The 72,089-nt window shown below is 32.8% G+C and overlaps 2 protein-coding genes across 3 annotated transcripts in view; both read right to left on the bottom strand.

Moving 5' to 3' along the window:
* Positions 1–21,230: 21,230 nt before the first annotated feature.
* ell (elongation factor RNA polymerase II) lies at positions 21,231–52,980 on the bottom strand. Of its 2 annotated transcripts, none has more exons than XM_087783172.1 (12): positions 52,847–52,980; positions 41,400–41,444; positions 39,925–40,046; positions 36,876–37,033; positions 31,460–31,713; positions 30,421–30,545; positions 30,171–30,243; positions 29,618–30,065; positions 29,282–29,336; positions 25,519–25,690; positions 25,418–25,462; positions 21,231–22,791 (listed from the first exon to the last, which is right to left on the bottom strand). In XM_087783172.1, the coding sequence occupies exons 1-12, from the start codon at positions 52,967–52,969 to the stop codon at positions 22,690–22,692; spliced, it is 1,722 nt and encodes a 573-aa protein (XP_087639298.1). In that variant the 5' UTR covers positions 52,970–52,980; the 3' UTR covers positions 21,231–22,689. The 2 variants fall into 2 exon arrangements, with proteins under 2 accessions (XP_087639298.1, XP_087639299.1); XM_087783173.1 differs by having other exon boundaries at positions 31,460–31,710.
* A 13,070-nt stretch (positions 52,981–66,050) lies between these two features.
* Positions 66,051–72,089, bottom strand: part of fkbp8 (FKBP prolyl isomerase 8) — an 11,278-nt gene continuing 5,239 nt past the window's right edge. The window contains exons 5-9 of the mRNA XM_087782007.1: positions 71,147–71,367; positions 70,909–71,081; positions 68,958–69,035; positions 67,235–67,369; positions 66,051–66,433 (exon numbers count right to left, since the gene is read on the bottom strand). Of these exons, the coding sequence (XP_087638133.1) occupies positions 66,347–66,433; positions 67,235–67,369; positions 68,958–69,035; positions 70,909–71,081; positions 71,147–71,367 (694 nt within the window). The 3' untranslated portion in view covers positions 66,051–66,346. The remainder of the gene's footprint in view (positions 66,434–67,234; positions 67,370–68,957; positions 69,036–70,908; positions 71,082–71,146; positions 71,368–72,089) is intronic.

Genomic DNA, 72,089 nt, shown 5'->3' with positions numbered 1-72,089 from the left:
ATTTCAACTTATTTATTTATTTCAACTTATTTTTATTTATTTCAACTTATTTATCTATTTCAACTTATTTATTTATTTCAACTTATTTAATTTATTTCAACTTATTTAATTTATTTCAACTTATTTTTATTTATTTCAACTTATTTTTATTTATTTCAATTTATTTATTTCAACTTATTTAATTTATTTCAACTTATTTTTATTTATTTCAACTTATTTATTTATTTCAACTTATTTAATTTATTTCAACTTATTTTTATTTATTTCAATTTATTTATTTATTTCAACTTATTTAATTTATTTCAACTTATTTTTATTTATTTCAACTTATTTATTTATTTCAACTTATTTTTATTTATTTCAACTTATTTATTTATTTCAACTTATTTAAATTATTTCAACTTATTTTTATTTATTTCAACTTATTTATTTATTTCAACTTATTTAATTTATTTCAACTTATTTTTATTTATTTCAACTTATTTATTTATTTCAACTTATTTAATTTATTTCAACTTATTTTTATTTATTTCAACTTATTTATTTATTTCAACTTATTTAATTTATTTCAACTTGTTTTTTATTTATTTCAACTTATTTATTTATTTAAATGTATTTATTTATTTAAATGTATTTATTTATATTAACTTATTTTATTTCAACTTATTTATTTATTTCAATGTATTTATTTATTTCAACTTGTTTATTTATTTCAACTTATTTTATTTCAACTTATTTATTTATTTAAATGTATTTATTTATTTCAACTTATTTATTTATTTCAACTTATTTTATTTCAACTTATTTATTTATTTAAATGTATTTATTTATTTCAACTTATTTTATTTCAACTTATTTATTTATTTAAATGTATTTATTTATTTCAACTTATTTATTTATTTCAACTTATTTTATTTCAACTTATTTATTTTAATTTATGTATTTATTTCAACTTATTTTATTTCAACTTATTTATTTATTTTAATGTATTTATTTATTTCAACTTATTTTATTTCAACTTATTTATTTATTTTAATGTATTTATTTATTTCAACTTATTTTATTTATTTCAACTTATTTATTTATTTCAACTTATTTTTATTTATTTCAACTTGTTTTTATTTATTTCAACTTATTTATTTATTTAAATGTATTTATTTATTTAAATGTATTTATTTATTTAAATGTATTTATTTATTTAAATGTATTTATTTATATCAACTTATTTTATTTCAACTTATTTATTTATTTCAACTTATTTATTTATTTCAACTTATTTTATTTCAACTTATTTATTTATTTAAATGTATTTATTTATTTCAACTTATTTATTTATTTCAACTTATTTATTTTAATTTATTTATTTATTTCAACTTATTTTATTTCAACTTATTTATTTTAATTTATTTATTTATTTCAACTTATTTTATTTCAACTTATTTATTTATTTTAATGTATTTATTTATTTCAACTTATTTTATTTCAACTTATTTATTTATTTTAATGTATTTATTTATTTTAATGTATTTATTTATTTCAACTTATTTTATTTCAACTTATTTTATTTCAACTTATTTATTTATTTCAACTTGTTTTATTTATTTAAAGTTATTTATTTATTTCAACTTATTTTATTTATTTCAACTTATTTATTTATTTCAACTTATTTATTTATTTCAACTTATTTTTATTTATTTCAATTTATTTATTTATTTCAACTTATTTATTTATTTCAACTTATTTAATTTATTTCAACTTATTTTTATTTATTTCAACTTATTTATTTATTTCAACTTATTTTATTTATTTCAATTTATTTATTTATTTCAACTTATTTAATTTATTTCAACTTATTTTTATTTATTTCAACTTATTTATTTATTTCAACTTATTTTTATTTATTTCAACTTATTTATCTATTTCAACTTATTTATTTATTTCAACTTATTTAATTTATTTCAACTTATTTAATTTATTTCAACTTATTTTTATTTATTTCAACTTATTTTTATTTATTTCAATTTATTTATTTCAACTTATTTAATTTATTTCAACTTATTTTTATTTATTTCAACTTATTTATTTATTTCAACTTATTTAATTTATTTCAACTTATTTTTATTTATTTCAATTTATTTATTTATTTCAACTTATTTAATTTATTTCAACTTATTTTTATTTATTTCAACTTATTTATTTATTTCAACTTATTTTTATTTATTTCAACTTATTTATTTATTTCAACTTATTTAAATTATTTCAACTTATTTTTATTTATTTCAACTTATTTATTTATTTCAACTTATTTAATTTATTTCAACTTATTTTTATTTATTTCAACTTATTTATTTATTTCAACTTATTTAATTTATTTCAACTTATTTTTATTTATTTCAACTTATTTATTTATTTCAACTTATTTAATTTATTTCAACTTGTTTTTTATTTATTTCAACTTATTTATTTATTTAAATGTATTTATTTATTTAAATGTATTTATTTATATTAACTTATTTTATTTCAACTTATTTATTTATTTCAATGTATTTATTTATTTCAACTTGTTTATTTATTTCAACTTATTTTATTTCAACTTATTTATTTATTTAAATGTATTTATTTATTTCAACTTATTTATTTATTTCAACTTATTTTATTTCAACTTATTTATTTATTTAAATGTATTTATTTATTTCAACTTATTTTATTTCAACTTATTTATTTATTTAAATGTATTTATTTATTTCAACTTATTTATTTATTTCAACTTATTTTATTTCAACTTATTTATTTTAATTTATGTATTTATTTCAACTTATTTTATTTCAACTTATTTATTTATTTTAATGTATTTATTTATTTCAACTTATTTTATTTCAACTTATTTATTTATTTTAATGTATTTATTTATTTCAACTTATTTTATTTATTTCAACTTATTTATTTATTTCAACTTATTTTTATTTATTTCAACTTGTTTTTATTTATTTCAACTTATTTATTTATTTAAATGTATTTATTTATTTAAATGTATTTATTTATTTAAATGTATTTATTTATTTAAATGTATTTATTTATATCAACTTATTTTATTTCAACTTATTTATTTATTTCAACTTATTTATTTATTTCAACTTATTTTATTTCAACTTATTTATTTATTTAAATGTATTTATTTATTTCAACTTATTTATTTATTTCAACTTATTTATTTTAATTTATTTATTTATTTCAACTTATTTTATTTCAACTTATTTATTTTAATTTATTTATTTATTTCAACTTATTTTATTTCAACTTATTTATTTATTTTAATGTATTTATTTATTTCAACTTATTTTATTTCAACTTATTTATTTATTTTAATGTATTTATTTATTTTAATGTATTTATTTATTTCAACTTATTTTATTTCAACTTATTTTATTTCAACTTATTTAATTATTTCAACTTGTTTTATTTATTTAAAGTTATTTATTTATTTCAACTTATTTTATTTATTTCAACTTATTTATTTATTTCAACTTATTTAATTTATTTCAACTTATTTTTATTTATTTCAACTTATTTATTTATTTCAACTTATTTAATTTATTTCAACTTATTTTTTATTTATTTCAACTTATTTATTTCAACTTATTTATTTATTTCAATGTATTTATTTATTTCAATGTATTTATTTATTTAAATGTATTTATTTATATCAACTTATTTTATTTCAACTTATTTATTTATTTCAATGTATTTATTTATTTCAACTTATTTATTTATTTAAATGTATTTATTTATTTCAACTTATTTATTTCAACTTATTTTATTTCAACTTATTTATTTTAATTTATGTATTTATTTCAACTTATTTTATTTCAACTTATTTATTTATTTTAATGTATTTATTTATTTCAACTTATTTTATTTCAACTTATTTATTTATTTTAATGTATTTATTTATTTCAACTTATTTTATTTCAACTTATTTATTTATTTGAATGTATTTATTTATTTTAATGTATTTATTTATTTTAATGTATTTATTTATTTCAACTTATTTTATTTCAACTTATTTATTTATTTCAACTTATTTTATTTATTTCAACTTATTTATTTATTTCAACTTATTTTATTTATTTCAACTTATTTATTTATTTCAACTTATTTTATTTATTTCAACTTATTTTTATTCATTTCAACTTATTTATTTATTTCAACTTATTTTTATTTATTTCAACTTATTTATTTATTTAAATGTATTTATTTATTTAAATGTATTTATTTATTTCAATGTATTTATTTATTTAAATGTATTTATTTATATCAACTTATTTTATTTCAACTTATTTATTTATTTCAACTTATTTTATTTCAACTTATTTATTTATTTAAATGTATTTATTTATTTCAACCTTTTTATGTATTTCAACTTATTTTATTTCAACTTATTTATTTATTTCAACTTATTTTATTTCAGCTTATTTATTTTTATTTATTTATTTATTTCAACTTATTTTATTTCAACTTATTTATTTTAATTTATTTATTTATTTCAACTTATTTTATTTCAACTTATTTATTTTTATTTATTTATTTATTTCAACTTATTTTATTTCAACTTATTTATTTTAATTTATTTATTTATTTCAACTTATTTTATTTCAACTTATTTATTTTAATTTATTTATTTATTTCAACTTATTTTATTTCAACTTATTTATTTTTATTTATTTATTTATTTCAACTTATTTTATTTCAACTTATTTATTTATTTTAATGTATTTATTTATTTCAACTTATTTTATTTCAACTTATTTATTTATTTTAATGTATTTATTTATTTTAATGTATTTATTTATTTCAACTTATTTTATTTCAACTTATTTTATTTCAACTTATTTATTTATTTCAACTTATTTTATTTATTTAAACTTATTTATTTATTTCAACTTATTTTATTTATTTCAACTTATTTATTTATTTCAACTTATTTTATTTATTTCAACTTATTTTATTTCAACTTATTTATTTATTTCAACTTGTTTTATTTATTTCAACTTATTTATTTATTTCAACTTATTTTATTTATTTCAACTTATTTTTATTCATTTCAACTTATTTATTTATTTCAACTTATTTTTATTTATTTCAACTTATTTATTTATTTAAATGTATTTATTTATTTCAACTTATTTTATTTCAACTTATTTATTTATTTCAACTTATTTTATTTATTTCAACTTATTTATTTATTTCAACTTATTTTATTTATTTCAACTTATTTATTTATTTCAACTTATTTTATTTATTTCAACTTATTTTTATTCATTTCAACTTATTTATTTATTTCAACTTATTTTTATTTATTTCAACTTATTTATTTATTTAAATGTATTTATTTATTTAAATGTATTTATTTATTTCAATGTATTTATTTATTTAAATGTATTTATTTATTTAAATGTATTTATTTATATCAACTTATTTTATTTCAACTTATTTATTTATTTCAACTTATTTTATTTCAACTTATTTATTTATTTAAATGTATTTATTTATTTCAACCTTTTTATGTATTTCAACTTATTTTATTTCAACTTATTTATTTATTTCAACTTATTTTATTTCAGCTTATTTATTTTTATTTATTTATTTATTTCAACTTATTTTATTTCAACTTATTTATTTTAATTTATTTATTTATTTCAACTTATTTTATTTCAACTTATTTATTTTTATTTATTTATTTATTTCAACTTATTTTATTTCAACTTATTTATTTTAATTTATTTATTTATTTCAACTTATTTTATTTCAACTTATTTATTTTAATTTATTTATTTATTTCAACTTATTTTATTTCAACTTATTTATTTTTATTTATTTATTTATTTCAACTTATTTTATTTCAACTTATTTATTTATTTTAATGTATTTATTTATTTCAACTTATTTTATTTCAACTTATTTATTTATTTTAATGTATTTATTTATTTTAATGTATTTATTTATTTCAACTTATTTTATTTCAACTTATTTTATTTCAACTTATTTATTTATTTCAACTTATTTTATTTATTTAAACTTATTTATTTATTTCAACTTATTTTATTTATTTCAACTTATTTATTTATTTCAACTTATTTTATTTATTTCAACTTATTTTATTTCAACTTATTTATTTATTTCAACTTGTTTTATTTATTTAAAGTTATTTATTTATTTCAACTTATTTTATTTATTTCAACTTATTTATTTATTTCAACTTATTTAATTTATTTCAACTTATTTTTATTTATTTCAACTTATTTATTTATTTCAACTTATTTAATTTATTTCAACTTATTTTTTATTTATTTCAACTTATTTATTTCAACTTATTTTTTTATTTCAATGTATTTATTTATTTAAATGTATTTATTTATTTAAATGTATTTATTTATATCAACTTATTTTATTTCAACTTATTTATTTATTTCAATGTATTTATTTATTTCAACTTATTTATTTATTTAAATGTATTTATTTATTTCAACTTATTTATTTCAACTTATTTTATTTCAACTTATTTATTTTAATTTATGTATTTATTTCAACTTATTTTATTTCAACTTATTTATTTATTTTAATGTATTTATTTATTTCAACTTATTTTATTTCAACTTATTTATTTATTTTAATGTATTTATTTATTTCAACTTATTTTATTTCAACTTATTTATTTATTTGAATGTATTTATTTATTTTAATGTATTTATTTATTTTAATGTATTTATTTATTTCAACTTATTTTATTTCAACTTATTTATTTATTTCAACTTATTTTATTTATTTCAACTTATTTATTTATTTCAACTTATTTTATTTATTTCAACTTATTTATTTATTTCAACTTATTTTATTTATTTCAACTTATTTTTATTCATTTCAACTTATTTATTTATTTCAACTTATTTTTATTTATTTCAACTTATTTATTTATTTAAATGTATTTATTTATTTAAATGTATTTATTTATTTCAATGTATTTATTTATTTAAATGTATTTATTTATATCAACTTATTTTATTCAACTTATTTATTTATTTCAACTTATTTTATTTCAACTTATTTATTTATTTAAATGTATTTATTTATTTCAACTTATTTATTTATTTCAACTTATTTTATTTCAACTTATTTATTTATTTCAACTTATTTTATTTCAGCTTATTTATTTTTATTTATTTATTTATTTCAACTTATTTTATTTCAACTTATTTATTTTTATTTATTTATTTATTTCAACTTATTTTATTTCAACTTATTTATTTTAATTTATTTATTTATTTCAACTTATTTTATTTCAACTTATTTATTTTAATTTATTTATTTATTTCAACTTATTTTATTTCAACTTATTTATTTTAATTTATTTATTTATTTCAACTTATTTTATTTCAACTTATTTATTTTTATTTATTTATTTATTTCAACTTATTTTATTTCAACTTATTTATTTTTATTTATTTATTTATTTCAACTTATTTTATTTCAACTTATTTATTTATTTTAATGTATTTATTTATTTCAACTTATTTTATTTCAACTTATTTATTTATTTTAATGTATTTATTTATTTTAATGTATTTATTTATTTCAACTTATTTTATTTCAACTTATTTTATTTCAACTTATTTATTTATTTCAACTTATTTTATTTATTTAAACTTATTTATTTATTTCAACTTATTTTATTTATTTCAACTTATTTATTTATTTCAACTTATTTTATTTATTTCAACTTATTTTTATTTATTTCAACTTATTTATTTATTTCAACTTATTTAATTTATTTCAACTTATTTTTTATTTATTTCAACTTATTTATTTCAACTTATTTATTTCAATGTATTTATTTATTTCAATGTATTTATTTATTTCAATGTATTTATTTATTTCAATGTATTTATTTATATCAACTTATTTTATTTCAACTTATTTATTTATTTCAATGTATTTATTTATTTCAACTTATTTATTTATTTCAACTTATTTTATTTCAACTTATTTATTTATTTAAATGTATTTATTTATTTCAACTTATTTATTTATTTCAACTTATTTTATTTCAACTTATTTATTTATTTCAATGTATTTATTTATTTCAACTTATTTATTTATTTCAACTTATTTTATTTCAACTTATTTATTTATTTCAACTTATTTATTTATTTCAACTTATTTTATTTCAACTTATTTATTTTAATTTATTTATTTATTTCAACTTATTTTATTTCAAATTATTTATTTATTTTAATGTATTTATTTATTTAAATGTATTTATTTATTTCAACTTATTTTATTTCAACATATTTATTTATTTTAATGTATTTATTTATTTTAATGTATTTATTTATTTTAATGTATTTATTTATTTTAACTTATTTTATTCCAACTTATTTATTTATTTAAACTTATTTTATTTATTTCAACTTATTTATTTATTTCAACTTATTTTATTTATTTCAACTTATTTATTTATTTCAACTTATTTATTTATTTCAACTTATTTATTTATTTCAACTTATTTAATTTATTTCAACTTATTTATTTATTTCAACTTATTTATTTATTTCAACTTATTTAATTTATTTCAACTTATTTTTATTTATTTCAACTTATTTATTTATTTCAACTTGTTTTTATTTATTTCAATTTATTTATTTATTTCAACTTATTTAATTTATTTCAACTTATTTTTATTTATTTCAACTTATTTATTTATTTCAACTTATTTTTATTTATTTCAACTTATTTATTTATTTCAACTTATTTTATTTATTTCAATTTATTTATTTATTTCAACTTATTTAATTTATTTCAACTTATTTTTATTTATTTCAACTTATTTATTTATTTCAACTTATTTTTATTTATTTCAACTTATTTATCTATTTCAACTTATTTATTTATTTCAACTTATTTAATTTATTTCAACTTATTTTTATTTATTTAAACTTATTTATTTATTTCAACTTATTTTATTTATTTCAATTTATTTATTTATTTCAACTTATTTAATTTATTTCAACTTATTTTTATTTATTTCAACTTATTTATTTATTTCAACTTATTTTTATTTATTTCAACTTATTTATCTATTTCAACTTATTTATTTATTTCAACTTATTTAATTTATTTCAACTTATTTAATTTATTTCAACTTATTTTTATTTATTTCAACTTATTTTTATTTATTTCAATTTATTTATTTCAACTTATTTAATTTATTTCAACTTATTTTTATTTATTTCAACTTATTTATTTATTTCAACTTATTTAATTTATTTCAACTTATTTTTATTTATTTCAATTTATTTATTTATTTCAACTTATTTAATTTATTTCAACTTATTTTTATTTATTTCAACTTATTTATTTATTTCAACTTATTTTTATTTATTTCAACTTATTTATTTATTTCAACTTATTTAAATTATTTCAACTTATTTTTATTTATTTCAACTTATTTATTTATTTCAACTTATTTAATTTATTTCAACTTATTTTTATTTATTTCAACTTATTTATTTATTTCAACTTATTTAATTTATTTCAACTTATTTTTATTTATTTCAACTTATTTATTTATTTCAACTTATTTAATTTATTTCAACTTGTTTTTTATTTATTTCAACTTATTTATTTATTTAAATGTATTTATTTATTTAAATGTATTTATTTATATTAACTTATTTTATTTCAACTTATTTATTTATTTCAATGTATTTATTTATTTCAACTTGTTTATTTATTTCAACTTATTTTATTTCAACTTATTTATTTATTTAAATGTATTTATTTATTTCAACTTATTTATTTATTTCAACTTATTTTATTTCAACTTATTTATTTATTTAAATGTATTTATTTATTTCAACTTATTTTATTTCAACTTATTTATTTATTTAAATGTATTTATTTATTTCAACTTATTTATTTATTTCAACTTATTTTATTTCAACTTATTTATTTTAATTTATGTATTTATTTCAACTTATTTTATTTCAACTTATTTATTTATTTTAATGTATTTATTTATTTCAACTTATTTTATTTCAACTTATTTATTTATTTTAATGTATTTATTTATTTCAACTTATTTTATTTATTTCAACTTATTTATTTATTTCAACTTATTTTTATTTATTTCAACTTGTTTTTATTTATTTCAACTTATTTATTTATTTAAATGTATTTATTTATTTAAATGTATTTATTTATTTAAATGTATTTATTTATTTAAATGTATTTATTTATTTAAATGTATTTATTTATATCAACTTATTTTATTTCAACTTATTTATTTATTTCAACTTATTTATTTATTTCAACTTATTTTATTTCAACTTATTTATTTATTTAAATGTATTTATTTATTTCAACTTATTTATTTATTTCAACTTATTTATTTTAATTTATTTATTTATTTCAACTTATTTTATTTCAACTTATTTATTTTAATTTATTTATTTATTTCAACTTATTTTATTTCAACTTATTTATTTATTTTAATGTATTTATTTATTTCAACTTATTTTATTTCAACTTATTTATTTATTTTAATGTATTTATTTATTTTAATGTATTTATTTATTTCAACTTATTTTATTTCAACTTATTTTATTTCAACTTGTTTATTTATTTCAACTTGTTTTATTTATTTAAAGTTATTTATTTATTTCAACTTATTTTATTTATTTCAACTTATTTATTTATTTCAACTTATTTATTTATTTCAACTTATTTTTATTTATTTCAATTTATTTATTTATTTCAACTTATTTATTTATTTCAACTTATTTAATTTATTTCAACTTATTTTTATTTATTTCAACTTATTTATTTATTTCAACTTATTTTATTTATTTCAATTTATTTATTTATTTCAACTTATTTAATTTATTTCAACTTATTTTTATTTATTTCAACTTATTTATTTATTTCAACTTATTTTTATTTATTTCAACTTATTTATCTATTTCAACTTATTTATTTATTTCAACTTATTTAATTTATTTCAACTTATTTAATTTATTTCAACTTATTTTTATTTATTTCAACTTATTTTTATTTATTTCAATTTATTTATTTCAACTTATTTAATTTATTTCAACTTATTTTTATTTATTTCAACTTATTTATTTATTTCAACTTATTTAATTTATTTCAACTTATTTTTATTTATTTCAATTTATTTATTTATTTCAACTTATTTTATTTATTTCAACTTATTTTTATTTATTTCAATTTATTTATTTCAACTTATTTAATTTATTTCAACTTATTTTTATTTATTTCAACTTATTTATTTATTTCAACTTATTTAATTTATTTCAACTTATTTTTATTTATTTCAATTTATTTATTTATTTCAACTTATTTATTTATTTCAACTTATTTTTATTTATTTCAACTTATTTATTTATTTCAACTTATTTAAATTATTTCAACTTATTTTTATTTATTTCAACTTATTTATTTATTTCAACTTATTTAATTTATTTCAACTTATTTTTATTTATTTCAACTTATTTATTTATTTCAACTTATTTAATTTATTTTAACTTATTTTTATTTATTTCAACTTATTTATTTATTTCAACTTATTTAATTTATTTCAACTTGTTTTTTATTTATTTCAACTTATTTATTTATTTAAATGTATTTATTTATTTAAATGTATTTATTTATATTAACTTATTTTATTTCAACTTATTTATTTATTTCAATGTATTTATTTATTTCAACTTGTTTATTTATTTCAACTTATTTTATTTCAACTTATTTATTTATTTAAATGTATTTATTTATTTCAACTTATTTATTTATTTCAACTTATTTTATTTCAACTTATTTATTTATTTAAATGTATTTATTTATTTCAACTTATTTTATTTCAACTTATTTATTTATTTAAATGTATTTATTTATTTCAACTTATTTATTTATTTCAACTTATTTTATTTCAACTTATTTATTTTAATTTATGTATTTATTTCAACTTATTTTATTTCAACTTATTTATTTATTTTAATGTATTTATTTATTTCAACTTATTTTATTTCAACTTATTTATTTATTTTAATGTATTTATTTATTTCAACTTATTTTATTTATTTCAACTTATTTATTTATTTCAACTTATTTTTATTTATTTCAACTTGTTTTTATTTATTTCAACTTATTTATTTATTTAAATGTATTTATTTATTTAAATGTATTTATTTATTTAAATGTATTTATTTATTTAAATGTATTTATTTATATCAACTTATTTTATTTCAACTTATTTATTTATTTCAACTTATTTATTTATTTCAACTTATTTTATTTCAACTTATTTATTTATTTAAATGTATTTATTTATTTCAACTTATTTATTTATTTCAACTTATTTATTTTAATTTATTTATTTATTTCAACTTATTTTATTTCAACTTATTTATTTTAATTTATTTATTTATTTCAACTTATTTTATTTCAACTTATTTATTTATTTTAATGTATTTATTTATTTCAACTTATTTTATTTCAACTTATTTATTTATTTTAATGTATTTATTTATTTTAATGTATTTATTTATTTCAACTTATTTTATTTCAACTTATTTTATTTCAACTTATTTAATTATTTCAACTTGTTTTATTTATTTAAAGTTATTTATTTATTTCAACTTATTTTATTTATTTCAACTTATTTATTTATTTCAACTTATTTAATTTATTTCAACTTATTTTTATTTATTTCAACTTATTTATTTATTTCAACTTATTTAATTTATTTCAACTTATTTTTTATTTATTTCAACTTATTTATTTCAACTTATTTATTTATTTCAATGTATTTATTTATTTCAATGTATTTATTTATTTAAATGTATTTATTTATATCAACTTATTTTATTTCAACTTATTTATTTATTTCAATGTATTTATTTATTTCAACTTATTTATTTATTTAAATGTATTTATTTATTTCAACTTATTTATTTCAACTTATTTTATTTCAACTTATTTATTTTAATTTATGTATTTATTTCAACTTATTTTATTTCAACTTATTTATTTATTTTAATGTATTTATTTATTTCAACTTATTTTATTTCAACTTATTTATTTATTTTAATGTATTTATTTATTTCAACTTATTTTATTTCAACTTATTTATTTATTTGAATGTATTTATTTATTTTAATGTATTTATTTATTTTAATGTATTTATTTATTTCAACTTATTTTATTTCAACTTATTTATTTATTTCAACTTATTTTATTTATTTCAACTTATTTATTTATTTCAACTTATTTTATTTATTTCAACTTATTTATTTATTTCAACTTATTTTATTTATTTCAACTTATTTTTATTCATTTCAACTTATTTATTTATTTCAACTTATTTTTATTTATTTCAACTTATTTATTTATTTAAATGTATTTATTTATTTAAATGTATTTATTTATTTCAATGTATTTATTTATTTAAATGTATTTATTTATATCAACTTATTTTATTTCAACTTATTTATTTATTTCAACTTATTTTATTTCAACTTATTTATTTATTTAAATGTATTTATTTATTTCAACCTTTTTATGTATTTCAACTTATTTTATTTCAACTTATTTATTTATTTCAACTTATTTTATTTCAGCTTATTTATTTTTATTTATTTATTTATTTCAACTTATTTTATTTCAACTTATTTATTTTAATTTATTTATTTATTTCAACTTATTTTATTTCAACTTATTTATTTTTATTTATTTATTTATTTCAACTTATTTTATTTCAACTTATTTATTTTAATTTATTTATTTATTTCAACTTATTTTATTTCAACTTATTTATTTTAATTTATTTATTTATTTCAACTTATTTTATTTCAACTTATTTATTTTTATTTATTTATTTATTTCAACTTATTTTATTTCAACTTATTTATTTATTTTAATGTATTTATTTATTTCAACTTATTTTATTTCAACTTATTTATTTATTTCAACTTATTTTATTTATTTAAACTTATTTATTTATTTCAACTTATTTTATTTATTTCAACTTATTTATTTATTTCAACTTATTTTATTTATTTCAACTTATTTTATTTCAACTTATTTATTTATTTCAACTTGTTTTATTTATTTCAACTTATTTATTTATTTCAACTTATTTTATTTATTTCAACTTATTTTTATTCATTTCAACTTATTTATTTATTTCAACTTATTTTTATTTATTTCAACTTATTTATTTATTTAAATGTATTTATTTATTTCAACTTATTTTATTTCAACTTATTTATTTATTTCAACTTATTTTATTTATTTCAACTTATTTATTTATTTCAACTTATTTTATTTATTTCAACTTATTTATTTATTTCAACTTATTTTATTTATTTCAACTTATTTTTATTCATTTCAACTTATTTATTTATTTCAACTTATTTTTATTTATTTCAACTTATTTATTTATTTAAATGTATTCATTTATTTAAATGTATTTATTTATTTCAATGTATTTATTTATTTAAATGTATTTATTTATTTAAATGTATTTATTTATATCAACTTATTTTATTTCAACTTATTTATTTATTTCAACTTATTTTATTTCAACTTATTTATTTATTTAAATGTATTTATTTATTTCAACCTTTTTATGTATTTCAACTTATTTTATTTCAACTTATTTATTTATTTCAACTTATTTTATTTCAGCTTATTTATTTTTATTTATTTATTTATTTCAACTTATTTTATTTCAACTTATTTATTTTAATTTATTTATTTATTTCAACTTATTTTATTTCAACTTATTTATTTTTATTTATTTATTTATTTCAACTTATTTTATTTCAACTTATTTATTTTAATTTATTTATTTATTTCAACTTATTTTATTTCAACTTATTTATTTTAATTTATTTATTTATTTCAACTTATTTTATTTCAACTTATTTATTTTTATTTATTTATTTATTTCAACTTATTTTATTTCAACTTATTTATTTATTTTAATGTATTTATTTATTTCAACTTATTTTATTTCAACTTATTTATTTATTTTAATGTATTTATTTATTTTAATGTATTTATTTATTTCAACTTATTTTATTTCAACTTATTTTATTTCAACTTATTTATTTATTTCAACTTATTTTATTTATTTAAACTTATTTATTTATTTCAACTTATTTTATTTATTTCAACTTATTTATTTATTTCAACTTATTTTATTTATTTCAACTTATTTTATTTCAACTTATTTATTTATTTCAACTTGTTTTATTTATTTAAAGTTATTTATTTATTTCAACTTATTTTATTTATTTCAACTTATTTATTTATTTCAACTTATTTAATTTATTTCAACTTATTTTTATTTATTTCAACTTATTTATTTATTTCAACTTATTTAATTTATTTCAACTTATTTTTTATTTATTTCAACTTATTTATTTCAACTTATTTTTTTATTTCAATGTATTTATTTATTTAAATGTATTTATTTATTTAAATGTATTTATTTATATCAACTTATTTTATTTCAACTTATTTATTTATTTCAATGTATTTATTTATTTCAACTTATTTATTTATTTAAATGTATTTATTTATTTCAACTTATTTATTTCAACTTATTTTATTTCAACTTATTTATTTTAATTTATGTATTTATTTCAACTTATTTTATTTCAACTTATTTATTTATTTTAATGTATTTATTTATTTCAACTTATTTTATTTCAACTTATTTATTTATTTTAATGTATTTATTTATTTCAACTTATTTTATTTCAACTTATTTATTTATTTGAATGTATTTATTTATTTTAATGTATTTATTTATTTTAATGTATTTATTTATTTCAACTTATTTTATTTCAACTTATTTATTTATTTCAACTTATTTTATTTATTTCAACTTATTTATTTATTTCAACTTATTTTATTTATTTCAACTTATTTATTTATTTCAACTTATTTTATTTATTTCAACTTATTTTTATTCATTTCAACTTATTTATTTATTTCAACTTATTTTTATTTATTTCAACTTATTTATTTATTTAAATGTATTTATTTATTTAAATGTATTTATTTATTTCAATGTATTTATTTATTTAAATGTATTTATTTATATCAACTTATTTTATTCAACTTATTTATTTATTTCAACTTATTTTATTTCAACTTATTTATTTATTTAAATGTATTTATTTATTTCAACTTATTTATTTATTTCAACTTATTTTATTTCAACTTATTTATTTATTTCAACTTATTTTATTTCAGCTTATTTATTTTTATTTATTTATTTATTTCAACTTATTTTATTTCAACTTATTTATTTTTATTTATTTATTTATTTCAACTTATTTTATTTCAACTTATTTATTTTAATTTATTTATTTATTTCAACTTATTTTATTTCAACTTATTTATTTTAATTTATTTATTTATTTCAACTTATTTTATTTCAACTTATTTATTTTTATTTATTTATTTATTTCAACTTATTTTATTTCAACTTATTTATTTTTATTTATTTATTTATTTCAACTTATTTTATTTCAACTTATTTATTTTTATTTATTTATTTATTTCAACTTATTTTATTTCAACTTATTTATTTATTTTAATGTATTTATTTATTTCAACTTATTTTATTTCAACTTATTTATTTATTTTAATGTATTTATTTATTTTAATGTATTTATTTATTTCAACTTATTTTATTTCAACTTATTTTATTTCAACTTATTTATTTATTTCAACTTATTTTATTTATTTAAACTTATTTATTTATTTCAACTTATTTTATTTATTTCAACTTATTTATTTATTTCAACTTATTTTATTTATTTCAACTTATTTTTATTTATTTCAACTTATTTATTTATTTCAACTTATTTAATTTATTTCAACTTATTTTTTATTTATTTCAACTTATTTATTTCAACTTATTTATTTCAATGTATTTATTTATTTCAATGTATTTATTTATTTCAATGTATTTATTTATTTCAATGTATTTATTTATATCAACTTATTTTATTTCAACTTATTTATTTATTTCAATGTATTTATTTATTTCAACTTATTTATTTATTTCAACTTATTTTATTTCAACTTATTTATTTATTTAAATGTATTTATTTATTTCAACTTATTTATTTATTTCAACTTATTTTATTTCAACTTATTTATTTATTTCAATGTATTTATTTATTTCAACTTATTTATTTATTTCAACTTATTTTATTTCAACTTATTTATTTATTTCAACTTATTTATTTATTTCAACTTATTTTATTTCAACTTATTTATTTTAATTTATTTATTTATTTCAACTTATTTTATTTCAAATTATTTATTTATTTTAATGTATTTATTTATTTAAATGTATTTATTTATTTCAACTTATTTTATTTCAACATATTTATTTATTTTAATGTATTTATTTATTTTAATGTATTTATTTATTTTAATGTATTTATTTATTTTAACTTATTTTATTCCAACTTATTTATTTATTTAAACTTATTTTATTTATTTCAACTTATTTATTTATTTCAACTTATTTTATTTATTTCAACTTATTTATTTATTTCAGCTTATTTATTTAAATGTATTTATTTATTTCAACTTATTTTATTTCAACTTATTTATTTATTTTAATGTATTTATTTATTTAAATGTATTTATTTATTTCAACTTATTTTATTTCAACTTATTTATTTATTTTAATGTATTTATTTATTTTAATGTATTTATTTATTTCAACTTATTTTATTTCAACTTATTTATTTATTTTAATGTATTTATTTATTTTAATGTATTTATTTATTTTAATGTATTTATTTATTTCAACTTATTTTATTTCAACTTATTTATTTATTTCAACTTATTTATTTATTTCAACTTATTTTATTTATTTCAACTTATTTATTTATTTCAACTTATTTATTTATTTCAACTTATTTTATTTATTTCAACTTATTTATTTATTTCAACTTATTTTATTTATTTCAACTTATTTATTTATTTCAACTTATTTATTTATTTGAACTTATTTATTTATTTCAACTTATTTTATTTATTTCAACTTATTTTATTTATTTCAACTTATTTTATTTCAACTAATTTATTTATTTCAACTTATTTTATTTATTTCAACTTATTTATTTATTTCAACTTATTTATTTATTTCAACTTATTTATTTATTTCAACTTATTTATTTATTTCAACTTATTTAATTTATTTCAACTTATTTATTTATTTCAACTTATTTTATTTATTTCAACTTATTTTATTTATTTCAACTTATTTTATTTATTTCAACTTATTTATTTATTTCAACTTATTTTATTTATTTCAACTTATTTATTTATTTCAACTTATTTATTTATTTCAACTTATTTTATTTATTTCAACTTATTTTATTTATTTCAACTTATTTATTTATTTCAACTTATTTAATTTATTTCAACTTATTTATTTATTTCAACTTATTTTATTTATTTCAACTTATTTATTTATTTCAACTTATTTTATTTATTTCAACTTATTTATTTATTTCAACTTATTTTATTTATTTCAACTTATTTATTTATTTCAACTTATTTTATTTATTTCAACTTATTTATTTATTTCAACTTATTTTATTTATTTCAACTTATTTATTTATTTCAACTTATTTATTTCAACTTGTTTATTTATTTCAACTTATTTATTTATTTCAACTTATTTTATTTATTTCAACTTATTTTATTTATTTCAACTTATTTATTTATTTCAACTTATTTTATTTATTTCAACTTATTTATTTATTTCAACTTATTTTATTTATTTCAACTTATTTTATTTCAACTTATTTATTTATTTTAATGTATTTATTTATTTTAATGTATTTATTTATTTCAACTTATTTTATTTCAACTTATTTATTTCAACTTATTTTATTTATTTCAACTTATTTATTTAGTCAACGTTATGTTTAGTGACATTTTCACAGTAAACACAAACTTTATGTGTAAATATTTTTAAAAAGAAGTGATTTGATGTATTATCAACATTTACATGTTATTATTTCACATGAAAATACAATTTTAGATCCAGACGAACAACCTTTGAATTTCCTTCCCTGTGTTTTTAAAATGATTCTATTATTTCATCTTTCCTGACCCTTGAGATCATGTTAAATACGTCGTTCTTAAGGTTGATCTGTGATACTGTGATCGCCGAACAACAACCTTTGACCTTTAACCTTCATCGGGTTCTTCTGTGGATTCAACTGTTGAAAGAAAGAAACAAAGTCATCGACGCTTAACGTGGTGATTTTCATAGTAGAATTATAATGATAGTATATCTTTAGACTGCGTTGATTGACGGATCAAAGTCACTGATCTCGAAACAAGTTCTTCGTCTTTATTTATGGTTTTATTATTGACATAAAAGTATCTTTAATTTGACAAAAACTCACAATTTAATCCTGTACAGTCGCCGACACACCAGCTTGTAACGCCAACACGTTATTACAAAGACACTGTTTTTTTTAATCTCCCAAACCGTGGTTCTCACTATTATTAAGATTTCTATAGTACTTTGGGTAATAATTGGTCCATTTTAGGTTAAAATGGTTCATTTGGTTATTTAAACGTTTGTATTTTGTGCAGATTTACATCTAAATCAAGCAAGTCTTCAGTTCAATTATAAACTATTTCTGATTTAAAACCGTTTAAAACATTGAATATTTTGTGTTTACGGTGAAGTGATCGATCATCATCATTGGGGTCAAAATAAAATATTTATACTTAATATTCTAAGAGGATCACAAATGAAACTTGTATTTAAATGTGATCGTTTCATTTGTACTTTAATGAACGATTATTATCATTTTATTATATTTACACTTTTATTGCATTCTTTCCATTTTCCTTTTCATAAAACCATAAAACTTTCTGGTAAAAAAAAGTTTTTTTCCGTGTTTCTTTATGTTCGAGAAGCTCTTGGTGCTCATGTGTCGACACGGTGAACTCTGACCCCGAGGCTCACTCTGGGGCCACAAGAGTCTCTGAACTCTGACCCGAGGCTCACTCTGGGGCCACAAGAGTCTCTGAACTCTGACCCCGAGGCTCACTCTGGGGTCACAAGAGTCTCTGAACTCTGACCCCGAGGCTCACTCTGGGGTCACAAGAGTCTCTGAACTCTGACCCCGAGGCTCACTCTGGGGCCACAAGAGTCTCTGAACTCTGACCCCGAGGCTCACTCTGGGGTCACAAGAGTCTCTGAACTCTGACCCCGAGGCTCACTCTGGGGTCACAAGAGTCTCTGAACTCTGACCCCGAGGCTCACTCTGGGGCCACAAGAGTCTCTGAACTCTGACCCCGAGGCTCACTCTGGGGCCACAAGAGTCTCTGAACTCTGACCCCGAGGGTCACTCTGGGGTCACATGTCTCTGAACTCTGACCCCGAGGGTCACTCTGGGGTCACATGTCTCTGAACTCTGACCCCGAGGCTCACTCTGGGGCCACAAGAGTCTCTGAACTCTGACCCCGAGGCTCACTCTGGGGTCACATGTCTCTGAACTCTGACCCCGAGGCTCACTCTGGGGTCACATGTCTCTGAACTCTGACCCCGAGGGTCACGTGACTGAAGGAAAACCAATGACATCAAGATCCACTTCAGTTCAAACAAAGTTTCAACATGTTATGTTGATTCTTTTAAACACTATTTGAACAATTTAATTCAATATTTTTGATATTAGATAGAATTTGTTTGTAAACAAGTGCAAATAATTCTCTTTACAGATATTTTGATTTTCTAATTCAGCTCAAGATTCAAGAAGCTTTATTACTTTATTACTCTTGCATTGTATTGAACTAACAGGTTGTAAAGTACTTTAGAAAATGTACTTATTTGTGTAAAAACAAGTTCGTTTTGAAAGTATTGAAATTTAATTAAATTATAAAAGTTTCAACATATAAATTATTGAATTAAAAATAATTAAATGCTTTTAAAAAAAATTCAAATTTAAATGAAAAAGGGAAAGATCCCTGAGATGCGTTCACGTGCTGCCACCTGCTGGATGGATGACGTCACTCGGCCACTGTTGATGACGTCGACAGAGAAACAAACCAAGCGAGTTCAGGGGTCGCGAAAAATAACTTTATTGAAACAAAGATCAGTCGCGACGAAAGCTTTGGGTTCGAAGACGCGTTTATGGCACGTTCGGCTCCGAGGTCAACCACCAGGTGGCGTCGCACGAGCGCGAAGGCAACACGACGTCGTGTCGCGTCAAGAGTGAGACCTGGACCACCGTGACCTGAGGACGGCGCCCCCTGCTGACCGCCTTCAACTCCACAGGGAAGATGTCCGAGTGTCTGAGTGAACACTTTTGGTTTTCATGCTGGTCGACCGTCACGTGTGTGTTCACACACACACACACACACACACACGCACACACGCACACACGCACACAGTCACAGTCACACGCACGCACGCACGCAGTCACACACACACACACACAGTCACACACACACACAGTCACACACACAGTCACAGTCACACACACACACACACACACACAGTCACACACACGCGCACACACACACACACACACACAGTCACACACACACAGTCACAGTCACAGTCACACACACACACACGCAGTCACACACACACAGTCACACACACACACACAGTCACAGTCACGCACACGCACACACAGTCACACACACGCACACACACACACACACACACACAGTCACACACACACACAGTCACACACACACACAGTCACACACACAGTCTCACACACACACACAGTCACACACACAGTCACACACAGTCACACACAGTCACACACACAGTCTCACACACACACAGTCTCACACAGTCACACACACAGTCTCACACACGCACACACAGTCACACACACACCCCCTCACACACACACACACACACAGTCTCACACACACACACACAGTCACACACACACACACACACAGTCTCACACACACACACACACAGTCACACACACACACACACACACAGTCACACACACACACACACACACAGTCACACACACACACACACACACAGTCACACACACACACACACACACAGTCTCACACACACACACACTCACACACACGCACAACATTCATAAAGCATCAGGACTGACGGGGGTTTGGCTGCAGAGAAAGTGCTGAGTTCACAGAGGAGGACTGGGTTCCGGTGGTGTGCGGCGAACACATGGCTTCAGTCTCTGGACCACGACCCACGACCCACGACCCACGACCCACGACCCGGTTCTGACATCGACGCCTCCAGGGTTTGTTTTTACAATTGCAGGATGTTTGTTGTTCCGGCGTCGACCCCGTGACCTCCGGAGGGACACGAAGGTCAAACGACGACCCCTCGAGTTAAGACACGTAGAAGTGTGTGATCGGATCACGACCTCTCAAGGTCAAAGGCAGCGTCCGCGGGAAGAAGACGCGACGACGAGACGCAAATAAATATCTTCTGTCAAAATAAATCCTTCTTTCAAACGTAGAGAAAAAGTTCCGAGGATCGTGGTGGAAACCAACCCTGGACTCCGCCCGCAGGCCGGTGGAGGAGCTGCAGCTGGAGGAGCCGGGTCACTGGTGCTGGTCGTACTGAGCGATGAGTCTCTTGATGTGAGACAGTTTGTTGTGCAGCAGCTCACAGCGGTTCTTGTCCAGACTGTAGTTCGGGTTCGTCTGAAACAAACATGTTTCAAGGTTCAGAGGTTCAAGGTCTAATGTGGCGATATGAGGGTCTCTTAAAGGCTTCTATAATACTCTATTATACTCTATTATACTCTATTATACTCTATTATACTCTATTATACTCTATTATACTCTATTATACTCTATTATACTCCATTATACTCCATTATACTCCATTATACTCCATTATACTCCATTATACTCCATTATACTCCATTATACTCCATTATACTCCATTATACTCCATTATACTCCATTATACTCCATTATACTCCATTATACTCCATTATACTCCATTATACTCCATTATACTCCATTATACTCTATTATACTCTATTATACTCTATTATACTCTATTATACTCTATTATACTCTATTATACTCTATTATACTCTATTATACTCTATTATACTCCATTATACTCCATTATACTCCATTATACTCCATTATACTCCATTATACTCCATTATACTCCATTATACTCCATTATACTCCATTATACTCCATTATACTCCATTATACTCTATTATACTCTATTATACTCACTTTGTTTTTGCACAATTATACTCCATTATACTCTATTATACTCTACTATACTCTACTATACTCACTTTGTTTTTGCACAATTATACTCCATTATACTCCATTATACTCTATTAGACTCTACTATACTCTACTATACTCTACTATACTCACTTTGTTTTTGCACAATTATACTCTATTATACTCCATTATACTCCATTATACTCACTTTGTTTTTGCACAATTATACTCCATTATACTCTATTATACTCTATTATACTCCATTATACTCCATTATACTCACTTTGTTTTTGCACAATTATACTCCATTATACTCTATTATACTCCATTATACTCCATTATACTCCATTATACTCCATTATACTCACTTTGTTTTTGCACAATTATACTCCATTATACTCTATTATACTCTATTATACTCACTTTGTTTTTGCACAATTATACTCCATTATACTCCATTATACTCACTTTGTTTTTGCACAATTATACTCTATTATACTCTATTATACTCACTTTGTTTTTGCACAATTATACTCTATTATACTCCATTATACTCTATTATACCCACTTTGTTTTTGCACATTTTTACTCCATTATACTCCATTATACCCACTTTGTTTTTGCACAATTATACTCTATTATACTCCATTATACTCTATTATACCCACTTTGTTTTTGCACAATTATACTCCATTATACTCTATTATACCCACTTTGTTTTTGCACAATTATACTCCATTATACTCCATTATACTCTATTATACCCACTTTGTTTTTGCACAATTATACTCCATTATACTCTATTATACCCACTTTGTTTTTGCACAATTATACTCCATTATACTCTATTATACCCACTTTGTTTTTGCACAATTATACTCCATTATACCCACTTTGTTTTTGCAAAATTATACTCCATTATACTCCATTATACTCCATTATACTCTATTATACCCACTTTGTTTTTGCACAATTATACTCCATTATACTCCATTATACCTACTTTGTTTTTGCACAATTATACTCTATTATACTCCATTATACTCTATTATACCCACTTTGTTTTTGCACAATTATACTCTATTATACTCCATTATACCCACTTTGTTTTTGCACAATTATACTCTATTATACTCCATTATACTCTATTATACCCACTTTGTTTTTGCACAATTATACTCCATTATACTCCATTATACCTACTTTGTTTTGCACAATTATACTCTATTATACTCCATTATACCTACTTTGTTTTTGCACAATTATACTCCATTATACTCCATTATACCTACTTTGTTTTTGCACAATTATACTCTATTATACTCCATTATACTCCATTATACTCTATTATACCCACTTTGTTTTTGCACAATTATACTCTATTATACTCCATTATACCCACTTTGTTTTTGCACAATTATACTCTATTATACTCCATTATACTCTATTATACCCACTTTGTTTTTGCACAATTATACTCCATTATACTCCATTATACCTACTTTGTTTTGCACAATTATACTCTATTATACTCCATTATACCTACTTTGTTTTTGCACAATTATACTCCATTATACTCCATTATACCTACTTTGTTTTTGCACAATTATACTCTATTATACTCCATTATACTCTATTATACCCACTTTGTTTTTGCACAATTATACTCTATTATACTCCATTATACTCCATTATACCTACTTTGTTTTGCACAATTATACTCTATTATACTCCATTATACTCCATTATACCTACTTTGTTTTTGCACAATTATACTCCATTATACTCTATTATACTCCATTATACTCTATTATATCCCTTTGTAATTTTTTGATCTTTCTATTTGTTCAGGCTTTTCCTTGATTTTCTGGAACTCCTGTGTTGTTCTCAGTATTATCTTGATCTTTAAAGTATAAACTTTATTGAATATTGTTTTGATTGTTTAAGCGCTTTGTGACCCTGGTCTGGAAAAGTACTATATAAATAAAAAATACTTGTGTGTCTCGATCACAGGTGGTACTTTAAGAGCGCAGCTGTCAATCACTCTTAGAAGGACTGATGAAGTCATCTGTACCTTTTTGATCTGATGATACTCTTGAAGGATCTGGTTGTGGATCGTCTGCGGAGACAAAGCTGTCAATCAAACCTGGCCGGGCCTCCTGGAGTGAGGCGTACCTTGTACTTGTCGCTGCCGTGCTGCAGCTGCTTGAGCTGGTCGTCCAGCAGCGTGAACTGTCGTGTGACGCCCTCGATGCGAGAGTGCAGCCCCCGGTACTCACTGTACTCCAGGTTGAAGTCGTTCTTGTAGCTTTGACGCTGTTCAGCCGACGTGATCGCAGAGTACGTCCTGTTGACACGTTACCATCGTGTGTTTAAACACACTCTTCTCGGTACACAAACACACTCTTCTCGGTACACAAACACACTCTTCTCGGTACACAAACACACTCTCTTCTCGGTACACAAACACACACTCTTCTCGGTACACAAACACACACTCTTCTCGGTACACAAACACACACTCTTCTCGGTACACAAACACACTCTCTTCTCGGTACACAAACACACTCTCTTCTCGGTACACAAACACACTCCCTTCTCGGTACACAAACACACTCTCTTCTCGGTAAACAAACACACTCTCTTCTCGGTAAACAAACACACTCTCTTCTCGGTACACAAACACACTCTTCTCGGTACACAAACACGCTCTCTTCTCGGTACACACACACACTCTCTTCTCGGTACACAAACACACACTCTTCTCGGTACACAAACACACTCTCTTCTCGGTACACAAACACACTCTTCTCGGTACACAAACACGCTCTCTTCTCGGTACACACACACGCTCTCTTCTCGGTACACAAACACACTCTCTTCTCGGTACACAAACACACACTCTTCTCGGTACACAAACACACTCTCTTCTCGGTACACAAACACACTCTTCTCGGTACACAAACACGCTCTCTTCTCGGTACACACACACGCTCTCTTCTCGGTACACAAACACGCTCTCTTCTCGGTACACAAACACACTCTCTTCTCGGTAAACAAACACACTCTCTTCTCGGTACACAAACACACTCTCTTCTCGGTACACAAACACACTCTCTTCTCGGTAAACAAACACACTCTCTTCTCGGTAAACAAACACACTCTCTTCTCGGTAAACAAACACACTCTCTTCTCGGTACACAAACACACTCTCTTCTCGGTACACAAACACACTCTCTTCTCGGTACACAAACACACTCTCTTCTCGGTAAACAAACACACTCTCTTCTCGGTAAACAAACACACTCTCTTCTCGGTAAACAAACACACTCTCTTCTCGGTAAACAAACACACTCTCTTCTCGGTAAACAAACACACTCTCTTCTCGGTAAACAAACACACTTTCTTCTCGGTAAACAAACACACTCTCTTCTCGGTAAACAAACACACTTTCTTCTCGGTAAACAAACACACTCTCTTCTCGGTAAACAAACACACTTTCTTCTCGGTAAACAAACACACTCTCTTCTCGGTAAACAAACACACTCTCTTCTCGGTACACAAACACACTCTCTTCTCGGTACACAAACACACTCTCTTCTCGGTACACAAACACACTCTCTTCTCGGTAAACAAACACACTCTCTTCTCGGTACACAAACACACTCTCTTCTCGGTACACAAACACACTCTCTTCTCGGTAAACAAACACACTCTCTTCTCGGTACACAAACACACTCTCTTCTCGGTAAACAAACACACTCTCTTCTCGGTACACAAACACACTCTCTTCTCGGTACACAAACACACTCTCTTCTCGGTACACAAACACACTCTCTTCTCGGTAAACAAACACACTCTCTTCTCGGTAAACAAACACACTCTCTTCTCGGTAAACAAACACACTCTCTTCTCGGTAAACAAACACACTCTCTTCTCGGTACACAAACACACTCTCTTCTCGGTAAACAAACACACTTTCTTCTCGGTAAACAAACACACTCTCTTCTCTGTAAACAAACACACTCTCTTCTCGGTAAACAAACACACTCTCTTCTCGGTAAACAAACACACTCTCTTCTCGGTAAACAAACACACTTTCTTCTCTGTAAACAAACACACTCTCTTCTCGGTAAACAAACACACTCTCTTCTCGGTAAACAAACACACTCTCTTCTCGGTAAACAAACACACTCTCTTCTCGGTAAACAAACACACTCTCTTCTCGGTAAACAAACACACTCTCTTCTCGGTAAACAAACACACTCTCTTCTCGGTAAACAAACACACTCTCTTCTCGGTAAACAAACACACTCTCTTCTCGGTACACAAACACACTCTCTTCTCGGTACACAAACACACTCTCTTCTCGGTACACAAACACACTCTCTTCTCGGTACACAAACACACTCTCTTCTCGGTACACAAACACACTCTCTTCTCGGTACACAAACACACTCTCTTCTCGGTACACAAACACACTCTCTTCTCGGTAAACAAACACACTCTCTTCTCGGTAAACAAACACACTCTCTTCTCGGTAAACAAACACACTCTCTTCTCGGTAAACAAACACACTTTCTTCTCGGTAAACAAACACACTCTCTTCTCGGTAAACAAACACACTCTCTTCTCGGTAAACAAACACACTCTCTTCTCGGTACACAAACACACTTTCTTCTCGGTAAACAAACACACTTTCTTCTCGGTAAACAAACACACTTTCTTCTCGGTAAACAAACACACTTTCTTCTCGGTAAACAAACACACTTTCTTCTCGGTAAACAAACACACTCTCTTCTCGGTACACAAACACACTCTCTTCTCGGTAAACAAACACACTTTCTTCTCGGTAAACAAACACACTTTCTTCTCGGTAAACAAACACACTCTCTTCTCGGTAAACAAACACACTCTCTTCTCGGTAAACAAACACACTCTCTTCTCGGTAAACAAACACACTCTCTTCTCGGTAAACAAACACACTTTCTTCTCGGTAAACAAACACACTCTCTTCTCGGTAAACAAACACACTCTCTTCTCGGTAAACAAACACACTTTCTTCTCGGTAAACAAACACACTCTCTTCTCGGTAAACAAACACACTCTCTTCTCGGTAAACAAACACACTCTCTTCTCGGTAAACAAACACACTCTCTTCTCGGTAAACAAACACACTTTCTTCTCGGTAAACAAACACACTTTCTTCTCGGTAAACAAACACACTCTCTTCTCGGTAAACAAACACACTTTCTTCTAGGTAAACAAACACACTTTCTTCTCGGTAAACAAACACACTCTCTTCTCGGTAAACAAACACACTCTCTTCTCGGTAAACAAACACACTCTCTTCTCGGTAAACAAACACACTCTCTTCTCGGTAAACAAACACACTCTCTTCTCGGTAAACAAACACACTCTCTTCTCGGTAAACAAACACACTCTCTTCTCGGTACACAAACACACTCTCTTCTCGGTAAACAAACACACTCTCTTCTCGGTAAACAAACACACTCTCTTCTCGGTACACAAACACACTCTCTTCTCGGTAAACAAACACACTCTCTTCTCGGTAAACAAACACACTCTCTTCTCGGTACACAAACACACTCTCTTCTCGGTAAACAAACACACTCTCTTCTCGGTAAACAAACACACTCTCTTCTCGGTAAACAAACACACTCTCTTCTCGGTAAACAAACACACTCTCTTCTCGGTAAACAAACACACTCTCTTCTCGGTAAACAAACACACTTTCTTCTCGGTAAACAAACACACTCTCTTCTCGGTAAACAAACACTCTCTTCTCGGTAAACAAACACACTCTCTTCTCGGTAAACAAACACTCTCTTCTCGGTAAACAAACACACTCTCTTCTCGGTAAACAAACATCTCGTTGAAAACGTAAACTTCTGGTGAAATAAACAAAAATACCTACAAAGATAAATCTTCCAGCTCTGAGGAGAAGATCCTGTTGCAGGAGCCGCTGAGGTCTGAGGAGAGAACATGAGCTTTGAATATATACACAAATACATGTCAATAAATATATATACAGACATATATGTTGACGTTTGAATTCTTTATGGAAATATTTTTCAAACTTTTCTACTTTATATAAAAGAATGTTTTCATTGAATGTTTGAATTACAACATTTGAATATTTTCAAAATGAGAATATTTTTCTAATTCAATACTTTGTATTTGTAGTTTAACTTCAACACCAACAGAGAGACTGGATCGATCACATGACGCCATCTGTCAAGTACAGACTCACCTGAGCTCAGGTGAGGAACACTGTTGTCCAGGAGTCTGAGGTCCGGACTCTTCCGTCGCTCCTTCACCTTCTTGTCTTTGCTCTTCTCCTTGTGTTTCTTCTTCTTGGACTTGCAGTGGACGGTGGGGCTCGCGGTGCGTTCAGGGGCCGACGGCGTGAACGACGAGGGTCCGAGGCGCTCCGAGGCGTCCTGGGGGTCCTGGGGGTCCTGGGGGTCACCGTCGCGCCCGTTGTTGCTGGAGTCGTTGCTGACGTCCGACAGCGCCTCGAAGGGACGAGGGATGTCCAGCAGGGGGAGCTGCTGGGGACAGGAAGTCACGGCGTCGGGAAGCGAACCCGCGGCGGCGTCGCAGGCGTCCAGCTTCCCGTTGAGCGGAGGTTTGATGACCATGTGTGAGATCCGAGGCTTCTTATTGGCCAGAGGGTCGATGAAGTCAGAGGCTCGTTTCTACGACAGATCGATGGATTACAGCTGATCAACGATGAAAAGATATCGACTCACGTCTCAAAGTTACGTTTTAAAACCATCAGGTGTTGAAGGAGGAAAACTCACCTGAGAAGGGGAGCTGCTGGAAAGCTCTTCGAGCGGACTCTCCGACGGACCTGAAGTGTTGGGAGTCTGTTTTCTGCGAACAAAATAAAAATCACACACTAGACGAGAAGAATCTTTGTTGTGTAGTTACTTTGTGTATTAAAACATTGAAATAAACTTCAGTAAGAAGGTTAAACTGGTGCGAGTGTGACCTGAGGTCAAAGGTCACGCACACAGAGCAGTGTGACCCGAGGTCAGAGGTCAGGCTCACCTGCCCAGGATCCTGCGCAGCAGCTGCTGGTCTCCCTCAGTGTACCCGGGCCAGTCTCTCTGGACCTCCTGGAACATCAGGTCCTTCAGCGTGAACGTGTTGTCCTTGACGTTCACCTCGCCCACCTGTCGTCACGGTAACCATGACTTTGATTGACGGGTCAGCAGAGACCAACACATCTACTCTACTTGAGTGACTTGAGGAGATGAAACAATAACGTATATAAAGAAACTCTACTGTGAGGAAATACTTTCTTTATTTTGAAATTAAGTCTATTTTCTAGGTTTTATTTTGAAATGAAAGTCTATTTTCTAGGTTTTATTTTGAAAAAGTCTATTTTCTAGGTTTTATTTTGAAATGAAAGTCTATTTTCATGGTTTTATTTTGAAATTAAAGTCTTTTTTTCTAGGTTTTATTTTGAAATTAAGTCTATTTTCTAGGTTTTATTTTGAAATTAGTCTTTTTTTCTAGGTTTTATTTTGAAATTAAGTCTTTTTTCTAGGTTTTATTTTGAAAGACTATTTTCTAGGTTTTATTTTGAAATGAAAGTCTATTTTTTAGGTTTTATTTTGAAATGAAAGTCTATTTTCTATGTTTTATTTTGAAAAAGACTATTTTCTAAGTTTTATTTTGAAATGAAAGTCTATTTTCTATGTTTTATTTTGAAATTAAGTCTATTTTCTATGTTTTATTTTGAAATGAAAGTCTATTTTCTATGTTTTATTTTGAAAAAGTCTATTTTCTATGTTTTATTTTGAAATTAAGTCAATTTTCTAGGTTTTATTTTGAAATGAAAGTCTATTTTCTAGGTTTTATTTTGAAATTAAAGTCTTTTTTTCTAGGTTTTATTTTGAAATTAAGTCTATTTTCTAGGTTTTATTTTGAAATTAGTCTTTTTTTTCTAGGTTTTATTTTGAAATTAAGTCTTTTTTCTAGGTTTTATTTTGAAAAAGACTATTTTCTAGGTTTTATTTTGAAATTAAGTCTTTTTTCTAGGTTTTATTTTGAAGTGTACTTTAACAACAGTCTGCAGACGCACCTGCTGCAGGTTGCTTTCCAGGCACTCCTTGTCCAGGGCCGTCAGCCCGTCCTTCTGCAGCCTCAGGATCAGCTCCGGCCTCTTGTAGGGCTTCAGCGCCAGCAGGTGAACGAGGCGCTCGCGGAGCGACCGGTTCAGACTCGAGCCTTTCTTGGCGGCGCTGCTGGAGATGATGACGGGTCGAGAGGTTCTTCTGGACGGAGCCACGTCTGAGAGACCAGGAGCAGGTCTACGGACCTGGACCCGTTTACCTACTGAGGAGGAGATCCATGTGTCACTGATCAACACACACACCTGTACCTACACACACACACTTAGTAACTACACAAGTGTATCATAGTGCAGTTGTGTACCTGTGCATCTGCCTTCAGGCTTGATGGTTGTGTTGTGAACAAATACACACTAGAGTTGTGTACCTGTGCATCTGCCTTCAGGCTTGATGGTTGTGTTGTGAACAAATACACACTAGAGTTGTGTACCTGTGTATCTGCCTTCAGGCTTGATGGTTGTGTTGTGAACAACTACACACTAGAGTTGTGTACCTGTGCATCTGCCTTCAGGCTTGATGGTTGTGTTGTGAACAAATACACACTAGAGTTGTGTACCTGTGCATCTGCCTTCAGGCTTGATGGTTGTGTTGTGAACAAATACACACTAGAGTTGTGTACCTGTGTATCTGCCTTCAGGCTTGATGGTTGTGTTGTGAACAAATACACACTAGAGTTGTGTACCTGTGTATCTGCCTTCAGGCTTGATGGTTGTGTTGTGAACAACTGCACACTAGAGTTGTGTACCTGTGTATCTGCCTCCAGGCTTGATGGTTGTGTTGTGAACAACTACACACTAGAGTTGTGCATCTTCCTCCAGGCTTGATGGTTGTGTTGTGAACAACTACACACTAGAGTTGTGTACCTGTGTATCTGCCTTCAGGCTTGATGGTTGTGTTGTGAACAAATACACACTAGAGTTGTGTACCTGTGTATCTGCCTTCAGGCTTGATGGTTGTGTTGTGAACAAATACACACTAGAGTTGTGTACCTGTGTATCTGCCTTCAGGCTTGATGGTTGTGTTGTGAACAAATACACACTAGAGTTGTGTACCTGTGTATCTGCCTTCAGGCTTGATGGTTGTGTTGTGAACAACTACACACTAGAGTTGTGTACCTGTGTATCTGCCTTCAGGCTTGATGGTTGTGTTGTGAACAAATACACACTAGAGTTGTGTACCTGTGTATCTGCCTTCAGGCTTGATGGTTGTGTTGTGAACAAATACACACTAGAGTTGTGTACCTGTGTATCTGCCTTCAGGCTTGATGGTTGTGTTGTGAACAAATACACACTAGAGTTGTGTACCTGTGTATCTGCCTTCAGGCTTGATGGTTGTGTTGTGAACAACTACACACTAGAGTTGTGTACCTGTGTATCTGCCTTCAGGCTTGATGGTTGTGTTGTGAACAAATACACACTAGAGTTGTGTACCTGTGTATCTGCCTTCAGGCTTGATGGTTGTGTTGTGAACAAATACACACTAGAGTTGTGTACCTGTGTATCTGCCTTCAGGCTTGATGGTTGTGTTGTGAACAACTACACACTAGAGTTGTGTACCTGTGTATCTGCCTTCAGGCTTGATGGTTGTGTTGTGAACAAATACACACTAGAGTTGTGTACCTGTGTATCTGCCTTCAGGCTTGATGGTTGTGTTGTGAACAAATACACACTAGAGTTGTGTACCTGTGTATCTGCCTTCAGGCTTGATGGTTGTGTTGTGAACAAATACACACTAGAGTTGTGTACCTGTGTATCTGCCTTCAGGCTTGATGGTTGTGTTGTGAACAAATACACACTAGAGTTGTGTACCTGTGTATCTGCCTTCAGGCTTGATGGTTGTGTTGTGAACAAATACACACTAGAGTTGTGTACCTGTGTATCTGCCTTCAGGCTTGATGGTTGTGTTGTGAACAAATACACACTAGAGTTGTGTACCTGTGTATCTGCCTTCAGGCTTGATGGTTGTGTTGTGAACAAATACACACTAGAGTTGTGTACCTGTGTATCTGCCTTCAGGCTTGATGGTTGTGTTGTGAACAAATACACACTAGAGTTGTGTACCTGTGTATCTGCCTTCAGGCTTGATGGTTGTGTTGTGAACAAATACACACTAGAGTTGTGTACCTGTGTATCTGCCTTCAGGCTTGATGGTTGTGTTGTGAACAAATACACACTAGAGTTGTGTACCTGTGTATCTGCCTTCAGGCTTGATGGTTGTGTTGTGAACAAATACACACTAGAGTTGTGTACCTGTGTATCTGCCTTCAGGCTTGATGGTTGTGTTGTGAACAAATACACACTAGAGTTGTGTACCTGTGTATCTGCCTTCAGGCTTGATGGTTGTGTTGTGAACAAATACACACTAGAGTTGTGTACCTGTGTATCTGCCTTCAGGCTTGATGGTTGTGTTGTGAACAACTACACACTAGAGTTGTGTACCTGTGCATCTGCCTTCAGGCTTGATGGTTGTGTTGTGAACAAATACACACTAGAGTTGTGTACCTGTGAATCTGCCTTCAGGCTTGATGGTTGTGTTGTGAACAACTACACACTAGAGTTGTGTACCTGTGTATCTGCCTTCAGGCTTGATGGTTGTGTTGTGAACAACTACACACTAGAGTTGTGTACCTGTGTATCTGCCTTCAGGCTTGATGGTTGTGTTGTGAACAAATACACACTAGAGGTTGTGTACCTGTGTATCTGCCTTCAGGCTTGATGGTTGTGTTGTGAACAAATACACACTAGAGTTGTGTACCTGTGTATCTGCCTTCAGGCTTGATGGTTGTGTTGTGAACAAATACACACTAGAGTTGTGTACCTGTGTATCTGCCTTCAGGCTTGATGGTTGTGTTGTGAACAAATACACACTAGAGTTGTGTACCTGTGTATCTGCCTTCAGGCTTGATGGTTGTGTTGTGAACAACTACACACTAGAGTTGTGTGCATCTGCCTTCAGGCTTGATGGTTGTGTTGTGAACAACTACACACTAGAGTTGTGTACCTGTGTATCTGCCTTCAGGCTTGATGGTTGTGTTGTGAACAAATACACACTAGAGGTTGTGTACCTGTGTATCTGCCTTCAGGCTTGATGGTTGTGTTGTGAACAAATACACACTAGAGTTGTGTACCTGTGCATCTGCCTTCAGGCGTGATGGTTGTGTTGTGAACAACTACACACTAGAGTTGTGTACCTGTGTATCTGCCTTCAGGCTTGATGGTTGTGTTGTGAACAACTACATACTAGAGTTGTGTACCTGTGTATCTGCCTTCAGGCTTGATGGTTGTGTTGTGAACAACTACATACTAGAGTTGTGTACCTGTGTATCTGCCTTCAGGCTTGATGGTTGTGTTGTGAACAACTACATACTAGAGTTGTGTACCTGTGTATCTGCCTTCAGGCTTGATGGTTGTGTTGTGAACAACTACATACTAGAGTTGTGTACCTGTGTATCTGCCTTCAGGCTTGATGGTTGTGTTGTGAACAAATACACACTAGAGTTGTGTACCTGTGTATCTGCCTTCAGGCTTGATGGTTGTGTTGTGAACAACTACACACTAGAGTTGTGTACCTGTGTATCTGCCTTCAGGCTTGATGGTTGTGTTGTGAACAAATACACACTAGAGGTTGTGTACCTGTGTATCTGCCTTCAGGCTTGATGGTTGTGTTGTGAACAAATACACACTAGAGTTGTGTACCTGTGTATCTGCCTTCAGGCTTGATGGTTGTGTTGTGAACAAATACACACTAGAGTTGTGTACCTGTGTATCTGCCTTCAGGCTTGATGGTTGTGTTGTGAACAAATACACACTAGAGTTGTGTACCTGTGTATCTGCCTTCAGGCTTGATGGTTGTGTTGTGAACAAATACACACTAGAGTTGTGTACCTGTGTATCTGCCTTCAGGCTTGATGGTTGTGTTGTGAACAAATACACACTAGAGTTGTGTACCTGAGTATCCAGGTGTGATGGTTGTGTTGTGAACAACTACACACTAGAGTTGTGTACCTGTGTATCTGCCTCCAGGCTTGATGGTTGTGTTGTGAACAACTACACACTAGAGTTGTGTACCTGTGTATCTAGGTGTGATGGTTGTGTTGTGAACAACTACACACTAGAGTTGTGTACCTGTGTATCTTCCTCCAGGCTTGATGGTTGTGTTGTGAACAACTACACACTAGAGTTGTGTATCTGCCTTCAGGCTTGATGGTTGTGTTGTGAACAACTACACACTAGAGTTGTGTACCTGTGTATCTTCCTCCAGGCGTGACGGTTGTGTTGTGAACAACTACACACTAGAGTTGTGTACCTGAGTATCCAGGTGTGATGGTTGTGTTGTGAAGAACTACACACTAGAGTTGTGTACCTGTGTATCTGCCTCATGGCTTGATGGTTGTGTTGTGAACAACTACACACTAGAGTTGTGTACCTGTGTATCCAGGCTTGATGGTTGTGTTGTGAACAACTACACACTAGAGTTGTGTACCTGTGTATCTGCCTCCAGGCTTGATGGTTGTGTTGTGAAGAACTACACACTAGAGGTGTGTACCTGTGTATCCAGGCGTGATGGTTGTGTTGTGAACAACTACACAATAGAGTGGTGTACCCGTGTATCTTCCTCCAGGCGTGATGGTTGTGTTGTGAACAACTACACACTAAAGTTGTGTACCTGTGTATCTGCCTCCAGGCTTGATGGTTGTGTTGTGAACAACTACACACTAGAGTTGTGTACCTGTGTATCTGCCTCCAGGCTTGATGGTTGTGTTGTGAACAACTACACACTAGAGGTGTGTACCTGTGTATCCAGGCTTGATGGTTGTGTTGTGAACAACTACACACTAGAGTTGTGTACCTGTGTATCTGCCTCCAGGCGTGATGGTTGTGTTGTGAACAACTACACACTAGAGTTGTGTACCTGTGTATCCTGGCGTGATGGTTGTGTTGTGAAGAACTACACACTAGGGTTGTGTACCTGTGTATCCTGGCGTGATGGTTGTGTTGTGAACAACTACACACTAGAGTTGTGTACCTGTGTATCCAGGCGTGATGGTTGTGTTGTGAACAACTACACACCAGAGTTGTGTACCCGTGTATCCAGGCGTGATGGTTGTGTTGTGAAGAACTACACACCAGAGTTGTGTACCCGTGTATCCAGGCGTGATGGTTGTGTTGTGAAGAACTACACACCAGAGTTGTGTACCCGTGTATCCAGGCGTGATGGTTGTGTTGTGAAGAACTACACACTAGAGTTGTGTACCTGTGTATCCAGGCGTGATGGTTGTGTTGTGAAGAACTACACACTAGAGTTGTGTACCTGTGTATCCAGGCGTGATGGTTGTGTTGTGAAGAACTACACACTAGAGTTGTGTACCTGTGTATCCAGGCTTGATGACGATGGCGCTCCTGCTGCGAGTCTCCTCCTCCACCTGAGCCATGTTCTCACGAGCCTTCTGGTACGAGTCGTCCGTCGCACACACCGTGATCTTGTCCTGGATCCCACTCAAGCAGTCCAGACGAACGCGGCCGGAGCTGAGAACGACACGTGACAGTGAAGCTCAAGACTTGACCTCGGGGTGTAGATGAGTGACGAGGGCGTAGGCGAGCGACGAGGGCGTAGGCGAGCGACGAGGGCGTAGACCACGGTGTAGACCAAGGTGGTGACGAGGGTGTAGACCAGGGTGGTGACGAGGGTGTAGACGAGAGTGTAGACGAGGGTGTAGACGAGGGTGTAGACGAGGGTGTAGACGAGAGTGTAGACGAGGGTGTAGACGAGAGTGTAGACGAGGGCGTAGGCGAGTGACGAGGGCGTAGGCGAGTGACGAGGGCGTAGGCGAGTGACGAGGGCGTAGGCGAGTGACGAGGGCGTAGGCGAGTGACGAGGGCGTAGGCGAGTGACGAGGGCGTAGGCGAGTGACGAGGGTGTAGACGAGTGATGAGGGTGTAGACCAGGGTGTAGACCAGGGTGTAGACCAGGGTGTAGACCAGGGTGGTGACAAGGGTGGTGACGAGGGTGTAGACGAGGGTGTAGACGAGTGACGAGGGTGTAGATGAGGGCGTAGACAAGGGTGTAGACCAGGGTGGTGACGAGGGCGTAGGCGAGTGACGAGGGCGTAGGCGAGCGACGAGGGCGTAGGCGAGCGACGAGGGCGTAGGCGAGCGACGAGGGCGTAGGCGAGCGACGAGGGCGTAGGCGAGCGACGAGGGCGTAGGCGAGCGACGAGGGCGTAGGCGAGCGACGAGGGCGTAGACCACGGTGTAGACCAAGGTGGTGACGAGGGTGTAGACCAGGGTGGTGACGAGGGTGTAGACGAGAGTGTAGACGAGGGTGTAGACGAGGGTGTAGACGAGGGTGTAGACGAGAGTGTAGACGAGGGCGTAGGCGAGTGACGAGGGCGTAGGCGAGTGACGAGGGCGTAGGCGAGTGACGAGGGCGTAGGCGAGTGACGAGGGCGTAGGCGAGTGACGAGGGCGTAGGCGAGTGACGAGGGCGTAGGCGAGTGACGAGGGCGTAGGCGAGTGACGAGGGTGTAGACGAGTGATGAGGGTGTAGACCAGGGTGTAGACCAGGGTGTAGACCAGGGTGTAGACCAGGGTGGTGACAAGGGTGGTGACGAGGGTGTAGACGAGGGTGTAGACGAGTGACGAGGGTGTAGATGAGGGCGTAGACAAGGGTGTAGACCAGGGTGGTGACGAGGGCGTAGGCGAGTGACGAGGGCGTAGGCGAGCGACGAGGGCGTAAACAAGGGTGTAGACGAGGGTGTAGACGAGTGACGAGGGTGTAGACGAGGGTGTAGACTAGGGTGTAGACGAGGGTGTAGACGAGGGCGTAGGCGAGTGACGAGGGCGTAGGCGAGCGACGAGGGCGTAAACAAGGGTGTAGACGAGGGTGTAGACGAGTGACGAGGGTGTAGACGAGGGTGTAGACTAGGGTGTAGACGAGGGTGTAGACGAGGGTGTAGACGAGGGTGTAGACGAGGGTGTAGACGAGGGTGTAGACGAGTGACGAGGGCGTAGACAAGGGTGTAGACGAGGGTGTAGGCGAGTGACGAGGGCGTAGACAAGGGTGTAGACGAGGGTGTAGACGAGGGTGTAGACGAGGGTGTAGACGAGTGACGAGGGCGTAGACGAGGGTGTAGACGAGGGTGTAGGCGAGTGACGAGGGCGTAGACAAGGGTGTAGACGAGGGTGTAGACGAGTGGCGAGGGTGTAGACGAGGGTGTAGACGAGGGTGTAGGCGAGTGACGAGGGCGTAGACAAGGGTGTAGACGAGGGTGTAGACGAGTGACGAGGGTGTAGACAAGGGTGTAGACGAGGGTGTAGACGAGGGTGTAGACGAGGGTGTAGACAAGGGTGTAGACGAGGGTGTAGACGAGTGACGAGGGTGTAGACGAGGGTGTAGACAAGGGTGTAGACGAGGGTGTAGACGAGTGACGAGGGTGTAGACAAGGGTGTAGACGAGGGACGAGGGTGTAGACGAGGGCGTAGACAAGGGTGTAGACGAGGGTGTAGACGAGTGACGAGGGTGTAGACAAGGGTGTAGACGAGGGTGTAGACGAGTGACGAGGGTGTAGACGAGGGTGTAGACGAGGGTGTAGGCGAGGGTGTAGGCGAGTGACGAGGGCGTAGACGAGGGTGTAGACGAGGACGTAGACAAGGGTGTAGACGAGGTTGTAGACGAGGACGTAGACGAGGGTGTAGACGAGGGTGTAGACGAGGGCGTAGACGAGGGCGTAGACAAGGGTGTAGACGAGGTTGTAGACGAGGACGTAGACGAGGTTGTAGACGAGGGTGTAGACGAGGACGTAGACGAGGGTGTAGACGAGGGTGTAGACGAGGACGTAGACGAGGACGTAGACGAGGACGTAGACGAGGGCGTAGACGAGGGCGTAGACGAGGGTGTAGACGAGGGTGTAGACGAGGTTGTAGACGAGGACGTAGACGAGGGTGTAGACGAGGACGTAGACGAGGGTGTAGACGAGGGTGTAGACGAGGACGTAGACGAGGACGTAGACGAGGGCGTAGACGAGGGTGTAGACGAGGGTGTAGACGAGGACGTAGACGAGGGTGTAGACGAGGGTGTAGACGAGGACGTAGACGAGGGTGTAGACGAGGACGTAGACGAGGGTGTAGACGAGGACGTAGACGAGGACGTAGACGAGGACGTAGACGAGGGTGTAGACGAGGACGTAGACGAGGACGTAGACGAGGGCGTAGACGAGGGTGTAGACGAGGGTGTAGACGAGGACGTAGACGAGGGTGTAGACGAGGGTGTAGACGAGGACGTAGACGAGGGTGTAGACGAGGACGTAGACGAGGGTGTAGACGAGGACGTAGACGAGGGTGTAGACGAGGACGTAGACGAGGGTGTAGACGAGGACGTAGACGAGGGTGTAGACGAGGACGTAGACGAGGGTCCTCACCTGCTGATGTACTGCTGGATGCAGTCGAAGCTTCCCTGTGGGTTGTCTCTGCCCACGTTCGACAAGTAGAAACTAAAAGTTTGTGGATCTCCAGAATTTTCCGACCGTGGTATTGAAATTTTCTGTTGAGAAAAGAATCAAGAAACTCATCAGTTGAAACTAATCTGGTCACATCTTTATACTATAATCTAACCCTGGTCACATCTTTATACTATAATCTAACCCTGGTCACATCTTTATACTATAATCTAACCCTGGTCACATCTTTATACTATAATCTAACCCTGGTCACATCTTTATACTATAATCTAACCCTGGTCACATCTTTATACTATAATCTAACCCTGGTCACATCTTTATACTATAATCTAACCCTGGTCGCATCTTTATACTATAATCTAACCCTGGTCACATCTTTATACTATAATCTAAGCCTGGTCACATCTTTATACTATAATCTAACCCTGGTCACATCTTTATACTATAATCTAACCCTGGTCACATCTTTATACTATAATCTAACCCTGGTCGCATCTTTATACTATAATCTAACCCTGGTCACATCTTTATACTATAATCTAACCCTGGTCACATCTTTATACTATAATCTAACCCTGGTCCCATCTTTATACTATAATCTAACCCTGGTCACATCTTTATACTATAATCTAACCCTGGTCGCATCTTTATACTATAATCTAACCCTGGTCACATCTTTATACTATAATCTAACCCTGGTCACATCTTTATACTATAATCTAACCCTGGTCCCATCTTTATACTATAATCTAACCCTGGTCACATCTTTATACTATAATCTAACCCTGGTCGCATCTTTATACTATAATCTAACCCTGGTCCCATCTTTATACTATAATCTAACCCTGGTCACATCTTTATACTATAATCTAACCCTGGTCACATCTTTATACTATAATCTAACCTTGGTCACATCTTTATACTATAATCTAACCCTGGTCACATCTTTATACTATAATCTAACCCTGGTCACATCTTTATACTATAATCTAACCCTGGTCACATCTTTATACTATAATCTAACCCTGGTCGCATCTTTATACTATAATCTAACCCTGGTCACATCTTTATACTATAATCTAACCCTGGTCACATCTTTATACTATAATCTAACCCTGGTCACATCTTTATACTATAATCTAACCCTGGTCGCATCTTTATACTATAATCTAACCCTGGTCACATCTTTATACTATAATCTAACCCTGGTCACATCTTTATACTATAATCTAACCCTGATCTTTGTTGATCCATCGATGGATAGAAAAATAACAAACGTGTTGAACGACACATGAGCTCGTGGTTTAATAAATAATGATTTAACATGTAAAGTATTTGAAGATCACGTGAAAAGTGTGAAAGATGTGAAACTGCTGAAGGATGAATACTGTTGAGATGTTGTTCCTCTGAAGGATCTACTGACACCATCTTCTCACCCCTTGACTTCCATTGAACCTGATGAGAGGTCGAGACGACGGCGCCTGAAACGACAAGAACATGTTGAAAAAACACAAGAAAACACTCGTTCAAGTACAGATGGATTGAAACATGGGTTCAAAGTTCACGTGATATTAGAAGAAAAATAGTAAATATCAAAATATGTGTGAAGAAAACATTCATTTAAAGTAAACAAGATTCTAACGTCACTCATTTTCTACTCTGTCGACTAATGTTGGATCATTCATTCATTCATTCATTTTCTACTCTGTCGACTAATGTTGGATCATTCATTCATTCATTCATTTTCTACTCTGTCGACTAATGATAAATCATTCATTCATTCATTCTCTACTCATGTCGACTAATGTTGGATCATTCATTCATTAATTCTCTACTCATGTCGACTAATGATAAATCATTCATTCATTCTCTACTCATGTCGACTAATGTTGGATCATTCATTCATTCATTTTCTACTCATGTCGACTAATGTTGGATCATTCATTCATTCATTAATTCTCTACTCTCATGTCGACTAATGATAGATCATTCATTCATTCATTCTCTACTCATGTCGACTAATGTTGGATCATTCATTCATTCATTCATTAATTCTCTACTCTCATGTCGACTAATGTTGGATCATTCATTCATTAATTTTCTACTCATGTCGACTAATGTTGGATCATTCATTCATTCATTCATTCATTCTCTACTCTCATGTCGACTAATGATAGATCATTCATTCATTCATTCTCTACTCATGTCGACTAATGTTGGATCATTCATTCATTCATTCTCTACTCTCATGTCGACTAATGTTGGATCATTCATTCATTCATTCTCTACTCTCATGTCGACTAATGATAGATCATTCATTCATTCATTCATTTTCTACTCTGTCGACTAATGTTGGATCATTCATTCATTCATTAATTCTCTACTCTCATGTCGACTAATGATAGATCATTCATTCATTCATTAATTCTCTACTCTCATGTCGACTAATGATAGATCATTCATTCATTCATTTTCTACTCATGTCGACTAATGATAGATCATCCATTCATTCATCGAGTCGAATAAACGATGTGTGTAAATTGTTCTTGTGTTCATTGTATCATGAATATTTCAGGTGGTTTTATTGATAAATGAATGTCAATGTTTCAGTGAAGTTTGTATCAACTCTCACTAAAGTTCTCTCCAGCGTCACAGGATCAACATGTGCAGCTATAGCTGTTCTTTCTACTGCTGACACCAGTGTTGTGGAGCAGAACACACACACACACACACACGCACACACACGCACGCACGCACGCACGCACGCACACACGCACACACGCACGCACGCACGCGCACGCACGTGTTATGTGTGCGTCTTCACCGTATGCTAACAAGCTAAGTTGTTAGCGTCATATATAAAGTGTAATGTGTGCGTCTTCACCGTATGCTAACGAGCTAAGTTGTTAGCGTCATTTATAAAGTGTTGTGTGCGTCTTCACCGTATGCTAACGAGCCAAGTTGTTAGCGTCATTTATAAAGTGTTGTGTGCGTCTTCACCGTATGCTAACGAGCTAAGTTGTTAGCGTCATTTATAAAGTGTTATGTGTGCGTCTTCACCGCATGCTAACGAGCTAAATTGTTAGCGTCATTTATAAAGTGTTATGTGTCCGTCTTCACCGTATGCTAACGAGCTAAGTTGTGAGCGTCATTTATAAAATGTTATGTGTGCGTCTTCACCGTATGCTAACAAGCTAAGTTGTTAGCATCATCTCTAAAGTGTTATGTGTGCGTCTTCACCGTATGCTAACAAGCTAAGTTGTTAGCGTCATTTATAAAGTGTTGTGTGCGTCTTCACCGTATGCTAACGAGCTAAGTTGTTAGCGTCATTTATAAAGTGTTATGTGTGCGTCTTCACCGTATGCTAACAAGCTAAGTTGTTAGCGTCTTAATGTGTGCGTCTTAATATCGATATCACACTTCAAGACACTAATATCGCACATATTTCTAATATCGTGCAGTTCTACATGACATCCGTACGTAGTAGTTTGTACTTTTGTTTGATTACAGACTGAAGAATATTCATGTTTTTAGCAGGTTTTAAAGAATATTTTTCAGTTATTTTCAAGTTTTCTATCAGGTTTATTTAACTACTTCTATATTTTATTTCAACATAATATTTGCTTTTATCTTAAAAAAAGGTTCAATCATCTCACGATCAGAAGAGGAAGCAGGAGGTCACATGAAGCCACGAGTCTTATTTGGCTGCAGAGGTCGAGAGGTCGCGAGGTCGAGTCCTGTGATCTGTTGAAACTGGAGTCACTTCATTCCTGGAATAACCAGACCTGGCAGTGTCTCGCCCACGAGCAAGGCAGTAGTCACAGACTCGCGGTTTAACTCGCGGTTTAACTCGCAGTTTAACTCGCAGTTTAACCTTCCTGGTGAAACCTACGAGGAGCTCTTCAAAACAAAAGCAATGCGCGACTCGATTCACAAATCGATTTACAATAATGCGCGACTCGATTCACAAATCGATTTACAATAATGCGCGACTCGATTCACAAATCGATTTACAATAATGCGCGACTCGATTTACAATAATGCGCGACTCGATTTACAAATCGATTTACAATAATGCGCGACTCGATTCACAAATCGATTTACAATAATGCGCGACTCGATTTACAATAATGCGCGACTCGATTTACAAATCGATTTACAATAATGCGCGACTTGATTTACAAATCGATTTACAATAATGCGCGACTCGATTTACAAATCGATTTACAATAATGCGCGACTCAATTTACAAATCGATTTACAATAATGCGCGACTCGATTCACAAATCGATTTACAATAATGCGCGACTCGATTCACAAATCCATTTACAATAATGCGTGACTCGATTCACAAATCGATTTACAATAATGCGCGACTCGATTTACAATAATGCGCGACTCGATTTACAAATCGATTTACAATAATGCGCGACTCGATTCACAAATCGATTTACAATAATGCGTGACTCGATTCACAAATCGATTTACAATAATGCGTGACTCGATTTACAATAATGCGTGACTCTATTTACAATAATGCGTGACTCTATTTACAATAATGCGCGACTCGATTTACAATAATGCGCGACTCGATTTACAAATCGATTTACAATAATGCGCGACTCGATTCACAAATCGATTTACAATAATGCACGACTCGATTTACAAATCGATTTACAATAATGCGCGACTCGATTTACAAATCGATTTACAATAATGCGCGACTCGATTCACAAATCGATTTACAATAATGCACGACTCGATTTACAATAATGTGCGACTCGATTTACAATAATGCGCGACTCGATTTACAATAATGCGCGACTCGATTTACAATAATGCGCGACTCGATTTACAAATCAATTTACAATAATGCGCGACTCGATTTACAATAATGCGCGACTCGATTTACAAATCGATTTACAATAATGCGCGACTCGATTCACAAATCGATTTACAATAATGCGCGACTCGATTTACAAATCGATTTACAATAATGCGCGACTCGATTTACAATAATGCGCGACTCGATTTACAAATCGATTTACAATAATGCGCGACTCGATTCACAAATCGATTTACAATAATGCACGACTCGATTCACAAATCGATTTACAATAATGCGTGACTCGATTTACCATAATGCGCGACTCGATTTACAATAATGCGCGACTCGATTTACAATAATGCGCGACTCGATTTACAATAATGCGCGACTCGATTTACAATAATGCACAACTCGATTTACAATAATGCACGATTGATTTACAAATCGATTTACAATAATGCGCGACTCGATTTACAATAATGCGCGACTCGATTTACAAATCGATTTACAATAATGCGCGACTCGATTCACAAATCGATTTACAATAATGCGCGACTCGATTCACAAATCGATTTACAATAATGCGCGACTCGATTCACAAATCGATTTACAATAATGCACGACTCGATTCACAAATCGATTTACAATAATGCGCGACTCGATTTACAATAATGCGCGACTCGATTCACAAATCGATTTACAATAATGCGCGACTCGATTTACAAATCGATTTACAATAATGCGCGACTCGATTTACAAATCGATTTACAATAATGCGCGACTCGATTCACAAATCGATTTACAATAATGCGCGACTCGATTCACAAATCGATTTACAATAATGCGTGACTCGATTTACAATAATGCGCGACTCGATTTACAATAATGCGCGACTCGATTTACAATAATGCGCGACTCGATTCACAAATCGATTTACAATAATGCGCGACTCGATTCACAAATCGATTTACAATAATGCGCGACTCGATTTACAATAATGCGCGACTCGATTCACAAATCGATTTACAATAATGCGCGACTCGATTTACAATAATGCGCGACTCGATTTACAATAATGCGCGACTCGATTTACAATAATGCGCGACTCGATTCACAAATCGATTTACAATAATGCGCGACTCGATTTACAATAATGCGCGACTCGATTTACAATAATGCGCGACTCGATTCACAAATCGATTTACAATAATGCGCGACTCGATTCACAAATCGATTTACAATAATGCGTGACTCGATTCACAAATCGATTTACAATAATGCGCGACTCGATTCACAAATCGATTTACAATAATGCGTGACTCGATTTACAATAATGCGCGACTCGATTCACAAATCGATTTACAATAATGCGCGACTCGATTTACAATAATGCGCGACTCGATTTACAATAATGCGCGACTCGATTTACAATAATGCGCGACTCGATTCACAAATCGATTTACAATAATGCGCGACTCGATTCACAAATCGATTTACAATAATGCGCGACTCGATTCACAAATCGATTTACAATAATGCGCGACTCGATTCACAAATCGATTTACAATAATGCGCGACTCGATTCACAAATCGATTTACAATAATGCGCGACTCGATTCACAAATCGATTTACAATAATGCGCGACTCGATTTACAATAATGCGCGACTCGATTTACGACTCGATTTACAATAATGCGCGACTCGATTTACAATAATGCGTGACTCGATTTACCATAATGCGCGACTCGATTTACAATAATGCGCGACTCGATTTACGACTCGATTTACAATAATGCGCGACTCGATTTACAATAATGCGCGACTCGATTTACGACTCGATTTACAATAATGCGCGACTCGATTTACAAATCGATTTACAATAATGCGCGACTCGATTTACAAATCGATTTACAATAATGCGCGACTCGATTCACAATAATGCGCGACTCGATTTACAAATCGATTTACAATAATGCGTGACTCGATTTACAAATCGATTTACAATAATGCGCGACTCGATTTACAAATCGATTTACAATAATGCGTGACTCGATTTACAAATCGATTTACAATAATGCGTGACTCGATTCACAAATCGATTTACAATAATGCGCGACTCGATTTACAAATCGATTTACAATAATGCGCGACTCGATTCACAATAATGCGCGACTCGATTTACAAATCGATTTACAATAATGCGCGACTCGATTCACAAATCGATTTACAATAATGCGCGACTCGATTCACAAATCGATTTACAATAATGCGCGACTCGATTCACAAATCGATTTACAATAATGCGCGACTCGATTCACAAATCGATTTACAATAATGCGTGACTCGATTTACCATAATGCGCGACTCGATTTACAATAATGCGCGACTCGATTTACGACTCGATTTACAATAATGCGCGACTCGATTTACAATAATGCGCGACTCGATTTACGACTCGATTTACAATAATGCGCGACTCGATTTACAAATCGATTTACAATAATGCGCGACTCGATTTACAAATCGATTTACAATAATGCGCGACTCGATTCACAATAATGCGCGACTCGATTTACAAATCGATTTACAATAATGCGCGACTCGATTTACAAATCGATTTACAATAATGCGCGACTCGATTTACAAATCGATTTACAATAATGCGTGACTCGATTTACAAATCGATTTACAATAATGCGTGACTCGATTCACAAATCGATTTACAATAATGCGCGACTCGATTTACAAATCGATTTACAATAATGCGCGACTCGATTCACAATAATGCGCGACTCGATTTACAAATCGATTTACAATAATGCGTGACTCGATTTACAAATCGATTTACAATAATGCGCGACTCGATTTACAAATCGATTTACAATAATGCGCGACTCGATTCACAATAATGCGCGACTCGATTTACAAATCGATTTACAATAATGCGTGACTCGATTTACAAATCGATTTACAATAATGCGCGACTCGATTTACAAATCGATTTACAATAATGCGTGACTCGATTCACAAATCGATTTAAAATAATGCGTGACTCGATTCACAAATCGATTTAAAATAATGCGTGACTCGATTTACAATAATGCGCGACTCGATTTACAAATCGATTTACAATAATGCGTGACTCGATTCACAAATCGATTTAAAATAATGCGTGACTCGATTCACAAATCGATTTAAAATAATGCGTGACTCGATTTACAATAATGCGCGACTCGATTCACAAATCGATTTACAATAATGCACGACTCGATTCACAAATCGATTTACAATAATGCGCGACTCGATTTACAAATCGATTTACAATAATGCGTGACTCGATTTACAATAATGCGCGACTGGCTTTACAATAATGCGCGACTCGATTTACAATAATGCGCGACTCGATTTACAATAATGCGCGACTCGATTTACAAAAATGCGCGACTCGATTTACAATAATGCGCGACTCGATTTACAAATCGATTTACAATAATGCGTGACTCGATTTACAATAATGCGCGACTGGCTTTACAATAATGCGCGACTCGATTTACAATAATGCGCGACTCGATTTACAATAATGCGCGACTCGATTTACAATAATGCGCGACTCGATTTACAATAATGCGCGACTCGATTTACAAATGCGTAACAAATTGCTGACGCGTTGCTGCCTGGCGAGGGAAGTGAACCCGTGACTCAACAACCAGCAGCACATTGAAGCGTCAGAACAACAAGATTCTCAAAACAAGTTCCTTCTGCTTCAATAAATCCATCATCGAGTAGAAAATACTTTGTTAGTAACTTTGTCTGGAGTTCAGTGAATAACATGAACTGAGGCTAAACATCGACTTCACAAATATCATGAATTAAGACGTTTTTCTTCTTCACAACTTTGTTGTTGATTAAATATCACAACTTTTATTTCCACCATATTGTATCTATTAGTGTCAGAAGAACTGATTCATCAAATAAATACTTTGAAATTATATTCGTCAGAATTATTTCATGAACTCAAGTGCGTATAAAATACTGACTTTTTTTTTAACGTACAATTAACAAACAACGCTCCGGCCTCTAGATGGCAGCAGTCGTTACGTCCTCCAAAGCTAAAGGAAGAATGATGACTGAGGACGAGAGGATACAGTGAGTCCAGGAGCTTTTTAAGCTGATGTTTGGATATATTTTGGTTTGAAAACAAATGAAAGTAGTTACGACTTCATCAAGAGTCATGTGGTCTGTAAATACTACAACACCAGAGTCAAGTACTGGACAATACTACACAAATATACTTGTTACTACACTATCACAACACCAGAGTCAAGTACTGGACAATACTACACATATATACTTGTTACTACACTATCACAACACCAGAGTCAAGTACTGGACAATACTACACATATATACTTGTTACTACACTATCACAACACCAGAGTCAAGTACTGGACAATACTACACAAATATACTTGTTACTACACTATCACAACACCAGAGTCAAGTACTGGACAATACTACACATATATACTTGTTACTACACTATCACAACACCAGAGTCAAGTACTGGACAATACTACACATATATACTTGTTACTACACTATCACAACACCAGAGTCAAGTACTGGACAATACTACACATATATACTTGTAACTACACTATCACAACACCAGAGTCAAGTACTGGACAATACTACACATATACTTGTTACTACACTATCAAAACACCAGAGTCAAGTATTGGACAATAATACACATATATACTTGTTACTACACTATCACAACACCAGAGTCAAGTACTGGACAATACTACACATGTATACTTGTAACTACACTATGACAACACTAGAGTCAAGTACTGGACAATAATACACATATATACTTGTTACTACACTATCACAACACCAGAGTCAAGTACTGGACAATACTACACATGTATACTTGTAACTACACTATCACAACACCAGAGTCAAGTACTGGACAATACTACACATATATACTTGTTACTACACTATCACAACACCAGAGTCAAGTACTAGACAATACTACACATATATACTTGTTACTACACTATCACAACACCAGAATCAAGTACTGGACTATACAACACATATATACTTGTTGCTACACTATCACAACACTAGAGTCAAGTATTGGACAATACTACACATATATACTTGTTACTACACTATCGCAACACCAGAGTCAAGTACTGGACAATAATACACATATATACTTGTAACTACACCAAGACAACACTAGAGTCAAGTACTGGACAATAATACACATATATACTTGTTACGACACTATCACAACACCAGAGTCAAGTACTGGACAATACTACACATGTATACTTGTAACTACACTATGACAACACTAGAGTCAAGTACTGGACAATACTACACATGTATACTTGTAACTACACTATCACAACACCAGAGTCAAGTACTGGATAATACTACACATATATACTTGTTACTACACTATCACAACACCAGAGTCAAGTACTAGACAATACTACACATATATACTTGTTACTACACTATTACAACACCAGAGTCAAGTACTGGACAATACTACACATATATACTTGTTACTACACTATCACAACACCAGAGTCAAGTACTAGACAATACTACACATATATACTTGTTACTACACTATTACAACACCAGAGTCAAGTACTGGACAATACTACACATATATACTTGTTACTACACTATCACAACACCAGAGTCAAGTACTGGACAATACTACACATATATACTTGTTACTACACTATCACAACACCAGAGTCAAGTACTGGACAATACTACACAAATATACTTGTTACTACACTATCACAACACCAGAGTCAAGTACTGGACAATACTACACATATATACTTGTTACTACACTATCACAACACCAGAGTCAAGTACTGGACAATACTACACATATATACTTGTTACTACACTATCACAACACCAGAGTCAAGTACTGGACAATACTACACATATATACTTGTAACTACACTATCACAACACCAGAGTCAAGTACTGGACAATACTACACATATACTTGTTACTACACTATCAAAACACCAGAGTCAAGTATTGGACAATAATACACATATATACTTGTTACTACACTATCACAACACCAGAGTCAAGTACTGGACAATACTACACATGTATACTTGTAACTACACTATGACAACACTAGAGTCAAGTACTGGACAATAATACACATATATACTTGTTACTACACTATCACAACACCAGAGTCAAGTACTGGACAATACTACACATGTATACTTGTAACTACACTATCACAACACCAGAGTCAAGTACTGGACAATACTACACATATATACTTGTTACTACACTATCACAACACCAGAGTCAAGTACTAGACAATACTACACATATATACTTGTTACTACACTATCACAACACCAGAATCAAGTACTGGACTATACAACACATATATACTTGTTGCTACACTATCACAACACTAGAGTCAAGTATTGGACAATACTACACATATATACTTGTTACTACACTATCACAACACCAGAGTCAAGTACTAGACAATACTACACATATATACTTGTTACTACACTATTACAACACCAGAGTCAAGTACTGGACAATACTACACATATATACTTGTTACTACACTATCACAACACCAGAGTCAAGTACTAGACAATACTACACATATATACTTGTTACTACACTATTACAACACCAGAGTCAAGTACTGGACAATACTACACATATATACTTGTTACTACACTATCACAACACCAGAGTCAGGTACTGGACAATACAACACATATATACTTGTTACTACACTATCACAACACTAGAGTCAAGTATTGGACAATACTACACATGTATACTTGTTACTACACTATCACAACACCAGAGTCAAGTACTGGACAATACTACACATATATACTTGTTACTACACTATCACAACACCAGAGTCAAGTACTGGACAATACTACACATATATACTTGTTACTAGACTATATATCGTTGTATCGTGATACACACTCATGATTATTGTGATGAATGTGTAGAGGGTTGTGTACTCTTCTAAACTGTTGACAATCTTCTACACAAGTGTGTGTAGCAGCTGTGTGTAACTCCTCAGAAGCTCAAATATTTATAGACACTGAAACGTTAGACGAGGATCATCCTGCAGTCCCAGCTAGCCAGGAGCACGGCGGCTTCACAGCCTGTTCGAAAACACACAACGATGCGCGACTCACCAGGTTTGTCGAACAAATACAAGTTTGTGAGAAATGCTGAGAAAGTTTCATTGAATTAAACAGAGTCAGAGCAGAAGAACAAAACAAGTTTTTACACACACACTCACTCTCGCACACACACAGACAGAGATACACACTCACAGTCAAACACACACAGATACACAGTCAAAACACACACAGATACACAGTCAAAACACACACAGATACACACACTGACAGAGCTACACACACTCACAGACACAGACACACACACACACACACAGACACACACACAGTTAAACACACGCACAGACTCACACACACAGACACACAGTTAAACACACAAATATACACCAACACTCAAACAGACTCTCTCACACACACAGAGACACACACACACACAGAGATACACACAGATACACACGCACAGAGATACACAGTCAAAACACACACACAGTTAAACACACACATAGACACACAGATACACAACACTCAAACAGACTCACACACACAGACACACACAACACTCAAACAGACTCACACACACAGACAGACACACAGATACACAGAGACACACACACAGATACACAGAGACACACACACAGATACACAGAGACACACACACAGATACACAGAGACACACACAGACACACACACACACAGATACACACACACAGACACACAACACTCAAACAGACTCACAACACTCAAACAGACTCACAACACTCAAACAGACTCACACACAGTCTGTGAGTGTGTATCTGTTCGTGTCTCCCAGAGCTACACACAGCGTGTAGCGGACTCACACACGTGTACCTGTCTGCTCCTGAAGCTCTCGAAGGCTCTCAAGGCGCTGTCAGTGAGTTTGAGCAGAAACACTTTTGTCGTCGCGGATCCGCAGCTCAGGTCGTATCTCTGCTGCTCCTTCAGCGCCGCCATCTTGTGACGTGCGCGCGCACACGCGCCGCCGCGAGGCGACGTTTCTTTTCACGGAAGATTCCACGAGCGCACGCGCGCGAGGTCACGGACAGGGTCACGGCGCGGGTCCGTGAAGAGCACGTGGGTCAGACGCGTCACGCAGGAAGTGGCTCGTGTGATGACGTCACGGCGGCGCACAGACGTGTGGGAATGTTTTATGAATGAAAATCATCATAGTTTAGTTTTATCAACAGTTTATTCTTAACTAGAACTAACTTAACTTCATCTTTGTCATCATAGTTTGGTTTTATTAACAGTTTATTCTTAACTAGAACTAACTTAACTTCATCTTTGTCATCATAGTTTAGTTTTATTAACAGTTTATTCTTAACTAGAACTAACTTAACTTCATCTTTGTCATCATAGTTTAGTTTTATCAACAGTTTATTCTTAACTAGAACTAACTTAACTTCATCTTTGTCATCATAGTTTAGTTTTATCAACAGTTTATTCTTAACTAGAACTAACTTAACTTCATCTTTGTCATCATAGTTTAGTTTTATTAACAGTTTATTCTTAACTAGAACTAACTTAACTTCATCTTTGTCATCATAGTTTAGTTTTATCAACAGTTTATTCTTAACTAGAACTAACTTAACTTCATCTTTGTCATCATAGTTTAGTTTTATTAACAGTTTATTCTTAACTAGAACTAACTTAACTTCATCTTTGTCATCATAGTTTAGTTTTATCAACAGTTTATTCTTAACTAGAACTAACTTAACTTCATCTTTGTCATCATAGTTTAGTTTTATCAACAGTTTATTCTTAACTAGAACTAACTTAACTTCATCTTTGTCATCATAGTTTAGTTTTATTAACAGTTTATTCTTAACTAGAACTAACTTAACTTCATCTTTGTCATCATAGTTTAGTTTTATCAACAGTTTATTCTTAACTAGAACTAACTTAACTTCATCTTTGTCATCATAGTTTAGTTTTATTAACAGTTTATTCTTAACTAGAACTAACTTAACTTCATCTTTGTCATCATAGTTTAGTTTTATTAACAGTTTATTCTTAACTAGAACTAACTTAACTTCATCTTTGTCATCATAGTTTAGTTTTATTAACAGTTTATTCTTAACTAGAACTAACTTAACTTCATCTTTGTCATCATAGTTTAGTTTTAGTAACAGTTTATTCTTAACTAGAACTAACTTAACTTCATCTTTGTCATCATAGTTTAGTTTTATTAACAGTTTATTCTTAACTAGAACTAACTTAACTTCATCTTTGTCATCATAGTTTAGTTTTATCAACAGTTTATTCTTAACTAGAACTAACTTAACTTCATCTTTGTCATCATAGTTTAGTTTTATTAACAGTTTATTCTTAACTAGAACTAACTTAACTTCATCTTTGTCATCATAGTTTAGTTTTATTAACAGTTTATTCTTAACTAGAACTAACTTCATCTTTGTCATCATAGTTTAGTTTTATTAACAGTTTATTCTTAACTAGAACTAACTTAACTTCATCTTTGTCATCATAGTTTAGTTTTATCAACAGTTTATTCTTAACTAGAACTAACTTAACTTCATCTTTGTCATCATAGTTTAGTTTTATTAACAGTTTATTCTTAACTAGAACTAACTTAACTTCATCTTTGTCATCATAGTTTGGTTTTATTAACAGTTTATTCTTAACTAGAACTAACTTAACTTCATCTTTGTCATCATAGTTTAGTTTTATTAACAGTTTATTCTTAACTAGAACTAACTTAACTTCATCTTTGTCATCATAGTTTAGTTTTATCAACAGTTTATTCTTAACTAGAACTAACTTAACTTCATCTTTGTCATCATAGTTTAGTTTTATCAACAGTTTATTCTTAACTAGAACTAACTTAACTTCATCTTTGTCATCATAGTTTAGTTTTATTAACAGTTTATTCTTAACTAGAACTAACTTAACTTCATCTTTGTCATCATAGTTTAGTTTTATCAACAGTTTATTCTTAACTAGAACTAACTTAACTTCATCTTTGTCATCATAGTTTAGTTTTATTAACAGTTTATTCTTAACTAGAACTAACTTAACTTCATCTTTGTCATCATAGTTTAGTTTTATCAACAGTTTATTCTTAACTAGAACTAACTTAACTTCATCTTTGTCATCATAGTTTAGTTTTATCAACAGTTTATTCTTAACTAGAACTAACTTAACTTCATCTTTGTCATCATAGTTTAGTTTTATTAACAGTTTATTCTTAACTAGAACTAACTTAACTTCATCTTTGTCATCATAGTTTAGTTTTATCAACAGTTTATTCTTAACTAGAACTAACTTAACTTCATCTTTGTCATCATAGTTTAGTTTTATTAACAGTTTATTCTTAACTAGAACTAACTTAACTTCATCTTTGTCATCATAGTTTAGTTTTATTAACAGTTTATTCTTAACTAGAACTAACTTAACTTCATCTTTGTCATCATAGTTTAGTTTTATTAACAGTTTATTCTTGACTAGAACTAACTTAACTTCATCTTTGTCATCATAGTTTAGTTTTATCAACAGTTTATTCTTAACTAGAACTAACTTCATCTTTGTCATCATAGTTTAGTTTTATTAACAGTTTATTCTTAACTAGAACTAACTTAACTTCATCTTTGTCATCATAGTTTAGTTTTATTAACAGTTTATTCTTAACTAGAACTAACTTAACTTCATCTTTGTTTCAATTCACAGTTTGTACAAAAGTGTTTGAATCGTAATATAATAAAAATACGATAAATGAATATTAAAGACGTTCATGTAACTGACTTTACATCTTCTTACATCTTCTCTTTGTTGCTTCAGATCAGTGACGTCACTTTACAAACCATGAAACCTTTTTTTGTTTTTAATTCAATAATAATGTGTTAATTTGATTGTTTTTATATTTGTTCATTCATCCATCCATCTGTTCATCCATCCATGATTCATCCATCCATCCATCTGTTCATCCATCCATGATTCATCCATCCATCTGTTCATCCATCCATGATTCATCCATCCATCCATCTGTTCATCCATCCATGATTCATCCATCCATCCATCTGTTCATCCATCCATGATTCATCCATCCATCCATCTGTTCATCCATCCATGATTCATCCATCCATCTGTTCATCCATCCATGATTCATCCATCCATCTGTTCATCCATCCATGATTCATCCATCCATCTGTTCATCCATCCATGATTCATCCATCCATCCATCTGTTCATCCATCCATGATTCATCCATCCATCTGTTCATCCATCCATGATTCATCCATCCATCTGTTCATCCATCCATGATTCATCCATCCATCTGTTCATCCATCCATGATCATCCATCCATCTGTTCATCCATCCATGATTCATCCATCCATCCATCTGTTCATCCATCCATGATCATCCATCCATCTGTTCATCCATCCATGATTCATCCATCCATCCATCTGTTCATCCATCCATGATCATCCATCCATCTGTTCATCCATCCATCCATCTGTTCATCCATCCATGATTCATCCATCCATCCATGATTCATTCATCCATCCATCTGTTCATCCATCCATGATTCATCCATCCATCCATGATTCATTCATCCATCCATCTGTTCATCCATCCATGATTCATCCATCCATCCATGATTCATTCATCCATCCATCTGTTCATCCATCCATGATTCATCCATCCATCCATTTGTTCATCCATCCATGATTCATCCATCCATCCATCTGTTCATCCATCCATGATTCATCCATCCATCCATCTGTTCATCCATCCATGATTCATCCATCCATCTGTTCATCCATCCACGATTCATCCATCCATCTGTTCATCCATCCATGATTCATCCATCCATCCATCTGTTCATCCATCCATGATCATCCATCCATCTGTTCATCCATCCATCCATCTGTTCATCCATCCATGATTCATCCATCCATCCATGATTCATTCATCTATCCATCTGTTCATCCATCCATGATTCATCCATCCATCCATCTGTTCATCCATCCATGATTCATTCATCCATCCATCTGTTCATCCATCCATGATTCATCCATCATCCATGATTCATCCATCCATCTGTTCATCCATCCATGATTCATCCATCCATCTGTTCATCCATCCATGATTCATCCATCCATCCATGATTCATCCATCCATCCATCTGTTCATCCATCCATGATTCATTCATCCATCCATCTGTTCATCCATCCATGATTCATCCATCCATCCATCTGTTCATCCATCCATGATTCATTCATCCATCCATCTGTTCATCCATCCATGATTCATTCATCCATCCATCTGTTCATCCATCCATGATTCATCCATCCATCCATCTGTTCATCCATCCATGATTCATCCATCCATCTGTTCATCCATCCATGATTCATCCATCCATCCATCTGTTCATCCATCCATGATTCATCCATCCATCTGTTCATCCATCCATGATTCATCCATCCATCCATCTGTTCATCCATCCACGATTCATCCATCCATCCATCTGTTCATCCATCCATGATTCATTCATCCATCCATCTGTTCATCATCCATGATTCATCCATCCATCCATCTGTTCATCCATCCATGATTCATCCATCCATCCATCTGTTCATCCATCCATGATTCATCCATCCATCCATCTGGTCATCCATCCATGATTCATTGATCCATCCATCTGTTCATCCATCCATCTGTTCATCCATCCATGATTCATCCATCCATCTGTTCATCCATCCATGATTCATCCATCCATCCATCTGTTCATCCATCCATGATTCATCCATCCATCCATCTGTTCATCCAGCCATGATTCATCCATCTGTTCATCCATCCATGATTCATTCATCCATCCATCCATGATTCATCCATCCATCCATCTGTTCATCCATCCATGATTCATCCATCCATCCATCTGTTCATCCATCCATGATTCATTCATCCATCCATCTGTTCATCCATCCATGATTCATCCATCCATCCATGATTCATCCATCCATCTGTTCATCCATCCATGATTTATCCATCCATCCATCTGTTCATCCATCCATGATTCATTCATCCATCCATCTGTTCATCCATCCATGATTCATCCATCCATCCATGATTCATCCATCCATCTGTTCATCCATCCATGATTCATCCATCCATCTGTTCATCCATCCATGATTCATCCATCCATCCATGATTCATCCATCCATCCATCTGTTCATCCATCCATGATTCATTCATCCATCCATCTGTTCATCCATCCATGATTCATCCATCCATCCATCTGTTCATCCATCCATGATTCATTCATCCATCCATCTGTTCATCCATCCATCCATGATTCATCCATCCATCTGTTCATCCATCCATGATTCATCCATCCATCCATCTGTTCATCCATCCATCCATCTGTTCATCCATCCATGATTCATCCATCCATCCATCCATCTGTTCATCCATCCATGATTCATCCATCCATCCATCTGTTCATCCATCCATGATTCATTCATCCATCCATCTGTTCATCCATCCATGATTCATCCATCCATCCATCTGTTCATCCATCCATGATTCATCCATCCATCCATCTGTTCATCCATCCATGATTCATCCATCCATCCATCTGGTCATCCATCCATGATTCATTCATCCATCCATCTGTTCATCCATCCATGATTCATCCATCCATCCATCTGTTCATCCATCCATGATTCATCCATCCATCTGTTCATCCATCCATCTGTTCATCCATCCATGATTCATCCATCCATCTGTTCATCCATCCATGATTCATCCATCCATCCATCTGTTCATCCAGCCATGATTCATCCATCTGTTCATCCATCCATGATTCATTCATCCATCCATCCATGATTCATCCATCCATCCATCTGTTCATCCATCCATGATTCATCCATCCATCCATCCATCCATGATTCATTCATCCATCCATCTGTTCATCCATCCATGATTCATCCATCCATCCATCTGTTCATCCATCCATCCATCTGTTCATCCATCCATCCATCCATCTGTTTATCCATCCATGATTCATCCATCCATCCATCTGTTCATCCATCCATGATTCATTCATCCATCCATCTGTTCATCCATCCATGATTCATCCATCAATCCATCTGTTCATCCATCCATGATTCATTCATCCATCCATCTGTTCATCCATCCATGATTCATCCATCCATCCATCTGTTCATCCATCCATGATTCATTCATCCATCCATCTGTTCATCCATCCATGATTCATCCATCCATCCATCTGTTCATCCATCCATCTGTTCATCCATCCATGATTCATCCATCCATCCATCTGTTCATCCATCCATCCATCTGTTCATCCATCAGATATTCATCCATCCATCCATCTGTTCATCCGTCCATGATTCATTCATCCATCCATCTGTTCATCCATCCATGATTCATTCATCCATCCATCTGTTCATCCATCCATGATTCATCCATCCATCCATCTGTTCATCCATCCATGATTCATCCATCCATCCATCTGTTCATCCATCCATGATTCATCCATCCATCCATCTGGTCATCCATCCATGATTCATTCATCCATCCGTCTGTTCATCCATCCATGATTCATCCATCCATCCATCTGTTCATCCATCCATGATTCATCCATCCATCTGTTCATCCATCCATCCATCTGTTCATCCATCCATGATTCATTCATCCATCCATCCATGATTCATCCATCCATCCATGATTCATCCATCTGTTCATCCATCCATGATTCATTCATCCATCCATCTGTTCATCCATCCATGATTCATCCATCCATCCATCTGTTCATCCATCCATCCATCTGTTTATCCATCCATGATTCATCCATCCATCCATCTGTTCATCCATCCATGATTCATTCATCCATCCATCTGTTCATCCATCCATGATTCATCCATCCATCCATCTGTTCATCCATCCATGATTCATTCATCCATCCATCTGTTCATCCATCCATGATTCATCCATCCATCCATGATTCATCCATCCATCTGTTCATCCATCCATGATTCATCCATCCATCCATCTGTTCATCCATCCATGATTCATCCATCCATCTGTTCATCCATCCATGATTCATCCATCCATCCATCTGTTCATCCATCCATCCATCTGTTCATCCATCAGATATTCATCCATCCATCCATCTATTCATCCATCCATGATTCATTCATCCATCCATCTGTTCATCCATCCATGATTCATCCATCCATCCATCTGTTCATCCATCCATGATTCATCCATCCATCCATCTGTTCATCCATCCATGATTCATTCATCCATCCATCTGTTCATCCATCCATGATTCATCCATCCATCTGTTCATCCATCCATGATTCATCCATCCATCCATGATTCATCCATCCATGATTCATCCATCCATCCATCCATCTGTTCATCCATCCATGATTCATCCATCCATCCATCTGTTCATCCATCCATGATTCATCCATCCATCCATCTGTTCATCCATCCATGATTCATTCATCCATCCATCTGTTCATCCATCCATGATTCATCCATCCATCCATCCATCTGTTCATCCATCCATGATTCATCCATCCATCCATCTGTTCATCCATCCATGATTCATCCATCCATCCATCTGGTCATCCATCCATGATTCATTCATCCATCCATCTGTTCATCCATCCATGATTCATCCATCTGTTCATCCATCCATGATTCATCCATCCATCTGTTCATCCATCCATCCATCTGTTCATCCATCCATGATTCATTCATCCAGCCATGATTCATCCATCTGTTCATCCATCCATGATTCATTCATCCATCCATCCATGATTCATCCATCCATCCATCTGTTCATCCATCCATGATTCATCCATCCATCCATCTGTTCATCCATCCATGATTCATCCATCTGTTCATCCATCCATGATTCATTCATCCATCCATCCATGATTCATCCATCTGTTCATCCATCCATGATTCATCCATCCATGATTCATCCATCTGTTCATCCATCTGTTCATCCATCCATGATTCATTCATCCATCCATCCATGATTCATCCATCTGTTCATCCATCCATGATTCATCCATCTGTTCATCCATCTGTTCATCCATCCATGATTCATCCATCTGTTCATCCATCCATGATTCATTCATCCATCTGTTCATCCATCCATGATTCATCCATCCATCCATCCACCCATGATTCATTCATCCATCTGTTCATTCATCTGTAGTGAAGTGATCTGTAGTAGTCATGTGTCAATCATGTGTCAATCAAGCATGTGTGCAGTCATGTGTCAATCAAGCACGTGTGCAGTCATGTGTCAATCAGTCATGTGTCAATCAGTCATGTGTCAATCAAGCAGGTGTAGAGTCATGTGTCAATCAAGCATATGTGCAGTCATGTGTCAATCAGTCATGTGTCAATCAAGCAGGTGTGCAGTCATGTGTCAATCAGTCATGTGTCAATCAAGCACGTGTGCAGTCATGTGTCAATCAGTCATGTGTCAATCAAGCAGGTGTGCAGTCATGTGTCAATCAGTCATGTGTCAATCAAGCAGGTGTGCAGTCATGTGTCAATCAAGCAGGTGTGCAGTCATGTGTCAATCAGTCATGTGTCAATCAGTCATGTGTCAATCAAGCAGGTGTGCAGTCATGTGTCAATCCAGCACGTGTGCAGTCATGTGTCAATCAGTCATGTGTCAATCAAGCAGGTGTGCGGTCATGTGTCAATCAGCCATGTGTCAATCAAGCAGGTGTGCAGTCATGCGTCAATCAGTCATGTGTCAATCAAGCACGTGTGCAGTCATGTGTCAATCAGTCATGTGTCAATCAAGCACGTGTGCAGTCATGTGTCAATCAGTCATGTGTCAATCAGTCATGTGTCAATCAAGCAGGTGTGCAGTCATGTGTCAATCAAGCACGTGTGCAGTCATGTGTCAATCAGTCATGTGTCAATCAGTCATGTGTCAATCAGTCATGTGTCAATCAAGCAGGTGTGCAGTCATGTGTCAATCAAGCACGTGTGCAGTCATGTGTCAATCAGTCATGTGTCAATCAGTCATGTGTCAATCAAGCAGGTGTGCAGTCATGTGTCAATCCAGCACGTGTGCAGTCATGTGTCAATCAGTCATGTGTCAATCAAGCAGGTGTGCAGTCATGTGTCAATCAGTCATGTGTCAATCAGTCATGTGTCAATCAAGCAGGTGTGCAGTCATGTGTCAATCCAGCACGTGTGCAGTCATGTGTCAATCAAGCAGGTGTGCAGTCATGTGTCAATCAAGCACGTGTGCAGTCATGTGTCAATCAGTTATGTGTCAATCAAGCAGGTGTGCAGTCATGTGTCAATCAGTCATGTGTCAATCAAGCAGGTGTGCAGTCATGTGTCAATCAGTCATGTGTCAATCAAGCAGGTGTGCAGTCATGTGTCAATCAGTCATGTGTCAGTCAAGCACGTGTGCAGTCATGTGTCAATCAGTCATGTGTCAATAAATCATGTGTCAATCAGTCATGTGTCAATCCAGCACATGTGCAGTCATGTGTCAATCAGTCATGTGTCAATCAAGCACGTGTGCAGTCATGTGTCAATCCAGCACGTGTGCAGTCATGTGTCAATCAGTCATGTGTCAATCAAGCAGGTGTCATGTGTCAATCAGTCATGTGTCAATCAGTCATGTGTCAATCAAGCACGTGTGCAGTAATGTGTCAATCAGTCATTTGTCAATCAAGCAGGTGTCATGTGTCAATCAGTCATGTGTCAATCAAGCACGTGTGCAGTAATGTGTCAATCCAGCACGTATGCAGTCATGTGTCAATCAGTCATGTGTCAATCCAGCACGTGTGCAGTCATGTGTCAATCAGTCATGTGTCAATCCAGCACGTGTGCAGTCATGTTTCAATCAGTCATGTGTCAATCAAGCACGTGTGCAGTAATGTGTCAATCCAGCACGTATGCAGTCATGTGTCAATCAGTCATGTGTCAATCCAGCACGTGTGCAGTCATGTGTCAATCAGTCATGTGTCAATCCAGCACGTGTGCAGTCATGTTTCAATCAGTCATGTGTCAATCCAGCACATGTGCAGTCATGTGTCAATCAGTCATGTGTCAATCAAGCACGTGTGCAGTCATGTGTCAATCCAGCACGTGTGCAGTCATGTGTCAATCAGTCATGTGTCAATCAAGCAGGTGTCATGTGTCAATCAGTCATGTGTCAATCAGTCATGTGTCAATCAAGCACGTGTGCAGTAATGTGTCAATCAGTCATTTGTCAATCAAGCAGGTGTCATGTGTCAATCAGTCATGTGTCAATCAAGCACGTGTGCAGTAATGTGTCAATCCAGCACGTATGCAGTCATGTGTCAATCAGTCATGTGTCAATCCAGCACGTGTGCAGTCATGTGTCAATCAGTCATGTGTCAATCCAGCACGTGTGCAGTCATGTTTCAATCAGTCATGTGTCAATCCAGCACGTATGCAGTCATGTGTCAATCAGTCATGTGTCAATCCAGCACGTGTGCAGTCATGTGTCAATCAGTCATGTGTCAATCCAGCACGTGTGCAGTCATGTTTCAATCAGTCATGTGTCAATCCAGCACGTGTGCAGTCATGTGTCAATCAGTCATGTGTCAATCCAGCACGTGTGCAGTCATGTGTCAATCAGTCATGTGTCAATCCAGCACGTGTGCAGTCATGTTTCAATCAGTCATGTGTCAATCCAGCACGTGTGCAGTCATGTGTCAATCCAGCACGTGTGCAGTCATGTGTCAATCAGTCATGTGTCAATCAAGCAGGTGTGCAGTCATGTGTCAATCAGTCATGTGTCAATCAAGCACGTGTGCAGTCATGTGTCAATCAGTCATGTGTCAATCAAGCAGGTGTGCAGTCATGTGTCAATCAGTCATGTGTCAATCAAGCAGGTGTGCAGTCATGTGTCAATCAAGCAGGTGTGCAGTCATGTGTCAATCAGTCATGTGTCAATCAAGCAGGTGTGCAGTCATGTGTCAATCCAGCACGTGTGCAGTCATGTGTCAATCAGTCATGTGTCAATCAAGCAGGTGTGCAGTCATGCGTCAATCAGTCATGTGTCAATCAAGCACGTGTGCAGTCATGTGTCAATCAGTCATGTGTCAATCAAGCACGTGTGCAGTCATGTGTCAATCAGTCATGTGTCAATCAGTCATGTGTCAATCCAGCACGTGTGCGGTCATGTGTCAATCGGCCATGTGTCAATCAAGCAGGTGTGCAGTCATGCGTCAATCAGTCATGTGTCAATCAAGCACGTGTGCAGTCATGTGTCAATCAGTCATGTGTCAATCAAGCACGTGTGCAGTCATGTGTCAATCAGTCATGTGTCAATCAGTCATGTGTCAATCAAGCAGGTGTGCAGTCATGTGTCAATCAAGCACGTGTGCAGTCATGTGTCAATCAGTCATGTGTCAATCAGTCATGTGTCAATCAGTCATGTGTCAATCAAGCAGGTGTGCAGTCATGTGTCAATCAAGCACGTGTGCAGTCATGTGTCAATCAGTCATGTGTCAATCAGTCATGTGTCAATCAAGCAGGTGTGCAGTCATGTGTCAATCCAGCACGTGTGCAGTCATGTGTCAATCAGTCATGTGTCAATCAGTCATGTGTCAATCAAGCAGGTGTGCAGTCATGTGTCAATCAGTCATGTGTCAATCAGTCATGTGTCAATCAGTCATGTGTCAATCAAGCAGGTGTGCAGTCATGTGTCAATCCAGCACGTGTGCAGTCATGTGTCAATCAGTCATGTGTCAATCAGTCATGTGTCAATCAAGCAGGTGTGCAGTCATGTGTCAATCAGTCATGTGTCAATCAAGCAGGTGTGCAGTCATGTGTCAATCAAGCACGTGTGCAGTCATGTGTCAATCAGTTATGTGTCAATCAAGCAGGTGTGCAGTCATGTGTCAATCAGTCATGTGTCAATCAAGCAGGTGTGCAGTCATGTGTCAATCAGTCATGTGTCAATCAAGCAGGTGTGCAGTCATGTGTCAATCAGTCATGTGTCAGTCAAGCACGTGTGCAGTCATGTGTCAATCAGTCATGTGTCAATAAATCATGTGTCAATCAGTCATGTGTCAATCCAGCACATGTGCAGTCATGTGTCAATCAGTCATGTGTCAATCAAGCACGTGTGCAGTCATGTGTCAATCCAGCACGTGTGCAGTCATGTGTCAATCAGTCATGTGTCAATCAAGCAGGTGTCATGTGTCAATCAGTCATGTGTCAATCAGTCATGTGTCAATCAAGCACGTGTGCAGTAATGTGTCAATCAGTCATTTGTCAATCAAGCAGGTGTCATGTGTCAATCAGTCATGTGTCAATCAAGCACGTGTGCAGTAATGTGTCAATCCAGCACGTATGCAGTCATGTGTCAATCAGTCATGTGTCAATCCAGCACGTGTGCAGTCATGTGTCAATCAGTCATGTGTCAATCCAGCACGTGTGCAGTCATGTTTCAATCAGTCATGTGTCAATCCAGCACGTGTGCAGTCATGTGTCAATCAGTCATGTGTCAATCCAGCACGTGTGCAGTCATGTTTCAATCAGTCATGTGTCAATCCAGCACGTGTGCAGTCATGTGTCAATCAGTCATGTGTCAATCCAGCACGTGTGCAGTCATGTGTCAATCAGTCATGTGTCATTCCAGCACGTGTGCAGTCATGTGTCAATCAAGCACGTGTGCAGTCATGTGTCAATCAGTCATGTGTCAATCCAGCACGTGTGCAGTCATGTGTCAATCAGTCATGTGTCCATCAAGCAGTGTCATGTGTCAATCAAGCAGGTGTCATGTGTCAATCAAACACATGTGCAGTCATGTGTCAATCATGTGTCAATCAAGCAGGTGTGCAGTCATGTGTCAATCAAGCAGGTGTCATGTGTCAATCAGTCATGTGTCAATCAAGCAGGTGTGCAGTCATGTGTCAATCAGTCATGTGTCAATCAAGCAGGTGTCATGTGTCAATCAGTCATGTGTCAATCAAGCAGGTGTCATGTGTCAATCATGTGACTGAGGAAGGACGACACGATGGATCAGTGCACGTTTAATCAACATAAATTAATCAAGACATGTTTTTGGTCGACGTGTGGAAATGATCTAAACCTGAGGTAAAGTGACTCGCACACCTGCACAGGTAAAGTGACTGGCACACCTGCACAGGTGAACTCTGGACGTCGTGGAATGAGCTTCAGTGGTTCAGAGGCAGATAAAGTGTTGAGTGAAGCATCTCCTTGACAACAGTGTTGACGTCAAACCTGCTCCATCAAACATAGAAGGACCATCGTTCTTCTACGGGTTCCACTGTCCTACGTGTCGTCATGACGATCAGCTGCGAGCGGCGAACACCACGGACAGAGCCACGCCCCCGATCGCCACCGCCGTCGCTCCGAACAACCACTTCCAGCTCAGACGCTGAAGGAACATCACATGACAGTCAGAGGTTGAAGACAATGATGTCGTCGTCATTATCATCATCATCTCCATTATCATCATCTTCATCATCATTATCATCATCATCATCTTCATTATCATTATCTCCATTATCATCATCATCATCTTCATTATCATCTTCAGCATCATCATCTCCATCATCATCATCTTCAATATCATCATCATCTCCATCAACATCTTCATCATCATCTCCATTATCATCATCATCTTCATCTACATCATCATCATCATCTTAATCTCTATCATCTCCATTATCATCTCCATTATCATCTTCATCTTCATCTACATCATCATAATCATCTTAATCTCTATCATCTCCATTATCATCTCCATTATCATCTCCATTATCATCATCATCTTCATCTACATCATCATCATCATCTTAATCTCTATCATCTCCATTATCATCTCCATCATCATCATCGTCATCATCTTCATCATCATCATCTTAATCTCTATCGTCTCCATTATCATCTCCATTATCATCTACATCATCATCATTATCATCTACATCATCATCATCATCATCATCTTCTTCATCATCATCTTAATCTCTATCATCTCCATCATCATCATCTTCATCATCGTCATCATCTTCATCATCATCATCTTAATCTCTATCATCTCTATCATCTCCATTATCATCTCCATTATCATCTTCATCATCATCATCTTAATCTCCATCATCTCCATCATCATCATCTTCATCATCGTCATCATCATCATCTTCACCATCACAGTCCATCTCCCAGAGATTCTTACCCACGACTTCTTGGACTGCTTCTTCTCCGAGGTGACGGACACATGGTTCCCCAACATCTTCTTGTAAAGCTCCTGCTCGGCTCCTTTCTGCTCCGCGGTCTTCTTGGCCAGCTTAGACAGTTCTGCATGGATCGTCTGGAAGGAAAGGTTTACACTTGAAGAGGAGGATGAAGGAGGTGGAGGACATGACCTTGACCTCAGAAAGATGAAAAGATGGATCGATGAAAGTGAAGATGAAAGGAAGGATGATAGGATACATAGATGAAAGGAAAGATGAAATGATACATGGAAGAAAGGAAAGATGAAAGGATAGATAGATAAAAGGAAAGATGAGAGGAAAGAGGAAAGATAGATAAAAGGATAGATGATAGGAAAGAGGAAAGAGGAAAGGAAAGAGAAAAGGAAAGAGGTAAGGAAAGAGAAAAGGAAAGAGGAAAGGAAAGAAAGATAAAAGGATAGATGAGAGGAAAGAGGAAAGAAAGATAAAAGGATAGATGGGAGGAAAGAGGAAAGGAAAGAGAAAAGGAAAGATGAAAGGAAAGAAAGATAAAAGGAAAGATGAGAGGAAAGAGAAAAGGAAAGAGGAAAGGAAAGAGAAAAGGAAAGAGGAAAGGAAAGAGGAAAGGAAAGAAAGATAAAAGGATAGATGAGAGGAAAGAGGAAAGGAAAGAGAAAGGGAAAGATGAAAGGAAAGAAAGAGAAAAGGAAAGATGAGAGGAAAGAAAGATAAAAGGAAAGATGAGAGGAACGATAGATAAAAGGATAGAGAGGAAAGAGGAAAGGAAAGATGAAAGGAAAGATGAAAGGATAGAGGAAAGGAAAGATGAAAGGAAAGATGAAAGGATAGATGAGAGGAAAGAGAAAATGAAAGAGAAAGGGAAAGATGAAAGGAAAGAAAGAGAAAAGGAAAGATGAAAGGATAGATGAGAGGAAAGAGGAAAGGATAGAGGAAAGGAAAGATGACGCTATAAAGAAAGATACATTCAAAGATGGAAAGAAAGAAAGAAGGAACAATAATTCCAACATAAAAAACACAGAAACTAAAAGTTAAAAAAATCTCTCGTTCATTCGTCCAGGAAGAGAAGAAGTCGTCGTCACCATGACGACCGTCACGATCCTCTTGAACGACTGTTGTTTCTCCTGACAGTAGATGATTGTGTTTCAATCATTTCATCACATTTCACAGGATTTGGTTACTTTTCCAAAATAAGTAAAAACAATAATAATATTAAAACAATATTTCTTTAGACAATTATTTTGTATTTAATGGTAGAATTTAACTTTTTAATCTTCTATTCATTGAAATGTTGTTGTATAAGCTTTAATGATTACATTATACATTTGTTTAATTCAATTATTCATTTTTTTACATTAGTTATTCTTCCAACAATTAAAAAATGTTTTATTCTAGATTCTCTACATTTGATCGAAGTCTTTTAAATCTATAAACGTACGATAGTCTCCAGACAGAACTATCGGAGCACAGAGCTGCCAATCAAACTCTCAGCCAATCACGCGACTCACAGACGATCATGTGACGACGGAGAAGCTCCGGTGCGACATGTTGTAGAAGATCTAGTTTTAAAACCATTTTCTTTTAACACCAGTGTCTGCGTGAACAAGTGTGCGCACACACACGCACACACACGCACACACACACACACACGCACGGAACCAACTCTCTGGCGCCTCCTGCTGGTCAAACAAGAGATGAACGTCTGACCTTGTTTGCTGGTTCCAGCTTCAATGCTCTCCTCAGGATGTGATTGGCTTCTTGGTACTCGCCTCGAAGAGACAGAACCTTAGGAGAGACAACCATGAGCTGCAGTAGAAGGAGAGGAACAGAAGAAGAGGAACAGAAGAAGAAGGACAGAAGAAGAGGAACAGAAGAAGAGGAACAGAAGAAGAAGGACAGAAGAAGGACAGAAGAAGAAGGACAGAAGAAGAGGAACAGAAGAAGGAGGACAGAAGAAGAAGGTCAGAAGAAGGTCAGAAGAAGGAGGACAGAAGAAGAGGAACAGAAGAAGAAGGACAGAAGAAGAAGGACAGAAGAAGAGGAACAGAAGAAGAAGGACAGAAGAAGAGGAACAGAAGAAGAAGGACAGAAGAAGAAGAACAGAAGAAGAAGGACAGAAGAAGAGGAACAGAAGAAGAAGGACAGAAGAAGAGGAACAGAAGAAGAAGGACAGAAGAAGAGGAACAGAAGAAGGACAGAAGAAGAAGGACAGAAGAAGAGGAACAGAAGAAGGTCAGAAGAAGGAGGACAGAAGAAGAGGAACAGAAGAAGAAGGACAGAAGAAGAGGAACAGAAGAAGAAGGACAGAAGAAGAGGAACAGAAGGACAGAAGAAGAAGGACAGAAGAAGAGGAACAGAAGAAGAAGGTCAGAAGAAGGAGGACAGAAGAAGAAGAGGAACAGAAGAAGGTCAGAAGAAGGAGGACAGAAGAAGAGGAACAGAAGAAGAAGGACAGAAGAAGAAGGACAGAAGAAGAAGGACAGAAGAAGAAGGACAGAAGAAGAAGGACAGAAGAAGAAGGACAGAAGAAGAGGAACAGAAGAAGAGGAACAGAAGAAGAGGAACAGAAGAAGAAGGACAGAAGAAGAGGAACAGAAGAAGGACAGAAGAAGGACAGAAGAAGAAGGTCAGAAGAAGAAGGACAGAAGAAGAAGGACAGAAGAAGAGGAACAGAAGAAGAAGGACAGAAGAAGAAGGACAGAAGAAGAGGAACAGAAGAAGAAGGACAGAAGAAGAAGGACAGAAGAAGGTCTGAAGGAGGACAGAAGAAGAAGGACAGAAGAAACAAAAGAGGAACAGAAGAAACAGAAAAAGATAAACAAAAGAAGGAAGAAACGGATGATAGAGACAGAAGAAGAGAAGGAACAGAAGAAAGAGACAGAAGAAGAGAAGAAGAAACAGATGATAGAGACAGAAGAGAAGGAACAGAAGAAAGAGACAGAAGAAGAGAAGAAGAAACAGATGATAGAGACAGAAGAAGAGAAGGAACAGAAGAAAGAGACAGAAGAAGAGAAGAAGAAACAGATGATAGAGACAGAAGAAGAGAAGAAACAGAAGAAAGAGACAGAAGAAGAGAAGAAGAAACAGATGATAGAGACAGAAGAGAAGGAACAGAAGAAAGGGACAGAAGAAGAAACAGATGATAGAGACAGAAGAAGAGAAGAAACAGAAGAAAGAGACAGAAGAAGAAACAGATGATAGAGACAGAAGAGAAGGAACAGAAAAAAGGGACAGAAGAAGAAACAGATGATAGACAGAAGAAGAGAAGAAACAGAAGAAAGAGACGGAAGAAGAAAAGAAACAAAAGAAAGAAACGGAAGAAAAGAAAAAAAAAGAAAGAAACAGAAGAAGAAAAGAAGAAAGAAAGAGAAGAATAAAAGAAACAGAAGACACAGATGAAAGAAAGAGAAGAAGAAAAGAAGAAAGAAAGAGAAGAAGAAGAAAAGAAACAGAAGACACAGATGAAAGAAACAGAAGAAGAAAAGAAGAAAGAAAGAGAAGAAGAAGAAAAGAAACAGAAGACACAGATGAAAGAAACAGAAGAAGAAAAGAAGAACAAAACAAAAGAAGAAAAGAAACAGAAGAAACAGAGGAAAGAAACAGAAGAAGAAGAGAAGAAAGAAAGAAAGAGAAGAGGAGAAGAGGAAGGAGGACCAACCTTCCCCAGACGATACATGGCCTTCACGTTCTCCGGCTGCAGCTCCAGAGCTGCTGAGCACGACTTGACGACGGCGTCATGATGGTCCAGCTTCAGCTGAGAGGCGGCCATGTTGTTCAGACACTTGACCTTCACCTCCGTCAGCGCGACCTCGTCCTCGGCCGTGACGTCCACTGAGGAGACACGCCTGTCACTCAAGAGTGGGACCGACCCCTCATCGACGCTTGCGACCTCTGACCTCTGGAGCTGGAGTCGATGACCTTGAGGGCGACGCCGTACGAGTTGACGGCGAAAGCGAAGTCGCCGCGCTGGTAGTAGAAGTTTCCTCTCTCTCTCTTGACGTGGGCGAGCGAGATCTTCTCTGCTGGAGGGAGGAGCTCAAGGTCGGGAGCGTCCGTGACCTCTAGGAGCTTGACCTCCAGAGACAGATCCGTGTTGGGAGGAACCTTAGGGTCATCACTGTCAACAAGTTTTTGATTATGGTTGAAAATTGTTTGATTTTAGTTGAAAATTGTTTGATTTTAGTTGAAAATTGTTTGATTATAGTAGAAAATTGTTGGATTATAGTTGAAAATTGTTGGATTATAGTTGAAAATTGTTGGATTATAGTAGAAAATTGTTTGATTATAGTTGAAAATAGTTTGATTATAGTTGAAAATTGTTGGATTATAGTTGAAAATTGTTGGATTTTAGTTGAAAATTGTTTGATTATAGTTGAAAATTGTTGGATTATAGTTGAAAATTGTTGGATTATAGTTGAAAATTGTTGGATTTTAGTTGAAAATTGTTTGATTATAGTTGAAAATAGTTTGATTATAGTTGAAAATTGTTGGATTATAGTTGAAAATTGTTGGATTTTAGTTGAAAATTGTTTGATTATAGTTGAAAATTGTTGGATTATAGTTGAAAATTGTTTGATTATAGTTTAAATTGTTTGATTATAGTTTAAATTGTTTGATTATAGTTGAAAATTGTTGGATTATAGTAGAAAATTGTTGGATTATAGTTGAAAATTGTTGGATTATAGTTGAAAATTGTTTGATTATAGTTGAAAATTGTTGGATTATAGTAGAAAATTGTTTGATTATAGTTGAAAATTGTTGGATTATAGTTGAAAATTGTTGGATTTTAGTTGAAAATTGTTTGATTATAGTTGAAAATTGTTGGATTATAGTTGAAAA

Source organism: Callionymus lyra, chromosome 2 (genome assembly GCF_982586985.1).
Source record: "Callionymus lyra chromosome 2, fCalLyr1.hap1.1, whole genome shotgun sequence".
Lineage (NCBI taxonomy): Eukaryota > Metazoa > Chordata > Actinopteri > Syngnathiformes > Callionymidae > Callionymus > Callionymus lyra.
This window is presented reverse-complemented; position numbering and strand designations above follow the sequence as displayed.

Coding starts and splice junctions, on each gene's coding strand:
- ell (XM_087783172.1), bottom strand. CDS start 52,969: ATGGCGGCGCTGAAGGAGCAGCAGAGATACGACCTGAGCTGCGGATCC. Junction 31,714..36,875: donor CATCAAGCCTGGATACACAG/GTACACAACTCT, acceptor TCTCCTCCTCAG/TAGGTAAACGGGTCCAGGTC. Junction 29,337..29,617: donor TGTTCCTCACCTGAGCTCAG/GTGAGTCTGTAC, acceptor TTCTCTCCTCAG/ACCTCAGCGGCTCCTGCAAC.